A 71,016-nucleotide genomic window follows, 5' to 3' on the forward strand; every position below is an offset into this window, starting at 1 on the left:
CAGCCTGCCTGGCAGCACCCCATGGACGCTGCAGGGGAAAAGTTGGAGGTGGAAGGAGCCACCCCCATCAGGGCAGATTCCTCCTGCTCTGGAGATGGTGCTGCATGGCCAGGGCTGCTCTCAGCTTTCTCCTCAAGTAAAGGGAAAGGGGCTGTCAGCTTTGGCTGTGTCACTGACACTCCTGCACTGTCACCCTGGGCATCAGCAGATGGGCCTCAGCTCTCCCTCAGAAACGGCCTCCTCAGCCTCCTCTCCCTACAGACAGCAGCAGCAGCAGCACCTTGACTTGCAGCATCTCTGTTTGTCTGGCCTGCCCTTAAGGCCCTGCTGCCAGGGAGATGCCCCTGGGCAGTGCCCTGTGCTGGGAGGGGTCTGCAGGGCAGAGCTGAGCCCCCAGGGCTGGGCTGGGCTGGGGCAGCAATGGCAGGGACAAGGCTTGGATAGAGAGAAACAGCTCCCAGCAGGCACAAATCCAGGCAGCAGAGAACCAGAGCAACCTTTTGTATTCCATCCTGTCCAGCTGCACAGGGAAAGACACAAGGGTTTGAAGAAAATTATTTTTAAACTGGAGTGTTCAAAAAGTCCACTTTATTTTTCAAGACATTTTTAAGTGCAGGCACCCTGAAACAGAGGAGTTGTAATTATCAAAGGACTCTTGTGTGAGGTCTAGCACTGTGTGCACTGGGGCACAGAGAGTGCTGTTTTCTTGGGGTCTCCCCAGTTTTCAGCCTGAGAGCAATGGTAAAGATGAGGCAGGAGCTCAGCAGCACAAACTCAAAATCAAAAAATGTTTGGCAAAATTCCCTCGCGGGAAGAGAAGTGATTGTGCACTGATTCCAAATAAAATACATAGGATTGACTCAAAGAAATGCATTGCATTTCTCTATGTCTTCTTTCAACAGTCGACTACGACCAGAGTGAAGGAATGTCCAACAGCAGCTGCATCAGGCACTTCCTCCTGCTGGCATTGGCAGACACACGGCAGCTGCAGCTCCTGCACTTCTGCCTCTTGCTGGGCATCTCCCTGGCTGCCCTCCTGGGCAACGGCCTCATCATCAGCGCCGTAGCCTGCGGCCATCACCTGCACACGCCCATGTTCTTCTTCCTGATCAACCTGGCCCTCAGCGACCTGGGCTCCATCTGCACCACTGTCCCCAAAGCCATGCACAATTCCCTCTGGGACACCAGCACCATCTCCTACTCAGGATGTGCTGCCCAGGTTTTCTTCTTCCTTTTCTTTATCATAGCAGAATTTTCCCTCTTGACCGTCATGTGCTATGACCGCTACGTGTCCATCTGCAAACCCCTGCACTACGGGACCCTCCTGAGCAGCAGAGCTTGTGCCCACATGGCAGCAGCTGCCTGGGCCAGTGCCCTTCTCAATGCTCTGCTGCAAACAGCCAATACATTTTCCCTGCCCCTGTGCCATGGCAATGCCCTGGACCAGTTCTTCTGTGAGGTGCCCCAGATCTTCAAGCTGTCCTGCTCACAGTCCACATTCAGAAAAATTTGGATTTCATTGTTTGTTACCTGTTTAGCTTTTGGTTGTTTTGTGTTCATGGTTTTCTCCTATGTGCAGATCTTCAGGGCTGTGCTGAGGATCCCCTCTGAGCAGGGACGGCACAAAGCCTTTTCCACCTGCCTCCCTCACCTGGCCGTGCTCTCCCTCTTCCTCAGCACTGGCATATTTGCCTACCTGAAACCCTACTCCATCTCCTCCCCATCCCTTTATCTGGCCCTGTCAGTTCTGTACTCAGTGGTGCCTCCAGCCCTGAACCCCCTCATCTACAGCCTGAGGAACCACGAGCTAAAGGTGGCAGTTTGGAAACTGATGACTAGATGGTTACAGAAGCATACAACTGCTGGCCAGTTTCTGCCAACCACTTGTAATAAAAGTCATCTTTGATACTTCTTTTTAGTTTCATTTTGGAGATCCTTTATCTTTGTTTTATATTTTAAATATTTTCTACAAAGTGATGTCATTGTTTGTGCCAACTTGTTGTTGCCAGAGCTGCTTCCGTGGCCCTGCCCCGCTGCCCTGGTGTTGCTGCAGGGCCTGAGTGCTCTCGGGGCCGGGCACAGCCCTGGGGATGGCAGTGCCGGGGCTGCAGCAGGGACAGGCCATGGGCACTGCTGGGGCAGCGCTGACGCCTCAGCCCAGGGCCTGGGGGCTCCAGGCTCCTTGCCCAGGCTCTCTCAAGAACACGCCCAGGCCAATGCTCAGCACAGAAAAGCCCCGTGAGCAGCCCCAGGCTGGCCGTGGGCAGGCTGGGGGCAAACAGCATGGCTGGGACTCTGCAAGAGCCCTGGGGCAGACGGGAAGGAGCAGCAGAGCAGGGGCTGATCCATCCCCAGTGCGCTGGACAGCCCAGGGCAGCGTCCCAGAGCGTCCTGATGGAGCTGCCAACAACATCCCCCCTCTGCAGCCCTGGCCTCACCCCCAGCTCACACAGGTGCCCCATCCTTGCAGGCACAGACACGGCAGCACTGGCTCAGCAGCCCCTGTTTGCATTGCACAGAGCAGGGGGAGCACCCCCATGCTGTTGCTGGGGGGACATGAACCTGAGGGAGCACAAATGCCATCAGCCCCTGGGACCAGCAAGGGCTGGGGGACACCAGGGAAACCACTCAGCTTTGTCCTGGCCTCTGCAGTCAGCCAGAAAGTTTGTTCCCATCAGCTGGGAGTTTCCTGTCCCACTGCAGATGCTGTTGCTCAGAGTCAGGGCTGCCTGGCAGCCACCCCCAGACTGCCCTGAGCATTTCCTTGGCTTCACCTGTACTTTCTTTCCTATTTTCTGATCCAGATTACTTCCCATTGCCCATCCCTGTTTGCCTCTTCTGCAAACAGCCCATCCCTGTTTGCTCTTTCCTCTCTGGCCCCAATCCACATTGCAGTTCCTGAACTGGCACCATGGGAACGTCCCTTGGGCAGCAGGATCATCCTGCAAGTGCTGCAGGAATTGTCTGCAGGCTCCTGCAGTGCCTCCTGCTGCTCCCTTGCCAGAGGCACCCCAGGCCAGGGGGGCACATCTGGGCTGCTGTGTCTGGCTCTGGGGCTCCCTGTTCTGGGCAGTGAGGAGGGGCTGCAGAGGCTCTGCAGGACTGACAGGATGGGCTTTGGGGCTGGCAGGAGTAGCTGAGGGCCCTGGGCTGCTGGAGCTGCTGAAGAGGAGGCCCAGGGCTCTTCCTGCAACTGCTCCAAGGGTGGTTCCAGGGAGTCACAGAATGAGCCAGGTTGGAAAAGACCTTGGAGATCATCAAGTCCAACCTGTGCCTTGACTCTGCCTTGTCTCTCTGTGCTTCGTCTTCTCCAGGATAAACAACCCCAGCTCCCTCAGCCGCTCCTCACAGGACTTGTGTACCAGACCCCTCCCCAGCCCTGTTGCCCTTCTCTGGACATGCTCCAGCCCCTCCATGGCCTTCCGAAATTGGGGGCCCAGAACTGGACACAGCACTCGAGGTGTGGCCTCACCAGTGCCGAGTGCAGGGCAAGAATCACTGCCCTGCTCCTGCTGGCCACACCATTCCTGATCCAGGCCAGGAGCCATTGGCCTTCTTGCCCACCTGGGCACACTGCTGCCTCATGTCCAGCCTGCTGTCCATCAGTGCCCCCAGGTCCCTTTCTGCCTGGCCGCTGTCCAGCCACTCTATCCCCAGCTTGTAGCACTGCAGGGGTTGTTGTGGCCAAAGTGCAGGACCCGGCACTTGGACTTATTAAACTTCATCTTATTGGACTCTGCCCATCCATTCAACTGTTCCCGGTCTCTCTGCAGAGGCCTCCTACCTTCCAGCAGATGGACACACGCTCCCAGCTTGATTTTATCTGCAGATTTACTGAAAGTCTCAACACTCTCATCTATGTTGTCAGTAACAATATTGAACAGAACTGGCTCCAGCAGAGACCCCTGAGGGACACCACAGGTGACTGGCTGCCAGCTGGATGTAGAAGCATTCACCACCACTCTCTGGTGTAACATTCACCGCCACTCAACTGGCCCTCCAGCCAGTTGTAGGAGTTTAGTTGATGCCCGTTCTTATTTCAGAGAATACTAAAAACCTTAATAATTGCATGGTCAGTAGTGGTTTTCACAGGGGTCCCAGAAGAGGGAAGAGAAAAGGATCTGACTCCATGTTTCAGAAGACTAATTTATTATTTTCTGATAGATATTATATTAAAACTATACAAAAAGAATAGAAGAAAGGATTTCATCGGAAGGCTTGCAAGCAAAGGAGAAAGAATGGAATGATAACAAAATCCTGTGTCCGACTGGACTGTGATTGGCCATTAATTAGAAACAATGACATAAAGACAATCACAGATCCACCTGTTGCATTCCACAGCAGCAGATAATGATTGTTTATATTTTGTACCTGAGGCCTCAGCTTCTCAGGAGCTAAATCCTAGCAAAGGGATTTTTCAGAAAATATCATGGCTACAGTGGTCGCTGTGCCCCAAACAGCCTCTGACCACCTCTGATCTGCCACCAGCCCTTCTCTGTTTGTGACCAGCAGGAGACAGAGCTTTCTTTGGCAGTGGGAATTGCAGGAAACCTCCCCCACGTGCGCCTTGGAAGGTTCAGGCTGGAGCTGAGGAGAAAGCAAAGTCCCTCGCAGGGCAGAATGTTGGTGCTGGAGGTGTGGCAGCGTCAGGCTGGGCCATGGCCGGGCTCTGTGTGCCAGGAGCCAGCAGCGCTGGGTGCAGGGAGCCCAGGGAGGGCACAACAACGCTGGGTGAGAAATGCTGGGGCACAGCGAGATGGGTGAGTGCAGCCGGCCAGGGCAGAGGAGCAGCATGCCCAGGGGGCACAGCCTGCAGGACAGATGGCCGAGGGCTGGGCAGGGCTGGCAGGGCCACAGGCACCCAGGCCTTTGTGCCCAGGGCTCGGGTAGCGCCTCTGGAGGCCCCACAGGAGGAACTTTCCTGGCAGGGGCTGCACTTTGCTTCTCCCTCGGCCTCCCTGGCAAGGCTGGCAGGGGCTGCAGGTTGATGCCATTTGTCCTTGCTGCCCCTCACATCCCCCTGGCCCACCAAGAGCCCCGAGGCAGCCGTGAGGGACAGGCCCTGCTGGCCCAGGCTGGGCTCAGGGCTTGGCCTTTCTGCTTCCTGCAGCCAAGCCAGGCCTTGCTCAGCATTGCAGTTCCCTGCTCAGAGCCTTGGGCTCCCTGCAATCCTGCCCTCAAGGATCTGCTCTCACCAGGCCCTGGGCAGCCTTGGGCACTTCCTGCCCTCCCTGGGGCCCAGCCATGGTCCAAGGCACTTGGAGTTTTGCTGCTGACTACTTGAGCAGCTTCTTCATCCTTCTCTGCGTGCCTGAGGCTCCTGGAGCCAGCCCCAAATCCAGCGTGGGGCTGATTAAAACACAGAAAGGCCTCAGGAGCTCTTTGTCTCTCTTCCATTGTCTTTAAGTCTCCAGGGCTTGTGCAGTGATTGGAGTCAGTTTGGAGTTGTCTTCAGGAGGAAGATAACAAAATGCTCCTCATGATTTTTGTTTTTTTTAATCACATCAGTATTTTTTAATTTTTTAGGTATGAGAAGAGGGGATAGAAGCATTCCCCAAGTGATCTGGATGCGGAATGTCTCCTTAGGAGGTCTGGGCATGGATAAGAATGAGCCCCTTGCAGGCTGAGCCTGTTTGGACAAGCTGCTCTTCACCCCCAGCCTCACCATGTCTGACAACGCCCACCTGGGACTGCCATCCCCAAAAAACAGAAAAATTTTAGCATTTTTCCTTATAAATAAAATTAATAATAACAGAATTATAACTGTATAATTTTAATTTAGGAGAGTCTTATACAATATTTTTATTACCTAATTTGTATATTTATATTGAAATTGGATACATTTCTAGCAACCAAGAAGATTATTCATCATTGGTTCTAAGTAACACAATTCCCTTCATGAATTAATTAATTAATTAATATTGGCTATTTATTTCTTTCTCTTTATGTTAATTAGTTATATTTGTAGTCTTTTTGTCATCTTTTTTATCATGTTTTTCTCAGACTGGGTGGGGGGGGCGTGCACTTCGGGGTCCCTGGAGATATTTCTGGGGCACATTTGGGGCAGATTTGGGTCTGGGGAGGGAATTCAGAAGGAACTTAAGGGTCTGGGGCACACTTGGGGGAGCCGGGTGGGCACTTGGAGGGGCACTCAGGGATTCTGAGGGACAGTTCAGGGTCCGAGGCAGCACTTGGGGATCCAGGGGGGCCCTTGGAGGTCAGGGAGAGGAATTTGGGGCCCTTCGGGGTCCGGGCGGGCACTTGGAGGGACTCGAACGGGGCTCTCTGGGGCGCGGGGAGTGACGGGAGTTGTAGGCGCGGGTATCATACGGTTTAACGGGGCCGCGGAGCATCACGGGAGTTCTGGGCGCAGCTGCAATGGCTCTCGGTGGGGCGCCGGGCATGACGGGAGATAAAGTCCCACCTGAAATGGCGCTGGTCGTGCGCCGCAGAGCATGATGGGAGCTGTAGTCCTGAAAGTGGTTGGAACGAAATTTTTCGGAGTCCAGGACGGCTCTTGGGGGCACCTTTGCGTCCGAGCCCCGACTTGAGATGCTCTGGGGAAACGTAAATGGTACGGGAGCCCTTGGGAGGAGCTCGGAGAGCTCCAACCGGGCTCTTCAGGGCGCAGGTCGCGGCCGGAGTTTTAGGCGCGGGACTGTGTTCTGGGGGGCTCTGGGGCCACGGGGGACGAGAGGAGATGAATTCCCAGAAGTGGCTGTACCGACCATCTGTGAGGGTGCGAGCACTCAGGGGTTCGGGGGTGCTTATGGGAGTCCTGAATGGGCGCTGAGGGGGCGCTGAGGGACCCTGGAGTGTTTGGGGGACACTTATGGGACAGATGGGGACGAATCTCGGAATTCTGTGGAGCGCGGGGCATGACGGGAGTTGTTCTGCCGGCTGCAATGGGCTCAGTTTGGCCGCGGGGCATGACGGGAGTTGTAGGCAAAAAAAAATTTGCTGCCCGTGTAAGCACCGCCCCCAGGCCCGGATCCCTGGCGCTGATTGGCTGTGCCAGGTGATTGGCGGGAGCTTCAGTAAATGGGATGCAGTGGAAGTGGGAACAGCCAATTTACCCTCCTCCCGTCCCTCCCAGTAAAGCCCAGTTCATCCCCAGTACAGACGAGTGTAACATCAGTGAAGCCCAATTCTTCCCCAGTAGAACCCAGTATAATCTAGTAACCCTCCGATCCCTCCCAGTACAGCCCAGTCTGTCCCAATACACCTGAGTTCATTCCCAGTCGTTCCCAGTTCCTCCCAGTGTCATCCACAGGTACACCAGTGTCCCCAGTCATCTCTGCAATTGCCCCAGTGTCCCCAGTTTCTTCCAGTATCTCCCAGTGTCACTCCCAGTATGTCCCAGTGTCTCCCACAGCGTTCCCAGTGTTCCCCAGTATGTCCCAGTCCTCCCCAGTGTTTCCAAGGACAGTTTAATTTCTCTCGGTGGCCGTGGCAGCCAAACCCAGCAGTGGGGTCAGTGCAGTGCCCATGGCCACAGCCCCTTGCAGGGGCCCAGTGCAGCTTGGGCTGATGATCCACCCTCACAGCTGGGCCAGGGCAGCTCTGCAGTGCCTTTGGTGGCACCTGGGGCTGGCACACACATGAGCAGTGTGTCTGTTTGCAATGGGGAAACTCAGGAGTTTCAGATTGCTTCAAAAAATCCCCAAAAAGTGAAAACCCCTCTTAGGCTGAGTGCAGCCAGCTCTGCAAGCACAGCAGGGCCCAGGGGAGTGAGGACAGACAGGGTAGGGCTGGGCAATGTTAGGCAAGGTTGTCCACACTGGGTCAGAGCTCCAGGCACAGCTTCTGTAAGCAGGCCGGAACTGCTGAGGAGAGACCCTGGGTCAATATCAATCACAGAATGCTGCAATCACCTCTGATGTAAAGAGAAATAAAATGAAATACATCCTTTAAAATAAGAATGCGTATTTTTTACAAGTTCTTTGAAATCTTTCTCCATAAGTGGACTAGGAAAACTTTAATGACCCTCTCAGGGCTTCTGTGTTGTTTACATCAGACTCAGTCCCTGAGAGTGTCTTCAATAAACTTTTCAAGAACTCAAAATTAAATTGAAATTCTGAACTTTCTTGAAGTTTTAATGGGTTCCACTGAGGGACACGACTGAGAAAGTGTCCCCAGGTTCCAGTTACAGCAGAACACTGGAGGCAGTGATGACAGCTGGGGGAAAACAAGGCCAAGGTGTCTCTGGTGCTGAGCAAAGCTGGATGTGTTTGAGGAATGCCAAGGGCCAAGGCCTGAGCCCCAGCCCCTGGCCAGGCAGATGCTGTCCCTCCCTCCTTGCTCAGGGCTCTTGCCGGGATGGGCACTGGCACGTAGGGATGTGCAATGGCAAGGGCAGGAGCATGGGGCGGCCCCTGCCAGGCTGCTGAGCAGGGACAAGGAGGCAATGAGGCCCCAGGCCTGCAAGGGTCACTTGTCTCCTGCTCCTGCCTCAGGCCCAGGCCCAGCAGCCATGGCCAAAATGCTGCCCAAGTTGGCTCTGGCAGGGCTGTCTTGCAGCTGCTGCACATGCCTGTGCCCTGTGCAGCCCAGGCTGTGCTACGGTGTCCCTGCCCTGCCTCTCTGTCCCTGCAGGCTCTGGGAAAAGGTCCCCCTGTACCTTTTGGACACATACCTTGGCATATTGGAATTTTGTCCATATGGATGGCTAAAGAGCACCATAAACATAAATTCTCATCTCTTTTTTTCTGGAAATATAGGATCATAAGTCCCTATACTATCCTTTGGTGGTTTTTATTATAATAAAAATTACCTTTCTGAATAGAAGAGTGTCCTTTGTGTGTAATATCTAATACAAAGGTAAAAGTAATTAGGAACCATTTCAGGCATTGGCATTCATGACCATAGCACTCCAGGAAGGGGCCAAGTTAGAATCCATGTGTTTTTCAATACAACTATTGTTCTGGAAGCTTGAAACATCACTGAAGAGGACAACTGGGAAGTGACTTTGTCCTGCAGCCTTATGGTTCTCTATTTTTAAGAAAATCATGTGTGAAATTGTAACTAACCTGATGTCATTTGTATTTTTAGAGGAAAAAAGGGATGATTAAGGGTAACGAAGGCCTATCCATAAGACATTCTCTAGATCTTTAGATTATTGTGTCCCAAAGGATAAGTTATCATGGTATACTATGATAAAGGGTACCTTTATCAACACCATATGGACCACCCTGTAGCTGGCCTTTGGACACTCAACTTTTCAACTGCCTCATACAGACATGTTCATACACACAGACAAGTGTGCAAAAAGGTTTCTCATCTGACTCCACCAGATCCCACTGGCTCTGCAGCGCAGTCAGAAAATACACATTGAGTCTAATGAGGAAACAGGGTACTGTGGACCAGTGCAGGCACCAGGTGCGAGGCAGGGTCTTACAAGCACACTGATCAGCATTTGTCAGCATCTGTCAGCATGACTGACCCCACTTATTGTACTATTCCTCTATTTTCCTATGTCTATTTCTCTCCAAACCACCTTGATTCCTCCCTTTTCCTTCTTTGGTTCTTCCCCTAACATTCCATATTAAGTCTAGTGAAATTCAAAACTGCTGCTTCCTTGCACCCCAATATTAACCGTGTAACACTAGGCAGTAATACCAGCCATTCTGCAAAGCCATCTTGAGAGCCACTCTGCTGACTCATGGTGATAAGTTTTCTTTCCAGATCATGAGGCTGAGGCTCTCCTGGAACAGCTGAGAATGTTTTTATTTATTTATTCATAAATGTATTTTTTAATTAATGTATTTTATTCATTTATTTAACATCTTTTACTATGGTCCACATGTTCCATATGGTATACCATGTTTCCTGCTACAGAAGACTCCAGTATCACTGCTCTTACTTTCAAAATGAAGATAATACTGAATAAAATTCTGTCCTTCAGTGGAACCCAACTACTGACAGAGTCTGATGTGAATCTCTCCTGGTCACCTTGTTACGATGATTGACAGGGATGTTGGCCAAATATCGCCCAAGGCTGCAGCCATCATTTGGCAATGTGGAACAGGTCTTGGACCACATAAGCCATGTTGTAAAACTCATCCCCTGGCTGCCCCACCTGGCTGACCCCTTCCTTTGCTGACAGCTCTGCCTCCTGCCTGCTTCTGACTGCACACACAAAGCCTGGTGATGACCCAGACTCATTCTGGTGTTGGACCAGAGCTCTGCCCTGGAGGGAAATTTCTTTCTCCTGCTGTCCAGTCTGGACCTGCCCCGCTGCCATTTTTATTAATTTTTTCTTTTTTCTGCCTTTTTCTTTTATGTCAAAAGGATCCACTATCACTGAAACCACTCTTCAATCCCTCCCAGGGCTCTCCTCTGCTGTCCTCAGTTCCCACCCCACTGAGCAGAGAGCTCCTCTGTCCCTGTACAGTGCTCATGTGCCTGAGGCCATGGGTGCCTGGAAAAGAAGGACGGTTCTTTTCTACAGGAAGGAAATCACAGAGCCCCAGGGGTTTGAAGGCTAATCAGAGGCAGTCACCAGACGCCAAGGCCAGCCAGACCTGTCTGTCCTTGCGGCTTTTGTCTGAAAGCAACTCTTGGATATTTGTGGAGTTTTGAAAGTGGAATTCCATTTCAGCCATGGGTACCTGGACCAGAATGACAGTTCTTCTCCACAGGAAGGAAAGGGCAGAGCCCCAGTGTTTTAAAGGCTGATTAGAGGCAGCTCCAAGGAGGCCAAGGCCAGCCAGACCAGTTTGTCTTGGCATCTTTTGTCTGGGAGGAATCCTTTTATAAATGAAATTTTGGATGCCAAATCCCAGTTTTGTCCATGGGCATCTGGACAAGGACAGTTCTTTTGCATAGGAAGGAAAGTACAGAGCCCAGGTGTTTCACAGGCAGATGAGAGCTGGCCCTCACGAAGCCAAGGGAACTTGGACAGTCCTGGGAGCTATCCTTGGATATAAGGAATTTTGGAGGCAGATTCCCAATTTTGGCTATGGACACCTGCACTTGAAAGATGATTTTTCCATGGAAAGTAAAGCACACCCCCACAGTATTTGAAGGCAGATGAGAGGTGGCCCCCAAGATGTCAAGGCCACCCAGAGCTGTCTGTTCTGGCAGGTTTCATACAGGAATCATCCTTCAATATAAGTGAATTTGGACGTAGAATCCCAATTTCAGCCATGAACCCCTAAAGGAGGAGAGTTCTTGCCCACAGGAAGGAAAGCACAGAACTCCAGGGCTTCAGGGGCAGCGGAGAAGCAACCCTCACCATGCCAAGGTAAGCTGGACCAGTCAAGCCAAGCCAAACAGAACCTTTCCATGTTCGTGGATCCTTGGGGCCTCGCAGCATTACAACTGCGCCTTGGTTCCATGAGGCCTTGTAGTATCACAAGAGATCTTTTTTTTTTTTCACAAGGCCCAGCAATACCACAATGGTCTTCTTGGCTCTGCAGTGGCACAATGGCCCCTTGCTTCCATGAGGCCTTGCAGTGTCTGACAATGGCCCTTTGGTTCTATTGGGGCTCCCGGCCAGGAGCAGCAGCAGCAGCGCCAGCCCCTTCCTGCCTGCTCCTGCCTCGGCTCCCAAGGGCTTTTTCCAGCTCAATTCTGGACTAGAGCAGCAATCACCCACACACAGCCCTGACTCCTCAGGGCCTGCCTGTGCTGCCCTGAGCCAGCCCTCAGAGAAAGAAAGGATCAGGTTCCAGCGCTGCTTTCATCGCTGTTTTACTCACCCTGAGGTGACAGCAGGAGGCTGCTGCTGCCTTTGCCTTGGGAATTGGAGATCATGGCTACTCTTGGCCCTCTTCTGCTTGCCACTTGAAATTTATCTGCAATTGCCTTTTTTGATCAGTGCTACCCATAGTGCTTTCATGATGGTGAATGTGGGAATCCTTAAAATCAGAGGGTTTTGGGAAAGCTGCAAAAGGCAGGCCTCAAAGACAGCAGAACTACGATTAGGGCTAAGCAGTAGCCATGAGATTTGTCAGCAGAAAAGTTCTATAAGAAGTAGAAAGTAAGGACAAATAGAAAAATGGTTGGTGTATTAACGCTTGTCTAGAACAAATCCCTAAGCCGCAGAGATATTAGGAAGTTCTAAGCTTAATAATGGAGCTCTGTTCATTGTGTATAAAGGCTCACAAGCCGGAATTCTATTCAAAACAAGCAAGCATTGTTTTAACCAAAGGTACCTGTGCTTATAGTGGTTGGATAGAACTACCGTCAATATGCTTTTGCTTTCTGTGATTGGTAAAAAAACTTTTAAAGTAAGTTGTAACATTGAGTTGTCTGCTGCTGAGGACACAAGCTGCTGGCATCTTCCCATTCTCATAACCATGTAATGAGACTGATGCTAGAAAATAAACAGCTCGACACACACGTTCCTCAGCAGTCCCGTCCTGTTGGTGATTTGTACATAGCCCCCAGCTGGCAATAGGTAAATGCAGGCTTTTGATCCCAGGCATCATGATTGGCAGATCTTGAAATGCTTTCAAGTCCCTGAGCACTATGTCAAGGAGAATTAAAGCAGCCACACAGGCCACATTTGCAGTGCTCAAACATAGCCGTTTTGCTACTGCTGCCGAAATAGAATCAACTGACAGAGGCCATCACAGAAATTGCCTCTTGAGAGTCAAATCAAATGAAAAAATCTACCAGGAGAAAGAGAAACCAGAACTTCTTGAGTCCCTGCATTGTTTCTTCTGAGCAGCAGCAGCAGCAAATGGAGATGCCCAGAGGTATTTCCAGCTGCTGCTGATCCCAGCTGGAGCCCAGCCTGCTGCCCAGGCCCAGCGGGAAGCTGAGCCCAGCCCAGGGAGCTCCCGCAGTGTTGGGAGCTCAGCGCACACGGGGCCAGGCCCAGAGCCCCGGGCACGGCCGCCCATTGCAGGGCAGCGGCGCAGACGGAATGTCCTGCGGCCCAAACCTCCTGCTCCTGCCACACAGCGCCAGCACTCTCCCCCTCCTCCTCCTCTCCCAGCATGGCAAAAATTCCAGCTCGGTGGAGGCTGCCCCAGAGATGGCTCAGGTTCCCGCTTCAGCCTCAGGGTCCCTGCCGAGGAACAGGGCATCTTTCAGGCACTTCCAAGCTCAGGGTTGCCATTTCATGGGGAATCTGGGATGAAAATGGCATTGCTAGTAAGGACAAAAGCGGAGGGAATGGACTAGAAATTAATAGGAAAAATGATCCTTTGTACAGGCAAAGCTCACTAAGTCATTCCCTGCATTTCTCCTTTTCAGATTCTTTCAGTCATCTCCTGAGAAATCCAGCTTGTTTTGGTGCCCTTCATGAACTGACAGTAACTCTTGATTTATATCAATGCATGAGATGTAGCAGCATCTGAACTGAACAATGAAACAAATTCCCTCTGTCAGCCCATTTTCATCTTCTATATTGCTTTCAAGATGTCCATGGGGATGATGGAATGATTATCACACAGCTCTCCATTTCTGGCTGCAGGCTCTGGAGATTCTTTCTCTGCATTCAGTCAGGCTTGCATTCCCTAACAATTCCTGGTAGCCCGTCATGTTTCCTTAGTGTAGAACAGTAACAATGAAAACCTCACCAATGGCACAACTGCCCAGGCCACAAGGAAAAGAACAGGCTGTAAATTTCTTCAAACATTTGTCCTGCTTTGCTGCAAGAGTCGTGCTGCACGCACGGTGTGGAAAGCCAAGAGAAGCTGCAGCTGGTGGCACATCTTGTGACAGAAGCTGCACCTTGTTCTCCAGGAAAGGTTCTTGGAAAGAGCAAACAGGACTGTGGAGAAGATTCTGGAAGAATTGAATCAGTTTTTAGGAAATGAAATGAAAACAGAAAAAAACCATACCAAGATGTATTACTCTATTCATTTTTATGCTCCCCTTTGCACTACTTCTCTGTCCCATTAATTCCAAAAGGATCTCACTTCTAAGATACATGACTTGGCATGTTTTAGACACTGTAAAATACCATGAGGTATACCAAGTTTGCCTTCCCCAGCTTTTTCTTTTCTTTTGGAAAGCAATGCTGGAGAGGTAAATGCCGTTGTAATATATGGTAGGGATAATTCATGCTCCAAATGTATGTGTCTGACCACCCGGCCGGGAGCAGCTGTCTATTTAGGTTCAACAAGTTCCCTGACACAAGTTAGGATAACGACTGATGCTTTAACGTAAGAATAGAAGCTTCCAGGGCAATGATAACTGGTATCCCGAGTCATCGGGAGCCACGCAAAAGTGATTATTGCCTTGCCAATTGCATCTATCAAGATAGTCAGGGGCGCCAAACTGATACATCTGAATACACGGCTTGCCGGAGCCAATTGACACCAGTGGCACACCTGGACCCAGCTTTTGTCCACCTCTGCACATGGAAAGAAACAGGAATGCATGGGAAGAGATAGAAAGAAAATTTGGTCATCTTTGCCTCGGGCAGAATAAACTGTATAAAACCTCACTGCAAGAAGCAGCATGCATGAACGGGGGAGACTCTGACTCTCGAGAGGTCAGATCCAGGTTCACCCAGCGCCAAACACAGGCTCAACGCTGTCTCTTTGGCTGTGGTGGTTTTGAAGACTGAAATTTGGTCGCGCAGACAAATTAAGAAATCTTTACTAAGTTTTTGATAAATTTTGGGTCACAATTTGATCATTTATAACAATCTGGTGAAACCCGAAGCGATTTGAATTTGGGGTTTGGGACCCCTTCCTGCCCTGAAGGCATCTTGGTGATTTCAGCACTCTGAGCGGGATTAGAGTCCGCGAGACCAATTAAAAATCACCGAACCAAAACTGGAGCCACAGCTAAAGAGGGATAAAATGGGCCCAGCTCTCAGGAACTCGGCAAGATCCAGGGGATCTCCAAGGCCGAGGTGCGTTTTTTTTCCCCTCAGAAATCAATGTGCATGAAGAATCCATGTGGGAAAAGGAACCATGAGTATCGCGTGGTTGAGTGGGGTGTGACCGAGTTATTGTGAGATGTGACTCTGTCACAAAGCAAGTGTGGACCCCACAGTCGCAGTTCCACCATACCGTGAGGCACATGGTCGTCAAGGGGGAAGCAGACGCTTTTCCTTAACACATGTGGGACCTGGGACTCGTAGAAAGTTCGAGGGGGGAAATTGGTCATGGTTCGGTCAGAAAGGGGAAACGACAGTCCTGGAAAATTTCAGGAGTCCATCTACCTTCTGATGCAGAGAAAACAGGAAAGAAAACCGGAGATCAGTCAAAAAGTCAGCGTAATGGTTCTCCGTTTGACTGAGTAAGACTGGTGACATTTTGCAGACTCAGGAAATCAACATCAGACAAAGAGTCAGGACTCGTGACGAGCATCCCAGCTGGAGGAGAAGAGGTGAGAAAATTTGCAGGAGGGATTTTTGGAAAAATGAGGTTGGGAAAAAGCAGGTTCTGGAGAAAACCCCAGGAAAAATCTCCCCAGGGTCCTGGGAAAGTTCTGCCAGAAATCCCAAGAGATAGTCCGTTGGGGTGGATGCTAGAACACTGGGATGAGAGCCCAAGGAGAGCGGGCAGGTCCAAGGAGAAAATGATACATTTTTGTATGGAAAAATGGGGAGGGAAGGAGATCAGAAAATACATGGTTTGGCTGGTGTTCAGCACGTTTAAAGCATGGACTTGCAAGTCTTTGTACGATTACATATTTGATTGCTGCCTGTAGTATTTTGAGGAAATCGAGTATGTCGAGATGTGGAGGTACGCTTGTATGAGTTTATACCCACTATGACCCCTCCGAAACGCAGCAAACATGGGAAAGGAATGGGAACCCTTTGACAATCTTCCACCTCCCTACCTTGTTCCTCCGCCCCAGCCCGGACCAGCTCAGGCACCACCGGTGCCCGTGTTGCCTCCCGAGGTGGCGATCCCGCTGGGTCAGGTCTCGGCACCGCCGCTCCCACCGGAGCCAGCTGCGGTACCTCTTCCTCCACGTTAACAAGCGGCGATGGCGACTCCACTCCCATGTGAGCAGCCGCTGCCACTGACCCTTCCCAAAACCGAAGAAAAACAGGTAACCATCCCCAAAACCAGCTCTCCCCTGGCCCATTGAAAGAGCGGCGAATGAGGAGGGAGACTATGGGAGACAGTGGGGATGAGGAAGAGAAGCTCGGCATCTTCCCTTTACTGGTGGCGGTGCTGACAGCTCCTGGAATTATTGCCTTTGTACACGCGCCAATCGACACTAGTGACATGAGAGCGTTCAAGATAGACATGGGAAAATTGATAGATGATCCTTTGGGGGTGGCAGAAAAGCTAGATGAATTTCTAGGGACCAGCACCTACACCTATGAGGATCTCAACGCGATCCTGAGATCGCTGTTCAACAATGAGGAGAGGGACATGATCAGACAAGCTGCGATCAAAGACTGGGAAAAGAGAAACCCCAATGGGGAAAGCGGGGCCCAGAGCTGGCCAAACCAGAAACCGTCCTGGAATGCCCAGATGGAGGAGGGGAGGCAGAAAAGGATAAATTTAGGAAATATGATAATTCAGGGTATCAGGGAAGCGGTACCCAAGGGACAGAACATGAGCAAGGTACTCAGGGCGTGCCAGGGGAAAGATGAAACTCCCATGGAATGGTTGCAGAGGCTCTGCAAGGGTTTGAGAATGTATTTGGGGACGGTTTTGCTAAAAACTCAAGTCTGTGGCAAAATCCTGGGAAGACAGTTGGAAACAGTTAGAAAAGATAGATGGGTGGCAGGAAAAAGGGTTGCAAGAGCTGCTTCGGGAAGCTCAGAAAGTCTACATGAGATGAGACGAAGAGAAACAGAAGATCCAAGCTAAGGTATTGGTAGCTGCAGTAAGGGAAGCACACAAACAGGAGCAGGGCAGAGACAGAGCAAAGAAGGAGCCGGCAAAGAAGCAGAACTCTTCCAAAGGAAAAGGATCAATCAGAAGAGAGATTTTGAGTGCTATTACTGCAAACAAAAGGGACACATCTGAAGGAATTGTCCCAACAAAGCCAAGGACCAGGCAATGTTGCAAGAAGATGAGGGGGGTCAGGGACTTTTCAGTTTGGAGTCCAGAACATTGAGGGAGCCCTTGATAAAATTAAAAGTAGGACCCCACAGGCAGGAGATGTGGTTTATGGTAGACTCAGGGGCAGAACGGACAGCGGTGCAGGAGCTGCTGCAAGGGTGATCTCTAAGAACTGATTCCATGATGGTAATAGGGGCAAAAGGGGAACCCTTTGAGGTTCTGATCATAAAAAATGTAGAAATAGAAACAAAAAACAAAAGACGTACAGGAAATAGCTTACTGATACAGGATGCATATTTAAATGTACTGGGGCGGGACATGATGGTAGCGCTGGAAATCACCTTGGCAGTGGAAAATTCAAGGCTCACGGTGAGAATGTATAAACTCACCATCCAGGACAAGGAGAAAATAGATCCGAAGGTGTGGTATGTCAAAGGGGAAGCTGGGAGGCTGGACATAGAGCTGATTCGTGTCGAAATTGAGAGACCAGAGGACCCTATTTGGGTTAAGAAATATCCCATCTCCATGGAGGGGAGGAAGGGATTGGAACCGGTGATTGATGAATTAATAAAGAAAGGAACGTTTGAGCCGTGCATGTCTCGGCACAACACCCCAATTCTGGCTGTGAAAAAGATGGACGGCAGCTTTAGGCTAGTGCAAGATTTAAGGGCTGTGATTCAGAGAACTAAGACCTTGTTCCCCATGGTCTCAAATCCTTACACCTTGTTGAATAACATTTCTCCTGAGGACACATGGTGCAGTGTGATTGATTTGAAAGATGCTTTCTTGACCTGTCCTTTAGCAGAGGGCAGCAGAGATTGTTTTGCGTTTCAGTGGGAAGATCTAAAGGCGAACAGAAAGCAGCAGCTCAGATGGATGTCGTTGCCTCAAGACTTCATGGATTCCCCAAATTTATTCGGGCAAGCACTTGAGCAGGTATTGAGCCATTTTGTACCAACGGAGGGAACAAAATTGTTACAATATGTAGACGATTTGCTGGTTGCAGGTCCAAGGGAGGAGGTTGTAAGAGTGAGCACCATTGAATTATTGAACTTTTTAGGGGAAAAGGGGTTGAAGGTGTCAAAGTCTAAGTTGCAATTCACAGAGCCCGAGGTCAGGTACTTGGAACATTGGTTAACCAAGGGAAAAAAGAAATTGGATCCAGAGCGGGTGGCAGGGATTGTTGCCTTACCACCCCTGCAAACGAAAAGGGAGGTCAGACAGCTTTAGGGGCTGTTGGGATATTGCCAGCAGTGGATTAAAGGGTACAGTGAAAAGGGGAAGTTTCTATTCAAGAAACTCACCACAGACCGAGTCAAATGGATGGAAAAGGATGAAGAAGAACTCAGGGGAGTCAAGGAAGCACTCACAGCGGCACCGGTGCTGAGCCTCCCTGATGTGAAGAGACCCTTTCAGTTGTTCGTGGATGTGAACAATCACACGGCACACAGGGTGCTGACACAGGACTGGGCGGGAGTCAGAAAACCTGTGGCTTACTTTTCCTGGCTTTTGGACCTGGTCAGCAGGGGCTGACCCACCTGCTTGCAGGCAATTGTGGCTGTGGCATTGCTGGTGGAGGAGGCCAAGAAGGTAACCCTCGGTGCACCATTGGTAGTATTTGCACCACAAAACGTGTGGGGAATACTACAACAGAAAGCAGATAAATGGCTCACTGATGCTAGATTTCTTAAGTATGAAGCCATTTTGATTCATTCACAGTATTTGGAATTGCGGACAACAACTGCACAAAACCCTGCGCAGTTCTTGTTTGGGGAAGCTTTGGAGGAAATTGTTCACGATTGTGTGGAAGTGGTAGAGTTGCAGACAAAAATCAGAGAGGATTTGGAGGAGGAGGAATTAGATGAAGGGGAAAATGGTTTTTAGATGGGTAAAGCAGGGTGATTGATGGGAAAAGACAGTCAGGGTGTGCCTTCGTGGATGAATGAATGGGGAAAGTGATTGAAGCAGGTCCCCTGAGTGCAAGTTGGTCAGCCCAGGCTTGCGAACTGTACGCAGTTCTGAGAGCCTTGAAAGGACTGAAGGGGAAGAAGGGAACAATTTTTACACACTCTAGGTATGCCTTTGGGGTGGTTTACACCTTTGGGAAAATCTGGGAAGTAAGGGGATTGATCAACACCCGGGGAAAGGAACTGATGCACGGAGAATTGATCCGGCAAATCTTGGAAGCACTAATGGGGACTGAGGAAATTTCAGTGGTCCATGTGAAGGAACACCAGGCAGGAATTCAGTTCCAAACATGGGGCAACAATTTGGCAGCCCAGGAAGCCAAAACCGCAGCACTGATGATGGTAAGTACCCTGGAAATTGAAGCGATCAAGGTCCCAGATGACCCTCCTGAACCCTCCCAAAAGGAGATTGAAAGCTATGAGAAGGTTGGGGGAAAATTGGAGGAAGGTAAGTGGAAATTGCCAGATGGAAGAGAGCTAGTCTCTAAAGGTTTTACCAGGAAGATTTTGAGGAAACTGCACCAGCGAACACACGGGGGGGCAGAGACCCTGGCAGAACAATTTTTGAAATTTTTCCGGTGCAGGGGAATTTATGAATTGGCCAAACAAGAGGTACAAGGATGCCTGATTTACCAGAAATTAACAAGACTAAGGCCATCCTGGGGAGTCACCCCATCGCCTATCAACAATTTGAAAGGATTCAAGTCAATTTCACTGAATTGCCCAAAGTGAGGAGGCTCAAATTTGTGCTTGTGATCGTGGACAAATTGACCCATTGGGTGGAAGCTTTCCCCAGTCCACGGGCAATGGTTCAGACAGTATCCAGGAAATTGCTGGAGGAAATTGTGCTCTGATATGAGGTGGTGAATTACATTGATTAGGACCAAGGAACTCATTTTACGTCAGAAATTATTAAGCAGATGGCAGAGGCGCTAGGCATTCGGTGAGAATACCACACTCCGTGGCATCCCCAGAGCTCAGGACAGGTGAAAAGGATGAATCAGATCTTGAAAGCGCAGTTGTCTAAATTAATTTTAGTAACTCGGATGTCCTGGCCAAAATACCTACCTTTAGCCTTGCTTAATATCACAAAATGCCTCATTCAGAGATGGGGCTCTCACCCTTTGAGATGTTATATGAAATGTCATATAAGCATGGGATGCCAATGGGACACCCCAGACTTGAGGACAGCCAGATTCAACTGTATTAGGTTGGGATAAACAGAAACTTACAGGAACTAAGAAAACAAGGGATAGTATCTCAGAGTGCTCCTCTGGGATTTGCTATCCACAAAATTCAACTGGATGACAGAGTGCTTGTGAAAGTGTGGAAAGCTGTACACCTCTCTCCTCACTGGGAAGATACTTTTCTTGTACTCCTGACAACAGACACGGCCATTTGGATGGCGGAGGCTGGACACACAAGTCTAGGGTGAAGAAAGCTGAACATCGGGAGGAAGCGCCCACGTGGAGAGTCACTTCTTCCCCATGTGACTTGATACTCAAACTCCAATGTCCTTGTAAATGACCGACAGTGAGTAGATAGGTTGTATACTGACTCTGTATGCTATCCGTTTGTACTTTTTAAGTGTGAATATTGTCAGGGAGCTTTTATTGTACGCTGCAGAAGGGGGCAGAGGCCAAAGGGATTGTGTACCCAGTGTCTGGAAGAGGAGCTTGAGCTGACTGACTGCATTCTAACCCTAGCCACAGATTTAGGAATTATCGAATTAGATTCACATGAGTGGTTCCACATTTTCCAGAACGGGGTGCGTGGAAAACTCAAATCTAAGGCAGAAATATTGGATGTGGAGTGCCGAAAGTCAATCAAGGTACCGTTCAGCTCAGATGCCATCAGAATTTCAAGGTGGGCAACCTTTAAAAGGAGATAAGTGGCTAGGTCAGAGAATGTATTCCCTGAAGAATACTCCTGCTGCCACGAAGATGGTCTTCCTTGCCGCTGGTGGTACCTCAGGGGGTGGAGGCAAAGGCAGAGGAGTATGCCTGGTGGGAATCCTGATTGTCCTGAGCCTAGCCATGTGCGGGACACAGAGTCTGCACACTGAGGTCACAATGAGAGGCGGAAATGAGAGCTCCACAAATGAGTGCGGAAATTGCACTCAGGTGGTCCCAGCTGTAAAGGGAACAAGAAAGCCTCAGCATACCAAGCCCTGGTAGACTGTCTCAGGGAACCTGGCAGGTACTGTTGGAAGAATGGCATGAGGGTCAAATTGTGTGAATTGGTAACAGGGATTTGGTGTATTAATCATGAGGCAGGGCTAAGGAATGGGCAGCCAGATAATCACAAGCACCAGATACAAAAACAAAATGCAGAAATAATGTCAATCTCCATTTGTAACCAATGTAACCAAACCATGTGGGTTGGGGGAAAAATGGAATCAATCTTTGTCAAGTAGCACCAGCTGAATCCATTGTGTTATGACAATGCGAGGCTGGGGATATGCATGATGAACAAGAAAATGTATTGCATGGAAAGAAATGTTAAATTTGATAGCAGATTTACCTTGAGCAGAGAACCAATTATATTGGATTTGGCAGAGGCAAATGATGATAGGGTGTGCCTGCAATATTATCGGGTTGTCTGTTTCATGAAAAATAAAGATGGTGAAGATCCTGAGGGAAGAATGAGAGAAATAACTCAGGAATTGAAGGAAAGGGAGTCAGAAATGAGGAGAAAGCAAGTTGAACAGGAAAGATTAAAAACTCTGGGCGAACAGTATGAATTGCTGGAGAAACAATATGCTGATGGGGAGCTGCTTTCCCCGGAACGGAACCTGTTCATTGACCTGATGCAAGAAATTGCAATTGAACTAGGAATGTCAAATTGCTGGATTTGTGGGCGGCTGAAGTCAGCAGCAAAATGGCCTTGGAAAGGGGAAGGTTTGGCTCCAGAACAGCTTCTGAAATGGGACAATCTGAGGGTCTCAAAATTGGCACAGAGACCTGAGGGATGGATTTTGGACCAGAGGTTGATTGAAACCATGTGCACCAGTCGAGAAGGAAAGGAGTACACCGAAATGGTGGGATGCACCCCATGTGAGTCTACCCTGATGGTGAACTCAAACACCAAAAGCAAGGTCTAGCAGCCAGAACCCCCTTCGGGATACTGGAGCTGGAAGAATGAGACAAATTGTGAATGGAACAAAAGGATAGAACTGTGTTGGGTCAAAAATCCTGGAGCCAACCCTTTTCAATCCTTGGAAGGCCTGAGAGAGTACTGGGGAGACCCAGAGAAAATAAACATTAGATGGAAAGCCCCAGATGGAATTTATTGGATTTGTGAAAAGAAGGCATACAGTGAGTTACCCCCAAGGTGGAAGGGATCATGCACTTCAGGCATGATTCGGCCAGTGTTCTTTACTATCCCTCAAACAAAAAGTAATCTGCTAGGGGCTCCATTATACGAGACCCTGAGAAGGGAGAGAAGAAGCCTGAAAGTGATGATACCAGTGATAAGTGGTAAGCAAGCCTGGGAGAAGGAAGAGTGGCTGGCGGTAAGAATAATTGATTATTATGGACTGGCCATGTGGGCCCAGGATGGAAGCTATGGGTATAGGACTCCAATTTATCTACTGAACTGGATGATTCGGCTGCAGGCAGTGGTGGAAATTGTTTCGAATCACACCTCTGAGGCCCTGGATTTACTAAGTCGGCAGCACACCCAGGTACGGGCATTTGTGTACCAAAATTGAATAGCTTTAGACTATTTGCTGGCCGAAGGAGGGGGAGTGTGTGGAAAGTTCAACAAATCGGAATGTTGTATTGAAATCGATGATTATGGGGAAACCATAAGAGGTTTGGGGGTTGAGATCAAAAAGGTGGCCCATGTCCCTGTTCAAAAATAGAACTGGACTTTAAAATCTTCATGGTGGGACAAATTGTTTAATGGGGCCTGGTGGAACAAAGTGATGGTTTTTGTGCTCTGTTCAGTAGCTGGAATCCTATTCCTGCCTTGTTTAATTCCATGCTTTTTTAGACTGATCCACTCCATGGTCCAGGGAATGCAGATAGCGATAATTCCCATGGATACGGAGGGAGCTTCCAGAGGCAACACATCTAAAATCATGTGATTGGAGGAAAGGAAGTGTGCCAGCAATGCTGCTGAAATATTGGCAAAGTTCGAGAAACAAGCAAAAGTGAATGTGAATAATATGGGATAAAAGAGTGTTCCACAAGGGGAGTAGAGAATAGTGTAAGGGAGCACTCTGTTTGTGAAAGACCCTCAGTGGTGGTGGGTAGAAGTAGAAAATGAAAAATTTAGCAATTTGAGAACATGAATTGAATTGGTGATATAAATGGGGAGTGATTGTAGTATATGATAGAGATAATTCATGCTATTAATGTATAAAATATTGTAAAATCCACACTATGTCTTTTGACCATCCTGGCCAGGAGCAGTGTCTTATTCATATCTAGTTCCTGGACGTTCATTGAGATAAACATTGGGGTTTTAATGTAAGAATAGAAGTTTCCAGGCCAATAATCGCTGGCTTCCCTGGGTCACCGGGTATACCTAAGAGTGATTATCATCTTGATGATTACATCTACCACGATGATCGACGGCGCCACCCTGATGCATGTGAATGATGACTTCCCTGGAGTTGACTGACAACATCGAGACACCTGGACTGAGTCTTTGTCTACCTCTGCACATGTAAAGCCACGGTTCTGCATGTGAAGAGACACGAAGAACATTTGGTCCTTTCTGCCTCAGGAAGAATATACTGTATAAGAACTTGCTGCACGATGCATCATTCATGAACAGGGAGAGACTCTGACATTTGGAGGTCAGATCCGTGTTCACCCAGCACCGATCCCGGGCTCCATGCTGACCCGTGGCTGAGGTGGTTTTGATGACCAAACTTCGGTCTCACAGACAAATTAATAAATCTTTGCTAAATTTTCTTATAAATTTGGCTATCAATTTGATCATTTATAACAGGAGGGAACAGCACAGACTGCTGAAAAGATTCCAGCTGGTCTCAGGGCCCAGAGAAAGCCAAAACTGTTTAACTTGGTATTTGGTTGTCCATGTCTGTATAAAAGAATTCTCTAAAATGTCAGCTTTCAAGAAAATGTCCTAGGTTGATGTTTCCTGTGCTGGTGAGAGTCTTTTAAACCCAGCCTTCTCCTGACCTCTCTGCTCTTGCTGTTCCATGGACAGAGGCAGTTGTCTCTTACCCCCTGCCATGGGCAGGCGGGTGTTCATCCATCTACAGGACAGCAGGGCCCCATCCCACGTCACTGTGACCTGGAAAGGCAAAATCCATCACTCCAAATGTCCCCCCTTGCTCCTTCTTGCCAGACATTTGACCCTGGCATTGGGGTTTGCTGTTGGTTGCTGCAGTAAAAGGGAAAACCATGTGACATTTTGAGGCAGATAGAACCAAGGATCCTTTGTGACACAGAGGGGCCACATGGAGACAAATATCCATTGTGACAGTTTGGGATCTCATGGAACCCATTGTTGGTTATGACAATGCAGATCCAAGGAGACCATGGTGTTGCTCATTGTTTATGCAAAGCTTTTGCATTAATTATGGAATCATGGAGCCCATTGTGACACAGTGGGGCCCCGTGGAACCAAGGGGCCATGGTGACACTTGGAACTAAGGATACCACTGTTGAGTACAGAACCTCGCGGAACCAAAAGTCCATTGCCACAGAGCAAGGCCTCATGGAACCATGGAGTGCAAAGGTCTAAAACATTTCCTGCACAGTTCTGCCTTGGGTGAGGGGAACGTTGTTGGTGGCAGCTTGGTCTTGACACACACCTGAGCAGTGTGTCTGTTTTCATTGGGGAAACTCAGGAGTTTCAGATTGCTTCAAAAAATACAAAAAGGGAAAACCCCTCTTAGGCTGAGTGCAGCCAGCTCTGCAAGCACAACAGGGCCCAGCAGGGGAGTGAGGACAGACAGGATGGGGCTGGGCAATGTGGAGCAAGGTTGTCCACACTGGGTCAGAGCTCCAGGCACAGCTTCTGTGAGCAGGCCAGAACTGCTGGGGAGAGACCCTGGGTCAATATCAATCACAGAATGCTCTAATTGTCTCTGCTCCAAAGACAGCAGTGATAAAATATATCCATTAAAATAGGAGTGCATATTGTTTAGAAGCTCTTTGAAATATTTCTCCATAACTGGAGGAGGAGACCTAGAAACCTAGGAGAGCCAAGGGCACTGTGGCAGCTTCAGGCCCAAAAAGTGCAAACAGTGAATTGAGGAGAGCAGACTGGGAGGATGGGACTTCATAACATGAAGCTGTAATTAGACAATTAACCTCAATATAGAAATGGACCAAAGCTTATAAAAGTGTGAAAATGTGTGACCCATTGTCCATCTTGGGTGTACCCTCAGCCAGGCTCTTGTACAGGGGTCTTTGAAGGCCTTTTAATAAATCCCTACTTTATTCCTGTAACTCTGTCCAGTCTGTTCTAGGCAGCCTCTCAAGGCATCAAGGTCTGGCTGGCTGGGACACCTGGGGGCCACCTGACAGCTCCAGCTGACTCTGGCATGCCGAGGGCTGCTGCTCATCAGCCCCTGGAGCACTGGGTCTCTGGGCTCTCCTTCCTGTGGAAAGAACTGTCCTTCTCCTTCAGGTGTCCGTGGCCAAAATCATGATTCGTCCTCCAGATTTCCATATATGCAAGGATTGTTCCCAGATGAAATCTGCCAGGACTGACAGATCTGGCTGGCTTGGCCACCCAGGGGCCACCTCTCATCTGCCTTTGAAACTCTGGGACCATGTGCTTTTCTTTCTTATTGGAAAAAAGCACCTTTCACATCCAGGCACCCATGGCCAAAGTTGGGAATCTACCTCCAGAATTCCCTATATCCAAGGATTTCTCCCAGACAAAAGCTTCCAGGAAAGACAGGTCTGGCTGGCCTTGGTTTCTGAAGAGCTGGTTCTCATCTGCCTTTGAAGCACTGGGGCTCTGTGCTTTCCATCTTAATGAAAAGAACTCTTCTTGCTGTCCAGGTGCCCACAGCCAAAACTGAGATTCCACCTCCAAAATTCCCTACATCTAAGGATTTCCCAGAAATGAAAGGTGCCAGGAGAGAAAGGTCTGGCTGGCTTGGCCTATGGTGGCCACCATTCATCTTCTTCCAAAATACTTGGAGTTTGTGCTTTTTTTTCCTATGGAAAAAACGTCCATTTCAACCAGGTGCCCACAGCCGAAACTGACTCCACCTCCAAAACTCTGTCCATCCAAGGATTGCTCCCAGGTGAAAGCTGCCAGGACAGACAGGTCTGGCTGCCCTTGGCCTCTTGGCAGCTGCCTCTCACCTGCTTTTGAAACACTGGGGCTTGGTGCTTTCCTTCCAATGGAAAGGAACTGTCATTCTTGTCATGGTGTCCATGGTCAAAATTGAGATTCAGCCCCACAAAATTCAGTATATACAAGGATTCCTCTGTGACAAAAGCTGCCAGGATGAACAGGTGTGTCTGGCCTGTGGCTCAGACAGCCTCTGCTTCTGCCCCTGAAACAATGGCGTTCCATTATTTCCTTGCTATGGAAAAGAATCTTCCTCCTTGTCCAGTTGTCCATGTCCAAAGATGGGGTCCTACCTCTAAAATTCTGTATATCCGGGGATTGCTCCCATAAAAAGTCTGCCAACACAATCAAGTCTGGCTGGCCTTTGGTGACTGCCTCTCATCTGCCCCTGCAACACTGGGACTCAGTTGCTTCCTTCCCATGGAGACCATTGTGCCACTGTGGGAATTCATGGAACAAAAGGGTCGTTGTGATCCTGTGGGGCACCGTGGATCCAGGGAGAGCATTGGGGAATTGCAAGGCCCCATGGAATCATGGAGACCATTGTGACACTGTGGGGCCCCGGGGAACCAAATGGCCACTGTGACCCTGCAGGGCCTCATGAAGCACAGGGCCATTGTGACATTGCAGAAGCAAGGAGAACATTGTGACACTGCAGGGCCTTGTGGAACCAAGGGAAGATGGAACAGATCTGGCTGGTTTGGCCTCCCAGGGGCCACCTGACAGGTCCAGCTGATCTTGGACTGCCTCTTATCAGCTCCTCAATCACTGAGGCTCTATGTTTCCTTTCAATGGAAAGGACTGTCTTTTTTTTCTGACACCCAAGGACAAAATTGGTAGTTCCCCCTGAAAAATTCCTGTATGCAAGGAAAAGATAGCCAGAAAAACCTGCCAGCTCTGCCTAGCCTTGGCCTCTGGGTATCACATCTCATCTACCTCAGAAGAACCAGGGCTCTGTGCCTTCCTTCCTATGCAAAAAAAAAAAAACTGGCCTTGTCCAGGGGCCATTGCAGAAACTGGAATTTGGCTGACAAAATTCCATCTATCCCAGGATTGCTCCTAGAAAAAACCTGCCATTGACAGACACCTCAGCCTGGCCTTGGGCACTTGTGATATATTGTTAGACTATGAGCAGAATGTTTTCATCTGAAAACACCATGGAGAGGGCTCAAAGATCTCCCAGACTGGTGTTTGCAGGCCTAAAGAACATACCCAATATATGGAGGCTGATGTGCTTGGTCTGAGTTGTGAAGAGACTGCAGACAGAAAAGGAGTGGACGGGCAGGGTTTAAAGGTGGATTCAGAAATGGTGAAGCATTTTCTCCATAGTGGGAAACACAGAGATAGAGAAATTATACCACAAATGCAGCTGGGGAGGCCCTGACAGGACACAAAGAGAAAGGAATTTTCCTCCCAGGGCTGAGATACGGTGCAGAACATCTCTTACAAGGAGCCTGGGGCAACCCCAGGCTTTGTGTGGGCAGGCAGAGGCAGGCAGGAGGCAGAGCTGTCAGCAAAGGAAGAGGCTAGCCAGGTGGGGCAGCCGGGGGATGCTGACAGCCTGCAGGGACAGAGGCGCAGGGCAGGGACACCGTGGAACAGCCTGGGCTGCACAGGGCACAGGCATGTGCAGCAGCTGCAAGACAGCCCTGCCGGAGCCAACTTGGGCAGCACTTTGGCCATGGCTGCTGGGCCTTGGCCTGAGGCAGGAGCAGGAGACAAGTGACCCTTGCAGGCCTGGGGCCTCATTGCCTCCTTGTCCCTGCTCAGCAGCCTGGCAGGGGCCGCCCCATGCTCCTGCCCTTGCCATTGCACATCCCCACATGCCAGTGCCCATTCCGGCAAGAGCCCTGAGCAAGGAGGGAGGGACAGCATCTGCCTGGACAGGGGCTGGAGCTCAGGCCTTGGCTCTTTGCATTCCTCAAACACATCCAGCTTTGCTCAGCACCAGAGACATCTTGGCCTTGTTTGTCCCCAGATGTCATCACTGCCTCCATTGTTCTGCTGTAACTGGAACCTGGGGACACTGTCCCTGACATGTCCCTCAGTGGAACGCATTAAAACTTCAAGAAAGTTCAGAGTTTCAATTTAATTTTGAGTTCTTGAGAAGTTTTCTGAACACCCTCTTAGGGACTGAGTGCGATGGAAACAACACCAAAGCACCAAGAGGCTCATTAAATTCCTTGTGCTGCTTCTGTGCTGCTGAGCTTTAAAGGAACAGCTCTTCCCAGGACCAGCTCCTCTCCCAGCCCAGCAGGTCTGAGGGCTCAGCCTGCAGGCACTGAGGGGACAGGAGCCAGGCAGAGACAGGCTGAAGGCAGTCAGGATTGGGATGACATTGAGCTGAGACTTCACTTGGGGAAAGATCTTCACAGCCCTGTGCATGGTGAGTGTGTAGGTGCAGGGCAATGTCCCCCATGCTACTGGAGGGATCTCCTGAAGCCAGCACAACTCACAGACTGGGGGATGTGTCACAAGGACTCTCCCACTTTCTCTGTGACACAGGCGCAGGAGGAGGAGGATGTGCTGCAGAGAGGGGCTGCCCTGGGCACCGTCAGAAGTACAGGGCAGGACGGCTCCTGCTGCCAGGGACGTCTGCAGGGGCTGAAGCTGTGGCTGCAGCCAGGGCTGCCCAGGGCTGTCCTGCAGAGCAGCTCCTGCAGCCCTCAGGGCTCTTGGCCAGCCCAGGGCATGTGCCACCTGCCAGGGGCAGCTCTCAGCCTGCCTGGCAGCTCCCCATGGACCCTGCAGGGGAAAAGTTGGAGGTGGAAGGAGCCACCCCCATCAGGGCAGATTCCTCCTGCTGTGGAGATGGTGCTGTAAGGCCAGGGCTGCTCTCAGCTTTCTCCTCAAGGGAAGGGAACGGGGCTGTCAGCTTTGGCTGTGTCACTGAGACTCTGCACTGTCACCATGGCCATCAGCAGATGGGCCTCAGATCTCCCTCAGAAACGGCCTCCTCAGCCTCCTCTCCCTACAGACAGCAGCAGCAGCACCTAGACTTGCAGCATCTCTGTTTGTCTGGCCTGCCCTTAAGGCCCTGCTGCCAGGGAGATGCCCCTGGGCAGTGCCCTGTGCTGGGAGGGGTCTGCAGGGCAGAGCTGAGCCCCCAGGGCTGGGCTGGGCTGGGGCAGCAATGGCAGGGACAAGGCTTGGATAGAGAGAAACAGCTCCCAGCAGGCACAAATCCAGGCAGCAGAGAGCCAGACCTACCCTTGGTATCCCATCCTGTCCAGCTGCACAGAGAAAGAGGAAAGGGTTTGGAGAAAATTACTTTTAAAATGGACAGTTCAGAAAGCTTACTTTATTTTTCAAGACATTTTTAAGTGCAGGCACCCTGAAACAGAGGAGTTGTAATGAGCAAAGGACTCCTGTGTGAGGTCTAGCACTGTCTGCACTGGGGCACAGAGAGTACTGTTTTCTTGGGGTCTCCCTAGTTTTCAGCCTGAGAGCAATGGTAAAGATTAGGCAGGAACTCATCAGCACAAACTCAAAATCAAAAAATGTTTAGCAAAATTCCCTCACGGGAAGAGAAGTGATTTTCTGCCGATTCCAAATAAAATACATAGGTTTGACTCAAAGAAATGCATTGCATTTCACTATGTCTTCTTTCAACAGTCCACCATGCTCAGATTGAAGGAATGTCCAACAGCAGCTCCATCAGGCCCTCCCTCTTTCCCGATCCAGACTTCTTCCTATTGCCCATCGCTGTTCCCTCCCCTGCAAACAGCCCATCCCTGTTTGCCCTTTCCTCTCTGGCCCCACTCCCCATGGAAGTTCCTGACTTGGCACCATGGGAACGTCCCTTGGGCAGCAGGATCATCCTACAAGTGCTGCAGGAATTGTCTGCAGGCTCCTGCAGTGCCTGTTGCTGCTCCCTTGCCAGAGGCACCCCAGGCCAGGGGGGCACATCTGGGCTGCTGTGTCTGGCTCTAGGGCTCCCTGTTCTAGGCAGTGAGGAGGAGCTGCAGAGACTCTGCAGGAGTGACAGGATGGGCTTTGGGGGTGGCAGGAGAAGCTGAGGGAGCTGGGCTGCTGGAGCTGCTGAAGAGTAGGCCCAGGGCTCCTCCTGACTCTGCTCCAAGGGTGGTTCCAGAGAGTCACAGAATGAGCAAGTTTGGAAAAGGCCTTGGAGATCATCAAGTCTAACCTGTGCCCTGATATTGCCATGTCTCCCTGGGCCTCCTCTTCTCCAGGATAAACAACCCCAGCTCCCTCAGTCTCTCCTCACAGGACTTGGGTTCCAGACCCCTCCCCAGCCTTGTTGCCCTTCCCCGGACACGCTCCATCTCCTCCATTGCCTTCCTAAATTGGGGGCCCAGAACTGGACACAGCACTCGAGGTGTGGCCTCACCAGTGCCGAGTGCAGGGGAAGAATCACTGCTCTGCTCCTGCTGGCCACACCATTCCTGATCCAGGCCAGCAGCCATTGGCCTTCTTGCCCACCTTGCACACTGCTGGCTCATGTCCAGCCTGCTGTCCATCAGTGCCCCAGGTCCCTTTCTGCCTGGCCGCTGTCCAGCCGCTCTGTCCCCAGCCTGTAGCACTGCAGGGGTTGTTGTGGCCAAAGTGCAGGACCCGGCACTTGGACTTATTAAACTTCATCTTATTGGACTCTGCCCATCCATCCAACTGTTCCCGGTCTCTTTGCAGAGGCCTCCTACCTTCCAGCAAATGGACACACGCTCCCAGCTTAGTTTTGTGTGCAGATTTACTACTGAGGGACACCACAGGTGACTGCTTGCCAGCTGGATGCAGCAGCATTCACCACCACTCTCTGGTGTAACATTCACCTCCACACAAATGGCCATCCAGCCAGTTGTAGGTGTTTAGTTTAAGCCCCTTGTTATTTCAGAGAACATAAAAAAACTTAAAAATTTCACGGTCAGTAGTGGTGTTCACAGAGGTCCCAGAAGAGGGAAGAGAAAAGGATCTGACTCCATGTTTCAGAAGACTAATTTATTATTTTCTGATAGATATTATATTAAAACTATACAAAAAGAATAGAAGAAAGGATTTCATCGGAAGGCTTGCAAGCAAAGGAGAAAGAATGGAATGATAACAAAATCCTGTGTCTGACCAGAGAGAGACACATCTGGACTGTGATTGGCCATTAATTAGAAACAATGACATGAAGCCAATCACAGATCCACCTGTTGCATTCCACAGCAGCAGACAATTATTGTTTTTATTTTGTACCTGAGGCCTCAGCTTCTCAGGAGCTAAATCCTGGAAAAGGGATTTTTCAGAAAATATCATGGCTACAATGGTCGCTGTGCCCCAAACAACCTCTGACCACCTCTGATCTGCCACCAGCCCTTCTCTGTTTGTGACCAGCAGGAGAAAGAGCTTTCTTTGGCAGTGGGAATTGCAGGAAACCTCCCCCAAGTGCACCTTGGAAGGTTCCGGCTGGAGCTGAGGAGAAAGCAAAGTCCTTTGCAGGGCAGAATGTTGGTGCTGGGGGTGTGGCAGCGTGAGGCTGGGCCATGGCCGGGCTCTGTGTGCCAGGAGCCGGCAGCACTGGGTGCAGGGAGCCCAGGGAGGGCACAGCAATGCTGGGTGAGAAATGCTGGGGCACAGCAAGATGGGCGAGTGCAGCCGGCCAGGGCAGAGGAGCAGCACGCCCAGGGGGCACAGCCTGCAGGACAGATGGCCAAGGGCTGGGCAGGGATGGCAGGGCCACAGGCACCCAGGCCTTTGTGCCCTGGGCTCGGGCAGCGCCTCTGGAGGCCCCACAGGAGGAACTTTCCTGGCAGGGGCCGCACTTTGCTTCTCCCTCGGCCTCCCTGGCAAGGCTGGCAGGGGCTGCAGGTAGATGCCATTTGTCCTTGCTGCCCCTCACATCCTCTTGGCCCGCCAAGAGCCCCGAGGCAGCCGTGAGGGACAGGCCCTGCTGGCCCAGGCTGGGCTCAGGGCTTGGCCTTTCTGCATCCTGCAGCCAAGCCAGGCCTTGCTCAGCATTGCAGTTCCCTGCTCAGAGCCTTGGGCTCCCTGCAATCCTGCCCTCAAGGATCTGCTCTCACCAGGCCCTGGGCAGCCTTGGGCACTCCCTGCCCTCCCTGGGGCCCAGCCATGCTCCAAGGCACTTGGAGTTTTGCTGCTGACTCCTTGAGCAGCTTCTCCATCCTTCTATGCGTGCCTTAGGCTCCCGGACCCAGCCCCAAATCCAGCGTGGGGCTGATTAAAATACAGAAAGTGCTCAGGAGCTCTTTGTCTCCCTTCCATTGTCTTTGAGTCTCCAGGGCTTGTGCAGGGATTGGAGTCAGTTTGGAGTTGTCTTCAAAAGGAAGATGTCAAAATGCTCCTCATGATTTTTGTTTTTTTTAATCACATCAGTATTTTTTCATTTTTTAGTTATGAGAAGAGGGGATAGAAGCATTCCCCAAGTGATCTGGATGCTGAATGTCTCCTTAGGAGGTCTGGGCATGGATAAGAATAAGCCCTTTGCAGGCTGAGCCTGTTTGGACAGTCGGCTCCTCACCCCCAGCCTCACCATGTCTGACAACGCCCACCTGGGACTGACATCCCGAAAAAAAAGAAAAATTTTAGCATTTTTCCTTATAAATAAAATTTATTCATAACAAAATTATAATGGTATTATTTTAATTAAGGATAGCCTTATAAAATATTTTTATTACCTAATTTGTATATTTATATTAAAATTGGATACATTTCTAGCAACCAAGAAAATTATTCATCACTGGTTCTAAGTAACACAATTCCTTCATGATTCAATTAAATAACTTCTATTGGCTCTTTATTTCTTTCTCTTTATGTTAATTAGTTATATTTGTAGTCTTTTTGTCATCTTTTTTATCATCTTTTTCTCAGACAGGGTTGGCGGGGCATGCAGTTCGGTGTCCCTGGAGACATTTCTGGGGCACATTTGGGGCAGTTTTGCATCTGGGGAGGGAATTCAGAGGGAACTTGAGGGTCTGGGGCACACTTGTGGAAGCCGGGTGGGCACTTGGAGGGGCACTCAGGGATTCTGAGGGACAGTTCAGGGTCCGGGGCAGCACTTGGGGGTCCAGGGGGGCCCTTGGAGGTGAGGGAGGGGAATTTGGGGCCCTTCGGGGTCCGGTCGGGCACTTCGAGGGACTCGAACGGGGTTCTCTGCGGCGCGGGGGGTGATGGGAGTTGTAGGCGCGGGTATCATACGGTTTAATGGGGCCGCGGAGCATCATGGGAGTTCTGGGCGCAGCTGCAATGGCTCTCGGTGGGGCGCCGGGCGTGACGGGAGATAAAGTCCCACCTAAAATGGCGCTGGTCATGAGTTGCGGAGCATGATGGGAGCTGTAGTCCCGAAAGTGGTTGGAACGAAATGTTTGAAAGTCCGGAACGGCTCTTGGGGGACACGTTTGCATCCGAGCCCTGACTTGAGATCCTCTGGGGAAACGTAAACGGCACGGGAGCCCTTGCGAGGAGCTCAGAGAGCTCCAACCGCGCTCTTCAGGGCGCGGGTCGCGGCTGGAGTTTTAGGCGTGGGACTGTGTTCTGAGGGGCTCTGGGGCCACGGGGGACGAGAGCAAAGGAATTCCCAGAAGTGGCTGTACCGGCCATCTGTGGGGGTGCGAGCACTCAGGGGTTCGGGGGCGCTTATGGGAGTCCCGAATGGGCGCTGAGGGGGCACTGAGGGACCCTGGAGTGTTTGGGGGACACTTATGGGACAGATGGGGTCGGATCCCGGAGTTCTTTGGAGCGCAGGGCATGACGGGAGTTGTTCTCCCGGCTGCAAAGGGCTCAGTTTGGCTGCGGGGCATGACGGGATCTGCTGCCTGTGTAAGCACCGCCCCCAGGCACGGATCCCTCGCGCTGATTGGCTGCAGCTGGTGATTGGCAGGAGCATACGCAAATGGGATGCAGTGGAGGTGGGAACAGCCAAATCACCCTCCACCAGTCCCTCCCAGTAAAGCCCAGTTCATCCCCAGTACAGACGAGTGTAACATCAGTGAAGCCCAATTCTTCCCCAGTGGAACCAAGTACAATCCAGTAACCCTCCAATCCCTCCCAGTACAGCCCAGTTCGTCCCAATACACCCGAGTTCATTCCCAGTCGTTCCCAGTTCCTCCCAGTGTCATCCACAGGTACCCCAGTATCCCCAGTCTTCTCTGCAATTGCCCCAGTGTCCCCAGTTTCTCCCAGTATCCCGCAATGTCACTCCCAGTATGTCCCAGTGTCTCCCACAGCGTTCCCAGTGTTCTCCAGTATGTCCCAGTCCTCCCCTGTGTTACCAAGGACAGTTTAATTTCTCTTGGTGGCCGTGGCAGCCAAACCCAGCAGTGGGGTCAGTGCAGTGCCCATGGCCACAGCCCCTTGCAGGGGCCCAGTGCAGCCTGGGCTGATGATCCACCCTCACAGCTGGCCCAGGGCAGCTCTGCAGTGGCTTTGGTGGCACCTGGGGTTGGCACACATCTGAGCAGGGTGTCTCTTTGCAGTGGGGAAACTCAGGAGTTTCAGATTGCTTCTGTGATAAATAGGTATGATTCATGCTGATAAAAATTGAAACAGTAATCATTATTGATACAGTAATTAATATTTGAGAATAATAAAACAGTTAATTGTTAAAAGTTGTAATGCCAAAGAAGAGAGGGATAGGAGGGGCTCCACCCACCCCCCCCTTCTCAGCAGATGTTTACAAGGGCCACAGGAAAGAGGCTGAAGATACAGTTGCTAAAAATGACCAAGAACCTGGTTTAGTCCAAGAAAATGCTAATTATAAGGGATTTATTGCTTTGATATGTAGATGCAGGTATATGTTGGTCTTGACTTACATTGTACTGGTTTGGTGTGCAGGTGTAACCCAAAGGTGAATTAAAGGACAACGAAGAAGACTACAGGGCCTTCATCAGTGACGACCCCCAAAGACTTGTGCGACCACCAAACCGAGTGGTGGCGCATGCGTGGTAAAGGTGGTGAGGAGGGCGGAGACAGAAAAGTGACGAACCGAAAATAGGAGGTGATGGTATTGACACATGGCATATAAGGGGTGACTTTCACTTGGCAAGCTTGTACGTGAAGTGGCAAGGGTCATTGAACCCTGCCCTCCGTACCCCATGGTTGTTTTTGCCTATGCGCTATTATTTGAACCAAATTATCTCTTGTTTATACATTTTCTAAACTATTCAATTAAAATTGTTGCTACCTTAAATATTTTTTCGGTTTTTTTTGATGGGATAATTGGGCAAACATAACAATTTTGGTGCCGATACCCGGGAGACTCTCTTAACTCCGGGGAGGTGGATAGCTTCTGGGAAGGAGCTCCCCACCAGACTTTTAAGTGGTCCCAAGGCTAGACCCCTCTCCCTTGGGAAAAGAGAGTTCTTTTTACAATAATGCATAAGCAAATTAGTGTTTGGAAGCGCGCAGGAGAGGCTCCCATCAGAGTGCTGGCTTATAGGAGAGAGAGTACCCATAGAAAACTGCTTTGTGCACAAAGACCCTCGTGAGAAAAGGAGGCTGTGAGTATCACGGGGTTTTGGGTCGGGGGGCGGCTGTATGCATGTGTGAGTGTGTGTAGACTGTCTGAGACGGGGGCTGGGCAGTCTCGGACCACCGAAGTGTGTGGGACCTCCCAGTACCGCGTTTTCACGTTCTCCGCAAGGAGACCAGCCGGAAAAGGAGGGAAGTGAAAGAAAAATTAATGAATGGGGACCCCGGGAGGGTCTGACCCAGGGGGAAGGAGGGGATCCCTGGTCCAGGCACCTGTGGGAAGGTCCTTGGGCAGGAGGGATTTACTCAGCAGGGAGACTGAGAGAGTGAATGAATAGGTTCAATTTCCTTGGAGTGGTTGGTAGCAGGCAATTTAGTATGTGATTAGATGGTGAGAGGATGGGGCTAATAGATTGAGAAAGAGGGAGAGATAGGAGTAGAACAAGTAGATTGCAGAGGGAGAGTATTGGAAAAAGGCTCCCAATATTACCAGTTAGATTGTGCCTGGGCCAGTCTGACCCTCGCTGCTGGGCCAAAGGCAGCAACTGCGGTGTATCACCCCAGAGATACCTTGGCTTGCTGGTGGTTGCAGCTGGGCACTGAACAAGTCCAGGCTTGTAAGAGACCCCATTTACCTCAGGAGGCATAGCTTCAGGCGATGGTGAAGAGAAAAAGGAGAGGATTCTGCTGGAGGGTTTAATGTCCAGAGGTTTATTCCATGGTTACAGAGGTCTGAACGTGAGCAACTGCTCCAACAGAATGCGGCCGCATGGTCTGATCACCTTTTTAAGCTCAGGGACAGGGGGAGGGGAGGTACAGGTGAGCCACCAACCAGGTGAGAGGGGCAGGGTCTCAGGGGAAGATGACACCCAGAAAGGCCAATGACCTCTGGGCATAGGGGCATCTTTTGAACTTGACCAATCACACGACGCCTTGCTGGAATGTTAAGCCTGATTGACAGGACTCACTCAGCATGGGGGCAAGGGGGAAGGGAGAGAAGCATAGGCACACCTGGGGGAATGACCTGGAAGGCCAAAATGGGACATTACAGCATACCACAACAGGAGAGATAAGAGTGGAACAGGTAGATTGAAAAAGCAGTGTGACAGAGTAATAAGTGAGAGAGTTGAGCCACAAGGTGAGTGGGGGAAACAAAGACTCTCCTGGTACCGGGGATTTCTTAGTTTGTTGCCGCCAGAAATGGGTCAGGGAAAGAATAAGTTCCTTGACCCAGGGGCTACGGATTGTAGGAGAAATTCGCAGTGGTTTGAGGTATCTGGGAACTGTGAGGGGGGTTCTCAGGGGTGGAGCATTCCTCAGGACAGCCCATTGGGGATGTTAATATGGTTTTGGGATGAATGGGAATCCCGAAGGAAAGAAAATCAAGAAACTCAGAGGGCAGTGCCTAAAAGACATAATATAGGATAGGAAAAGCTTTGAGTGAGCACCAGAAAAAATATGAGTCACCGGCAGAATGGTTAAAAAGATTAAAAAGAGACTTGCAATTATATTCAAGTATAGATATTGATACTGCAGTAGGGCAGGTTCTGTTAAAAATTCAGTTTGTGACTGAGTCTTGCAGTGACATCAAGAAAAAGCTGGAAAAATTAGAAGATTGGCAGGACAGGGGACTTCAAGAGTTACTGAGAGAAACACAAAGAGTGTTTTTAAAGAGAAATGAGAAAAAGCAGAAAGCAGATGCCAGAATTTTAGTGGCAGCAGTTCAAGAAATGCAGGCAGCTTTGAATACAGAAAAATCTGCAAGGAAAAACAAGCAGCGGATGTCAGGATCTATTTTTAGGAACACAAGACCTGTGCATTTTTCCCGCCCCAAGAAAAAACATTTAAAAAATTCTTGCCCCATTTTGAAGGGTGCGGGACCCACCTGTTTTTATTGCCATAAAAAGGGGCACCTGCAAAAAAATTGCAGAAAGAAAGAGCAAGATGAGAAAACTTCTCAGGAGAATCAGGGCGGGCAAGAGTTTTGTTTAACGAAGAGGACCGAATTACATCCAGAAGAGGCCTTGATAATAAAGCTAAGAGTAGGTCCTCAGAGTGAAGAAGTTGTATTTTTAGCAAATACAAGAGTTTCTCGGTTGACAGTGACAAAATTACCCCAGGGATGTGAGATAAATCGTGAGCGAGTTTCAGTAACCGGAATTATGGGAGAGGCTTTCCCTGTTCCTGTAATAAAAGGAGTGCCAATTGAAACAGATGACAAATTTGGAGTAAATGATTTATTTTTGATACCAGAGGCCGAGAATAATTTGTTAGGCAGAGATCTAAAAATAGCCTTAAATTTACAGATAAAACCCTGTCAAAGAAAACTTAAAATTTATTCTTTAACTGAAGAAGATAATCTGGAAATTAATGACACGGGTTGGCATTCAGGTGAAGTGGGAAAAGTTTAGGATGAAGGAGTTTGGTCCCCTTCGTCCCTCCTGGTCAGCACAAGCCTGTGAATTTTATGCAGTATTCGGTACATTATTATTACTAAAAAGGCAAGAAGGGGCTATTTATACAGACTCCAAATATGCTTTTAGTGTAGTAAATACTTTTAGAAAAATTTGGAAAGAAAGGAGACTTATAAACACTCAAGGGAAAAGGTTAATACACGGGAGATTGATAATTCAGATACTTGAAGTTTTAAAAGGCTCAAAAAAAACAGCAGTAGTTTATGTAAAAGAACACCAGAGAGGGAGGGATATTAGAGTCAGAGAAATAATTTGGCTGATAGAGAAGCAAAAAGAGTGACCTTAAGAAAGAGACATACTGAAATCATGACCTTATAAAAAAATAGAAATTCAGAAGGAGACACTTTCCCTTCCGCTAGCAAAATTGGCAGCTATAAGAAAATTAAGAGCAACATTTAAAGCAAGAAAATGAGTTTTTCCTGATGGCAAGATTATGATGCCAAAACCAGTGGCACATTAAATCTTAGATAACTTGTATAGACGGACACACTGGAGAACAAGAGCCTTTTGTGATCACTTTTTAAAATTTTATGAGTGTATGAAGATATTTGAAATTAGAAAACAAATTTCCCAGAAGTGTCTTACCTGTCAAAAAGTAATTAAGAAAGTATTAAAGAGCCCTCCCTCTAAAAGATGCAAAACAGCGTACAGGCTGTTTCAAAAGATCCAAGTTGATTTTATAGAATTGCTTAAAGTAAGTCAGTAGAAATATTTGTTAGTTATAATAGATCAAATAACTCAGTGAGTTAAAGCATTTCCAGCAGCTCGGGCTACAGTTCAAACAGTAGCTAAAATATTGTTAGAACATATAATTCCAAGAATGTGATAATATAGTGAGATTTAAGTTGATTTATATTAACCCTGATTTATTAAGAAGGAACGAAGCATCCTGGATGCCTGCCGACCGCAATTCCCTTGAGCTCAGAGGCAGAAGAACGCCGGTGGAAAAAGAATAAAAGACTTTCTGAATCAGTGGGAATGGCCTAAAAAGATTGAAGATCTCCTCCAGGATCACCCACTAGCAACATTATTAGAATTGATTACAGAACTGCAATTCCAGAAACTGAGATTGATAACACCTGTTGTTAAAAGAGCTCAGAGACAAAAACGTTAGGAGTGCGGTAAACATAGTTTAAAGTGTCATCCATGGATATGTATTGTTTGCATACTTTGCTTTAACTTATAGTAGAAAGTAACTAAGAGCGAAGAGAAGGAGAGACAATTTATTTGCTTGTTTTGCTATGGTTATGTATTTAGCCAGTTAATTATAGAATGCATTGCTAGTGATATTTTTTAGATACCTTTGAGACTGGGAGATGGGACCCTTCCAGCAGCAATTAGATTAATAAGAAACTTAAATCAATTAGTTCTTGCTATATTTGCTATAGCATAAATAAGAGAAATAGCAACTCATAATATTATAGACCAGTGTCTCAAAATTGATAGTTGTTGTGGAGAAGAAGTTTATATACCACATAATAGGCACATTGCAGGGGCATATTGGTGCTGCAAGTTTGCCTATTGGAGGCGGTGATTTAATAAACTCCCTGCCCTTGAAGCAGAAAATAATTAGAAAAATCTTATTGTTGTTGGCACATCCCTAAAATTTTGGAAAATACAGGTTTATGGTATTCCAGCCTAATCTTTTTCCTGTTCTTTTTGTTTTAATTATTGCTTCTTAACCAGCTAGAACTGAGAAATGGCATTTAAAAAGGGACAAGCAAACTCTGTGGGGCTATGAGTACCAAAGAAACTAAAAGCACCAGTGACTAGATCCCGAGATATTACCTTTGCTTCCAAGAAGATTGGCATCTCGGCCCTTGGTTGCAACCCAAGGGGCCTTGAAAAAGGTAGAAAGGGAGATTTCCTGAAGATTATTTTCACTGTGATCATTATGGTACCCTGGGCAGTTGGCCAAAGCCAGAAGGCCACACTGGACAGAGTTTCGGCAATGAAAAAGCAAACAAAGCAAAACCCAAGTCCCAGCAACTTCAACCTTTGTGATTATTACAATCACCCTGTGTAGATTAAAGACAAGATAGAATCTGTGTTTGCAACACACCTGTATGTTAGTTCTGTCTGCTACAATCGCAGCAGTGTATAGATGTTTGTATTAAAGAAGGAAAGATATATTAAGTAAGAAAAAATGTGAGATATAATGGGCGAGCTCCTTATCCCCATGGTGATCAAATTTGCCCTCAATATGAAAGATTTCTTGGTTTTGAAAGAGATGATAATAGAAAAGATCCAAGTATTAGCATGAGAAATCGAGCACTAAAAGAAAAATAGAAAGAGAAAATAAAAGAAGAAAAAGAAACAAAAGAAAATAGAAGAAAGAACAAGAGGAAAGAGTGAACAGAATTAGCTGAATTGTATGAACAGTAAAACAGTATTACAAAGATTGAGATTTGCCAGCCTCCAATAAGAATCTGTTTGTGAGATTGATGCAAAAGATTGCTACAGAATTAGAATTATCCAAATGTGACATTTGTAGAAGTCTAAAAATAGCTAAAAGATAGCCGTAGAAAGGTGAGAGCTTAGCTGCAGAGCAATTTTTAAAGTAGAACCACACCCAAATTTCTAGAACATTAAAGAGACCTGAAAGATAGATTTTAAGCCATCAAGTAATTAGAATCATTTGTATAACTCAAGAAGAAAAGAAATTTAATAAAATAGTAGGGCATACTTCTTGTAAATCCACATTGGTGGTTAATATAAATGATCATTCAAAAATTCAGTGACCTGAAAACCCCGTTAAATATTAGGGACCAATAAAAGAAATAAATTGTGAATGAGACGAACAGATTAATTTATGCTGGTACAGAAGTCCTAGAGCTAACTCCTACCAATCCATCAACGATCTGAGGTCTTATTGGGAGCAACCAGAAAACACTGATAAGAAATAGAAAGCCCCAGATAAAATAGATTAGATTTGTGAGCAACGAGCATACAGTGAGTTACCTCAAAAATGGAGAAGAACCTGTACTTTAAGAATAATACAACCCTCCTTCTTTGTTTTACTGAGGTCTAAGAGCAATGTGCTAAGAACTCCACTGTATGAAACCCCACAGTAGAATAAAAGAGAATTGAATTTAAATTTTCCAACAGTAAGAGAAAATCAAAAATAAGAAAAAGACGAATGGCCTACAGAACAAATTATAGCAAATTATGACCCAGCAACATGGGCTCAGGATGGGTCATGGAGATATAAGACCCCAATTTACCTGTTGAATCGATTAATAAAGCTCCAAGCAGTAGCGGAGGTAGTGTAAAATCACACCTCTGGTGCCTTAAAAATATTGGCCAAGCTATATACACAAATGTGGGCGTTTGTGTATCAAAACAAGATCGCCCTAAACTATCTGTTAGCAAAAGAAAGAAGAGGAACTTAATGAATGTGAGTGCTGGGTAGAAATTGATGATTATGGAGAAGCTATCACAGAACTTGCGGAAGAAATAAAAAGAGTGGCTCATGTACCAGTACAAAAGTAGAATTCAATTTTGAAAGCAGATTAGTGGGGTAACCTCTTTGAAAGTGTTTTGAGGAAAAAGTTAAAGTTCATGTTGTTATGCTCAATTCTGAGACTTCTGTGTTTTATTAAGTTAATTCACTCAGTGATTCAAAAGATGCAGATTATAACGTCTCTAGATTCAGAATCAGCAGAAAAAAGAAAACCAAGATCTTTAATAGTATTAAAAGCTAAATCGACCCCTGTTAAAGAACAAAGACCTAAAAAGATTGAAATAAACCAAGAAATGCTAACTAAACTTGAAAGAGAGTGTGAAAGACTAGAAGTAGTAATAGAAATGCTAGAAAAGTTTGAAGCTGAAAAGAGACAACAAGAAAACCAAAATTCTGAAAAATATAAAAGATATCAAGGTACAGCTTTTTAAATACAGCACGAATCATAATGATCAAAAAGAGAAATGGGGGATTTCTGATAAATAGGTATGAATCGTGCTGATAAAAATTGAAACAGTAATCAATATTGATACAGTAATTAATATTTGAGAATAATAAAATAGTTAATAGCTAAAAGTTGTAATGCCAAAGAAGAGAGGGAAAGGAGGGGCTCCACCCACCCCCCCTTCCCAGCAGATGTTTTCAAGGACCACAGGAAAGAGGCTGAAGATACAGTTACTAAAAATGACTAAAGAACCTGCTTAGGTCCCAGAAAATGCTGATTATAAGAGATTTATTGCCTTGATATGTAGATGCAGTTATACGTTAGTCTCGGCTTACATTGTACTGGCTTGGTGCACATGTGTAACCCAAAAGTGAATTAAAACACAATGAAGAAGACTACAGAGCCTTCATCAGTGACGACCCCCAAAGATTTTGTGTGACCACCAAACCGAGTAGTGGCACATGCGAGATAAGGGTGGTAATGAGAGCAGAGACAAAAAAGTCACGAACCGAAAATAGGAAGAGATAGTATTGACACATGGCATATAAGAAGTGACTTTCACTTGGCAAGCTTGTAAATGAAGTGGCAAGAGTCAAGAACCCTGCCCTCCATACCCTGCAGTTGTTTGTGCTTATGCGCTATTATTTGAACCAAATTATCCCTTATTTATATATTTTCTAACCTATTTAATTAAAATTGCTGCTACCTTAAATAATGTTTGAGTTTTTTTAATAATGAGATAATTGAGCAAACATAACACTGGGAAGCAGAGGCCAGAGCCTTTGGAGGCTGCAAGCCTTAAAGATCAGCCCCTGCAGCAGCCCAGATGAAGGTGCCCCTGTAATCAAGGCTGTGGTGGCCTTGAGAGCGTGCAGGTGGATTTTGCATGCCTGTGGCCTGCTGCCAGCTCTGGGCTGAGGAGTCCCTGTGGCTCCAGCAGGAAGGGTGGCTGAAGGTTTGCTGCCTGCTTTGGTGGCATGGCTGCAGCGGCCAGTGCTGTGAGAGCCCCCTGGGTGAGAGCTGGTGACAGCTGAGCTCTTGGGGACAGTGCTGTGCCCCAGGGCAGGAAAAGCAGCAGTGCCCAGTGCCAGGAGTGGTGTCAGTGGGAGCCCCTGTGCACAGTACCCCCAGCCCCAGGGTGGCTGTGCCAGCACCCCCAGGGACCTCCAGCCCTGCGAACTCGGATCAAGAGGAACCCACAAGTGTGCAAACGCTGCCTGTGCCCAAAGGAATGGCAAAGAGAAGTGAGGTTTTAAAAAGAAACAGTATTTATTTGCCGATGATTGGCAAAAGCTCGGATTTTTCAGAACATGTTTCATTTTAAAAATCCTTATAACAACAACAGTGTACAGAAGATATTTACATGGGATCCGATGGACTAACAATCTTCTAAACATATTTACAGAAATCTTCTAACGCAGTGAACATATTTACAAGAAACTTGAACATATTTACAAGAAACTTGAAGCTTTCAAACATATTTACAAAGGCGTGGCATCTGTGCCATCATCTGCATCAGTCCTGGAAGAAAGGAAGCAGCAGGGCTGGACTCAGCTGCCAGCACTGGGCCCACCAGGGCTGGGAGCTGGGCCCCAGGGGCTGGGCCAGGGCTGGCAGGGCTGGCATGGCCCCAGGCAAGCGCAGGGCAGGCCAGGACTGGTGCTTGTGCCACCACAATCCAGGCCCCCTGGGGGCACCGTGACCCTGAGCGGGGCCATCCAGCCCAGCCCCAGCCTGGCGTCAGGGGACCCAGTGTGTCTGTGGGCAGGGTGTGGGAAGCAGCTGCCTGGCTTACCTGTGGGGCTCCATCTTCATCCAAGGACCATGGGCTCCTCCTCATCATCCTCATCAACCTCCATGTCCTCGGTGTTATCCTCGTCATCAACCTCCATGTCTTCGATGTTGTTCTCCTCCTCTACTTCCATGTCCTCAACAGGATCTTCCTTGTCCACCTCCATCTTCCCCTCCCTCTCCAGCACCATGTCCACTTCCATCTCCTCCTCTGTGTGCCTTGCACTCTGCAAGGGGCAGCACAATCTCCCAGTGGACTTCCTGTCCCACACCATCCACTCCCACATGGCTGCAGCCTGCCCAAGCCGGGAGCCCCCCTGCCTGGGATGGCACTGTACCTCCACGGGCACAGCAGTGCAAATCCTGCTGGGATCGGTGCTCCAGAGCAGGCAGCAGGAAAAGCCCAGGCATCAGCAATAGCTCAGCAGTGAGGGGCAGAGTGCAGATCGAGCAGCAACTGACCCTGGGCAACCAGTGAAGTGCCTGCTCTGCTTGTTTCCAGGTCCTGGACGTTCCGCCTGGAACCCTCTGGGAGCTGTGATGTCACTGAAATTTCAGGGCTGCTGCGCAGTGGGAGATGGGGATGGCAGAATGATCAAATCCTTGAATGGTTTGGCTTGGAAGGGACCCTAAAGATCATTGGGTTCCAAGCTGAGCAACCTCCCAGCACACCAGGTTGCTGTGGCCCCTGTCCCACCTTGCCTTGGATGTTGCTGGGGATGGGGCATCCACAGCCTCTCTGCACTGGTCCCTGTGTCAGGGACAAGGACCCTGACAATAAAGAACTTCTTCCCATCATCAAATCTCTTCCAACTCTTGCAGTTTGATCCCATTCCCCCGTGTCCTGTCACTTCAGTCCCTGACAAAGAGTCCTCTCCCACTTCCCTGTGGGTCAGGCTGTTCCTGCAGGGTCACTGGTGTGGCTGAACCTGCAGACAGGAGAGAGAAGCCATGTACCCACTCAGAGAAAATGGGGAAACTGACAAGAGAGATGAGAGTAGGAGGAAAAAGTAGAGACATGCAAGGCATTGGTTTGGGTGGGCTGTGGGATTCATGTCTTTTATTGGAGGCCAGGTTCCCTGGCGCACTCGGTTCCTGTGTGGTGGACTGCCCACAGCCAGCCTCTCTGAGTGACCTGCACTCCCAGAGCTGGGAGCACGCTTGCTTAAACTGCTGGTGAATGAGGCGAGAGATGCGTCTTTGTGTGGAACTCCAAACATTGTGTATTACAATCAAGAGGGTCCAGGGAGGGAAACAAAATGGGGCTGGGGACAAAGTGTTTTATATGGGGGGGAACGGCAGCAGAGCATTACAGTAAGCCAGGACCAATAGGGTATAAGAGAGTGGGGAACAGTCTAGAGGGAGTACATATAAGGAAAATACAGCAGTGGAACTGGGTGACGCCAGCAAAACATGCGGCATCAGCATGAGACTGCAAACGCCCATGGGTGTCACCATTGTATTTAGAGCAGTGTCTCTCTTTTACCTTGGTCACTTTGCCCGGAGTTATTATAGTTCCAAAGTAGGCCCCTGGGCCCTCACCTCTCCCTCCTTTTTGTTTTCTATAAAGAAGGCTTCTGCCACAGAGTTTTAAAGGCATTTAGCAAAAATGGATACAATAACCAGCACAATGAATACAATACACAAAGCCCACAAAACAGTCTTAACTAGAGATGAGAGCCAGCTTTTGGTCCCCCAGTGTCTGAAAAGTCCACTGAACCAGTTGTTGTTGCTTTCCATCTGGATCTTGTTTCCTTGATCTTTTAGCAGCTGGATGCTCTGGTATATTGACGCTCCATGTGACAGCAGGTTGAAAAAACACATGCCTTCAAATGCCTGTCAGCCATGGCCATGGACAAGAAATTAGGGCTTGACTGTGGAAGCACCCAGCTGAAGGCACGCGGCTCAGGGAGGAGCATCCAGATTCCTGCTGCAGCGGCAACAAATGGCAGCATCCTCTGACTTTAGCTCATGTAGTATCTGGAGGCTTGGGTGGCCTAAAAGTGAACAGATAAAGAGAGTAGAAGGTGAAACGTAAGTTCTGGTCCCACTAAACATTCTCTTCTGTATGCCAAGGGTGTGAACACAGCTTATTAGAAGGATCATATGTCAATGCTAAAATATAGTTTGTACAAATGTTAAGTCATATATCCTGGTTAGTGGTGTGTGTGCTATCTTGGTCTTGGTGTGGGTGGTCAACGCTGCTTAGGAGATCTTCGTCTGTCCTTTTATCCTTTATCTTTCCCTGGCTGCTGCTCTCACTCTTTGGCTTTCATTCTGTTCTTCTGATGGTGGCTCTGGTGTTTGCCTCGCCGTTCCCAGAAATGGTTTTATGATTTTGCTGGGGTCCATCTTGGGTTTGCTGCTCGAGACACACAAGTGTATTTTCTTCCCCAAGTAATTAATGGGAACGGGCCCATAATTTCTTTAGATTCTTTAGGTTCTTTGATCAATGTAGGTGGCTTTTCTTTTAATTGGGCTTCAGTTGAATTAGTAAAATGCCTGATGATTGAGGGAGTTTTCTCCATAAATGAGTTGTTCCAAATGTTGAATACCTAAAGAGCCTTGGCCAGTCTCTCAAAGGGAGATAATATCTGGACTCCCTACCCAGGTGATCAAGGATCCTTTTGATGGATCAGTGAGCCCTCTTCACTCGGGACTGTCCTGTGGCGGAGTGTGGTATGCCTGTCACATATTTTATACCCCAGTGGTCAGAAACGTGTTGGAATCGGTACAAGGTATAAGCAGGAGCAATATCAGTTTTAATTTCCTGTGGAACTGCTAAGGTGCAAAAAATTAAAAAGTGATGTTTTATAGCATCTTTTGATTTTTTCACCAACATGGGCAGAGGCAAAAAGCGCACTGGAAAAGGCATTGATTGAGACGTGGATGTATTTTAGTCTGCCAAAGATCTTAGTGTGTGATGTCTGATGGCCAGATGTGGAGACTCTCTTGTCCACTTGGATTGACTCCAGCTCTGACAGAAGCAAGGCCATGCTCCTGACAATTTGGGCAGGTGGCTAAAGTGGATCTTGCCTGGTCTCAGGTAATTTTAAAGATCCTAAGCAGCACAGGAATATTTTGATGATCAAAGTGATGGCTGATCCTAGCCTGTTCAAAAACTATCTAAGGCGTATTGCAGTGGTTCAGATGTTTGAAGTAGACAACTGAGGTGTTTTTGAGTGAGAAGTATGTACATATTCACAAGGTCTGTTCCTGCAAGGGAGCACTGACGCTCTCTAACTTTCCTGATCAGTTCTGCAGTAACTTTCTGTGGGGTTGCAATAGTTTTAGTAGGTTGGTGTGCTCTGAAAACACATTCAATTTCTGTCAGGGGATCTGAGGTAGTTGAGTCCCACTGAAACATAAATGCATGGAATTTTGGACTTGCACCAAGGATTGCCAGGGAGAAAGGAAAATCAGGGTGGTATCTGTGTGCCTGTTTAGTTTGAATCACCTGGGGTACCTTTTGTACAGCTGCTTCCTCTGCCGGTGTCAGTGATCACGGGGAATTGAGTTCTTCACTGTGTTTAAGGAGCAGGAGGAACAGTGGCGCGAGATCTTCTGTGGTGATTCCCAGCAGTGAACATACCCAACTGATGCTTCCACAGAGCCTGTGGAGTCCTCACAGACTCCTGGGTTGTCCTTAATTTGCAGTGTTTGGGGTGTGATGGTTCTCTCTGTGCTTTTTAGGCCAAGGTACTTCCAGGGGGCTGTCTTTTGGACTTTATCTGCCGCAATCTCAAAACCTTTCTCCTGTACTGCAGTGATGACGTCTTCTACTGCAACGTCCAAAATGATTTGAGCTTCTGCTCAAATGAGTGTATCGTCCATATAATGAAAAATGATAGTGTGAGGATGTCTTTTCCGGATGGGTAAGGGAATTTGGGCTCCAAGCCATTGACAAATAGCAGGGCTCTGCTTCATTCCTTGAGGAAACATGGTCCACTGGTACCTCTGTAAAGGTGCTTGTTGGTTTAGGGATGGAAAAGGCAAACCAGATTTGTCATAAGGGTGCAAGGGGGAGTCAACAAATCAGTCATTTAGTTCTATAAAAACCGTCTATCAATCTTGGGGTATCATGGAGGCTGAGGGCAGGCTGGGCAGGAGGGGACCCATGTCCTCAATGACCTCGTTGGTTTTCCTAAGGTCCTGCAGGAGCCGCTTCTTGTCTTTGCCAGGCTTTTGTATGACAAGCACAGGTGCATTCCAGGGGCTAGTAGATGGTACAATGTGGCCCACAGAAAGCTGCTCCTACACGAGGGACTGCAGGGCCTTTAACTTTCTGCCTGGGAGGGGCCACTGATCCACCCATGTGGGGTCATTGGTCTTCCAGGTTAACTGAAGGGTGGCGCTCTGCTCAGTGGCTCCCTCTAGAAACCCTGAGGTGTTGATAGGATCTCTAGCCTTGTCCCCCACTGGGACAAGATGTCTCTTCCCCAAAGTGTTATTGGTGCCCAGGTGATGAATGATCTTACTGTAGCAACTGTGCCCTCAGGACCTTCCATGCTGATGGTGTCTTGACTCCAGAAGTGGGTAGTGGCTCTCCTGATGGCTAAAATTTCCCCAGCAGTTGGAACCAGGGGCCATCCTTCAGCCAATCAGAGCAGGAAATTATCGTGATGTCAGGTCCTGTATCTAATAATCCTGAAAGACATCTCTTTCTCCCTTTCCATGACAAAGCACAGTTTAGAACGGGTCTATTTCGGCCCATAATCTGTGCCCACATCACCATTGGATCAGCTGGTGTGATGATCATGTCCAGTAGGAATTAGGTTCTGGCTATAACTGTTCCTTTTCGAATGAAAACGGGAGGATCTGAGCATAGAGCCTGCACAGTTATCTCCTGCAAAGATGTCAAGGCGACTACATCAGATAGTATAGTGAGTGTCTCCATCTCTTCCCTGGTGTTGGTTAAAATGAAAATGTCTTTGCGCCGTTCTTCAGGCCTGTATTTGCCTGTTGGAATATGGTGAACATAAATATCGTGGATTGGAATTGAAAAGGCTCTTACCTGCTGCCTTTGGATTCCAGGGCAGAGCTGTCTTCTGTCAAGTTTCTGCAGCAATCAAGCTGTCCCGATGGATCTGAGAAGGTCGCTGTGCTGGTTCTCAGGGATGTACGGGTGAGTCGGGTGGGACGGCCTCACATTTGGTATCATCGTATGGGGCCTTCCCGCATCTGTGTGGGGTTTTCTTCAGACCACCGGTTTTGCTGGTGTTGTTAAGCATGTGGACAAGGGGGCAGTGAGGACAGTGGCTGTGACACCTAGAAGGTCCCTGGTAATAGCCTGTATTTTTACAATTCTGTTGAAAATGCCTCATCTCCCTACACTTAAAGCCATGTTCTTTTTCTTTTGTATGTCAGGGAATAACTTGGGAGGCTACTAGCACCTCTACTACACCCCTATCTGAAGCCTTAGCTAGGCTGGCATCATGGTGTAAGGATGCCTTAAGTGTGCATGCCTCAACCATTTGTGCAATGTTAGGTTTTGGGATGAGGGGTGGAGAGGGTAAAATATATTTCAGGTGTTGTTAGCATTTGTTTCAGCAAGTTTCGAAAGTGATACCTTCCTGACTTTTGGACGTTCAACTTGCTTCTCTATTGCTTGTGTAAGGCGGTCAATAAATTTTAGAATGGATTCCCCAGGTCCCTGCAGAATGTCTGTGAAATCTAGAGTAGGTGTTGTTTCATTGGGTGTCTGCATGAGAGCTGTCTTTGCATCAACTTTTACCTCTGCAAACAGCTCGGAAAGGTCTCTTACTTGATTCTCAGCTTTAATGAAATCTTCCTCCCTGGGTAGATGTTAGTGTTAGGTGTGCCCGCCTGCTTTCTCTAGCATAGTTTTTCAATAGTTGTTGTATTAATTTTTTTCTCCCGTTCCTTCCCACAGAATAAATTCAGTGGGAGAAAATAGGATGTGCATAAAATAACGAAGATCGTGAGGCACCATAACATGTGCAGCGAAGACGGCAATTAACAAATTATTAAAATATGGTGAGACCCTCCCATGGTCTTTCGCTGCATTAGAAAGGTCTTTCATCTCCCTGTGATTGACAGCTTCCCATCGGGGGTTAGCCCCCCTCTGGTACTGCACCAGTGCTGCTTGTATTTTAGCTACCAATTCCCAGTCCCCCTCTTCAGCCGCCAGCTTCCACATCCTCTGCCAAGAAGGCTCTGGCTCATCCTCAAAGTGGGATGAACCTCCCCTCTCCTCTCCAGAAGAGGGAACTTGGTCTCTGGCAGTGGAGAGGGGCCTTGGCATGACTGGCCAGGCCCGGTGTTGTGGGCCTTTGGTAGCCAAGATGGCGGCCTTCCAGTTACCACTGCTCACACTTCCGGCTCTGACAGTGCGAGATCCGCAAGGGGCTGAGTTGGAGGGGCAGGGCCAGAGGGAGTAGGCAAGGAAGCACTGGATCCCGACACAGGGAGGGTACCTTACGCAGAGCTGAGACCCAACTCAGGGGGAGAACCTGATGAGACAGCCGGGGGTGGGAGGGGGTTTGACATTGGCATCCCGTCCCAGTGGAGGAACTCCATTTGTGAGCTATCTGAGGGGAATCCAGGGAGGAGAGATACAGGAGAATGAGTTAGGGTAGAATCCAGGCCCGTGTGATCAGTACAGATCTGGGCAGGGGGTAGAGAAGGAGTGGAAATGGCAGAGAGCAGGTGGCTCGTCTGTGCTTTAGAGCAGTTTCTGTGTCTCATCCTTATCTTGGTATCAGTGGGTTAAGGAATGCTGGGGGCAGAGCACAAATTCTGGGTTGAATATTAGAACTTTGAACCCTTGAGAAAACTCCATAAATCATGTGAAAAATTGGGAAAAATTTTGTGAATCTTACCACCCCCTGAGTTTGCAAAAGCCAGAGTGTTCCCCTAACTGAGTCCCAAAATGCTCCATGACGAACTGAATCAACAGAAATGTCTGGGAACTCCTTAAAGAGCCAATGAACAAAAGGCTTCCAAACTTCCCTTAATAATAGTCTTTCCCTCTGAAAGGAGAACCTCCCTAACTGGAACATATATGCCCCTCTCAGCTTTGGATAATTTGTTACCCATAGCTGCCCCTGATGTAAAGGGTTGCCCACCCACAGGACTAAAATATCACCCAAGGATCCTGCACTGCAGGCGGCTGTCCCCCAACTCACTGCCCTGGCAGCTCTGGATGCAGGTGTTTCAAAATGTCCCATGGGCTTCACCACCTGAGCCGGCCCTCCTGCCCCTTGAGGGTGCCGATGCTGCCTTCAGCAAGCAGTGATAAAACTCAGGTCCCACTCCAGGGCGGAGGCTGACCCGAGGCGTTTTCTGTCCGGAGACGGTGGAACAGCCGGATCTTCACTGGAGTCGCTCTCAGGAATTCTCATAGAACATCCCTGTTTGGGCACCACTTGTTGTGGCGTGTCCACAGCCAGCCTCCGTGAGAGACCTGCACTCCCAGAGCTGGGAGCAGGCTCGCTTAAACTGCTGATGAATGAGGCAAGAGAGGGGTCTTTGTGTGGAACTCCAAACACTGTGGATTGTGCTAAAGAGGGTCCAGGGCCAGAGACAAAATGGGGCTGGGAACACATGGTTTTATATGGGGGATAAAAGTCTTACATGCAGCAACCCAGGAACAACAGGAGAAAAGAGAGGTGAGAACATCCTAGGTGGAGTACATATAAGAAAAGAAAGAAATTCAAGACAGCAAGAAACCCTGTTGAATCCCCATAGGCCTGCAAAAGCCATTGGGCAAGACCATTGCATTCAGAGGAGTGTCTCACTTTAATTCATTGTCTTTGCCCTGAGGTATTGCAGTTCCAGTGGTAGGCCCCTGGACCTCCACAAAACTACTACTTCCTGAGACTCCATTGCTGGGTGAGGAGCTCAGTAGTGCTGAAAGCAGAGGCCTGTCCTTTGTGTTCCCTTTGGGATGGCAGTGGAAGTGCCCAGAGTGTACATTCAGAGGCATCTTCATGGCTTCTCATGCCAAAACACCCAAACTAAATGTGCAAGGTGGCTTCTTTGAATGACATTTAGTCCTTTGAAATATCTGCAGCAAGTGGTCTGAAACTGCTTTCTGAGCCTGCCCCTTGGGATCAGCTGTGAGGGGCTGAGGGCTGGCCTGAGCGTGGTGCTGTGTCCCACTGGGAGCAGCCCCACAGCCTCACCTGCAGAGCAGGCACTGCCAGTGATCCTGGAGATCTCACCTGCTCTGCACCCACCTTTATAAATGTGCTGTAAACATCAGCTGGTGCTGACTTTCCCCTTGGACCCCTTGGTTTAGTCACTCTGGGGAATTTTTTCCTGAAGCCCATGGGATTTCCCCCTGGCAGCTGTGATGGGGATGCTCGGGGAGTGTGGGGCTTTGGGGGCAGCTGCCCAGGCAGGGGCTGAGCTCGGGGTCCTTTTGGGCCCATGGCCCCCAGCTGCAGCAGCAGCAGCAGCCACAGGGCCCAAAGCCCCGTGCCCCCTGCCCAGCACAGCCTGCCCTGTAACTGCAGCTGTCACCCGAGTGGGGCCCAGGGCCAGTGGCTGCTGCCAGCAGCAGGAATGCGGGCAGGGTGAAGATGCCCTGGCTTGGCTTTTGCCTCTTGAACAATGCGGGTTCAGGGCAGTGCAGAGCAGGCTGGGAAGCAGAGGCCAGAGCCTTTGGAGGCTGCAAGCCTTAAAGATCAGCCCCTGCAGCAGCCCAGATGTAGGTGCCCCTATTGCCAAGGCTGTGGTGGCCTTCAGAGCGTGCAGGTAGATTTTGCATGCCTGTGGCCTGCTGCCTGCTCTGGGCCCAGGATTCCCTGTGGCTGCAGCAGGAAGGGTGGCTGAAGGTTTGCTGCCTGCTTTGGTGGCATGGCTGCAGCGGCCAGTGCTGTGAGAGCCCCCTGGGTGAGAGCTGGTGACAGCTGAGCTCTTGGGGACAGCGCTGTGCCCCAGGGCAGGAAAAGCAGCAGTGCCCAGTGCCAGGAGTGGTGTCAGTGGGAGCCCCTGTGCACAGTACCCCCAGCCCCAGGGTGGCTGTGCCAGCACCCCCAGGGGACCTCCAGCCCTGCGAACTCGGATCAAGAGGAACCCACAAGTGTGCAAACGCTGCCTGTGCCCAAAGGAATGGCAAAGAGAAGTGAGGTTTTAAAAAGAAACAGTATTTATTTGCCGATGATTGGCAAAAGCTCGGATTTTTCAGAACGTTTCATTTTAAAAATCCTTATAAAAACAACAGTGTACAGAAGATATTTACATGGGATCCGATGGACTAACAATCTTCTAAACATATTTACAGAAATCTTCTAATGCAGTGAATATATTTACAAGAAACTTGAAGCTTTCAAACATATTTACAAAGGCGTGGCATCTGTGCCATCATCTGCATCAGTCCTGGAAGAAAGGAAGCAGCAGGGCTGGACTCAGCTGCCAGCACTGGGCCCACCAGGGCTGGGAGCTGGGCCCCAGGGGCTGGGCCGGGGCTGGCAGGGCTGGCATGGCCCCAGGCAAGCGCAGGGCAGGCCGGGACTGGTGTTTCTGCCACCACAATCCAGGCCCCCTGGGGGCACCGTGTCCCTGAGCGGGGCCATCCAGCCCAGCCCCAGCCTGGCATCAGGGGACCTGGTGTGTCTGTGGGCAGGGCGTGGGAAGCAGCTGCCTGGCTTACCTGTGGGGCTCCATCTTCATCCAAGGACCATGGGCTCCTCCTCATCATCCTCATCGACCTCCATGTCCTCGGTGTTATCCTCCTCATCAACCTCCATGTGTTCAATGTTGTTCTCCTCCTCTACTTCCATGTCCTCAACAGGATCTTCCTTGTCCACCTCCATCTTCCCCTCCCTCTCCAGCACCATGTCCACTTCCATCTCCTCCTCTGTGTGCCTTGCACTCTGCAAGGGGCAGCACAATCTCCCAGTGGACTTCCTGTCCCACACCATCCATTCCCACATGGCTGCAGCCTGCCCAAGCCGGGAGCCCCCCTGCCTGGGATGGCACTGTACCTCTGCTGGCACAGCAGTGCAAATCCTGCTGGGATCGGTGCTCCAGAGCAGGCAGCAGGAAAAGCCCAGGCATCAGCAATAGCTCAGCAGTGAGGGGCAGAGTGCAGATCGCGCAGCAACTGACCCTGGGCAACCAGTGAAGTGCCTGCTCTGCTTGTTTCCAGGTCCTGGACGTTCCACCTGGAACCCTCTGGGAGCTGTGATGTCACTGAAATTTCAGGGCTGCTGCGCAGTGGGAGATGGGGATGGCAGAATGATCAAATCCTTGAATGGTTTGGCTTGGAAAGGACCCTAAAGATCATTGGGTTCCAAGCTGAGCAACCTCCCAGCACACCAGGTTGCTGTGGCCCCTGTCCCACCTTGCCTTGGATGTTGCTGGGGATGGGGCATCCACAGCCTCTCTGCACTGGTCCCTGTGTCAGGGACAAGGACCCTGACAATAAAGAACTTCTTCCCATCATCAAATCTCTTCCACCTCTTACAGTTTGATCCCATTCCCCCGTGTCCTTTCACTACAGTTCCTTACAAAGAGTCCTCTCGCACTTCCCTGTGGGTCAGGCTGTTCCTGCAGGGTCACTGGTGTGGCTGAACCTGCAGACGGGAGAGAGAAGCCATGTACCCACTTAGAGAAAATGGGGAAAGTGAGATGAGAATTGAGAGTAGGAGGAAAAGGTAGAGACATGCAAGGCATTTTTTTGGGTGGGCTGCGGGATTCATGCCTTTTATTGGTGTCCAGGTACCCTGGTGCACTCAGCTCCTGTGTGGTGGCCTGTCCACAGCAAGCCCCTGTGAGTGACCTGCACTCCTAGAGATGGGAGCACACTTGCTTAAACTGCTGGTGAAAGAGGCTCTAAAGGGATCTTTGTGTGGATCTCCAAACACTGTGTATTGCGATGGAGAGAGTCCAGGGAGGGAGACAAAATGGGGCTAGGGACAAAGTGTTTTATATGGGGGGGAACGGCAGCAGAGCATTACCGTAAGCCAGGACCAATAGGGTATAAGAGAGTGGGGAACATTCTAGAGGGAGTACATATAAGGAAAACACAGCAGTTGAACTGGGTGATGCCAGCAAAACGTGCGGCATCAGCATGAGCCTGCAAACGCCCATGGGTGTCACCTGGCATTTAGAGCGGTGTCTCTCTTTTACCTTGGCCACTTTGCCCTGAGGTATTACAGTTCCAATGGTAGGCCCCTGGGCCCTCACCTCTCCCTCCTTTTTGTTTTCTATAAAGAAGGGTTCTGCCACATAGTTTTGAAGGCATTTAGCCAAAATGGATACAATAACCAGCACAATGAATACAATACACAAAGCCCACAAAACAGTCTTAACTAGAGATGAGAGCCAGCTTTTGATCCCCCAGTGTTTGAAAAGTCCACTGAACCAGTCGTTGTTGGTTTCCATCTGGATCTTGTTTCCTTGATCTTTTAGCAGCTGGATGCTCTGGTGTATTGACTCCCTCTGTGACAGCAGGTTGAAAAAACACATGCCTTCAAATGCCTGTCATCCATGGCCATGGGCATGAAATTAGGGCTTGACTGTGGAAGCACCCAGCTGAAGGCATGTTGCTCAGGGAGAAGCATCCAGATTCCTGCTGCAGTGCCAACTAACAGCAGCATCCTCTGACTTTAGCTCATGTAGAGTATCTGGAGGCTTGGGTGGCCTAAAAGTGAACAGATAAAGAGAGTAGAAGGTGAAACGTAAGTTCTGGTCCCACTAAACTTTCTCTTCTGTATGCCAAGGGTGTGAACACAGCTTATTAGAAGAATCCTACATCAATGCTAAAATATAGTTTGTACAAATGTTAAGTCATACATCGTGGTCGTGGTTTGAGAGGAAGTGAGGTTTTTGGGATGCTGTGGTCAAACCAATGCGTGCTCAGATTTGAATATTGGAACCTGGTGTGGCCACTGGGGACATGGATATGCCTCTGATAACACAGGAGTTAAAAGCAGAGAACTCCTAGGGGAAGCTCTCTTGGGTTCTGGCGAGGGAAGCAGGTCAGAGCTCCCATGCCCAGCTGCCGGCTGGGCGGGGGAGGGGAAGCCATGCAGCCAGGTGAGGAAGGTCTGGCCCCGCGGATGGAAGGGTGGAAGAGTGGAAGAGCACCAAGAGGCATCGGGCAGCCCCCCACCCCCAGGAGAGAGAGAGAGAGAGAGAGAGAGAGAGAGAGAGAGAGAGCCAGCCTCTCTCTGTGACTGTGCTACTTTTAAACTTGATAACGTGTGCCCGCAGCACGGATGAGAAGGAGAAGGGAGGGAGCGGGGGTGCAGCAAGTAGGTGTCCGGCTGCCGTGGGACTTCTGGGCAGGCAGAGCCCGAGATTTTAACCTTTATTTTGGACAATGAAAACTTTGCAGCAAATTATCCTTCCTAGAAGAGAGATAGAGATGAAACAGAGGAAGAAATGGGCAAGTGTGATGAAAGTTCCTGCAAGTGAAAGATGTCAGAAGAGTGGGGAAGAATCTTAGGTGAGAAGAGATGATGGAGTGGCCTTAGCTGGATTTTTCTGGTATAGCCCTGGACAGAACCATTTTTCCTGTGGCACAGAGACTGCATCCGGGGGGAGGCAATGGCTCAAAGCCAAGAGGGTTAAGTGTTGAGACACCTCGGTCCCAGGGGGTGAAATTTGGGGCGGACAGGTGTCCCGAAAGTGAGAGACTGCTCTTTTTGGAATGGGACAAAGCATCCTTAAAAGGAAAATCCTAGAAGCAGCTCTGATCCATGTGCAGTGGTGAGAGCTCTGGACATGTAAGGAAGAGGTCACGATGGCAGATGTTCTCCAGGTGGTGCCACGAGTGACATGGAAACACATATGTGGGAATCTATAAAAATCGAAGAGTTTTAGGAAGGTTGTAAAAAGGACAGGCTGCAGAAACAGCAAGAATTGTGAAGTGCTAAAGCAGCAGAAAAATATATATAAGCTGTAGCAAAGACAACAGAGCTGTGTAATGGGCCTGTTAAGTTGCAATAAGTTTATTTAGTATATATCTAGAAGGTTATGCTTATGAATACAGCTTTATTCGTTGTCTCTTACAAACGAGCCATTGTGTTGGAGAATCGGCCGCTATTGTTTTAAGCAAAGCTATGTGTGTTTAAGATGATTGGATAGAACTACTGTCGGTATGCTTTTGCTCTATGTAATTGGCTGAGATGCATTTATGGTATGTTGTAACATTAAGTTTCTTTGGCCTGCTGCCTGGTCAGCGAGCTGTATGCATCTTTCCATTGTCATAACCATGAAATGAGACTGATGCTGAAAACATAAAAAGCTCTAGACGCTGATCAAAGCAGCCCCATCCTGTTCGCATCTGTATATAAACTGCCAGCGTACAAAACATGAGGTTTTGACGGTGTTTCCTGGGAAAGCCTATGGCAGAAGAAGGACTCCTCTCCTCTCCTCTTGCTGAACAGAAAATTGATTATCTAAAGGGTGGTGATGGACCGAGAGTTGGTGATCTGAGGGATGGATGTATTGGAAATTTGGTGCGGGGAGGAGGAAATGCTTTTGGAAGGTTTTCATTTTCCCTGTTTGTTTCTTTTTACTTGTAGTGTCGTTAATAAAGTTTTCTTTTCTTTATTTCTAAGTGGGGGCCTGCTTTGCTTATTCCTGGTCACATCTCACAGCAGAAACCAGGGAGGGTGTATTTTCATGGGGGCACTGGCTTTGTGCCAACGTCAAACCATGACATATAAATATAATAAAATAATAAATCAAGCCTTCTGAAATATGGAGTCAAATCCTCATCTCTTCCTGCATGCAAAGACCCCTTTGACCACCGTCACATGTGCCCTGGCTGGCTGCAGGCTGGGCACATGTCCTGCCCTCCTGCTTTGTGCCAAAGGCAGCAGGGATGGGCAGCTCTGGGCACCGCTCTGAGCACGGCCAGCATGGCCTGGGCACCGCGGGCGGCTGGGACAAGGGCACAGGAGCCCTCAGCTGATGGGTGGTTTCTGCTTTCTCTCCTTGCAGCCGGGCTCTGCGGGTGCTGAGGCTGCTCTGGGCTCTGCCAGGGCACTGCTGGAGCTCAGCACTGGGCCACAATCAGCCAAAGAAGAAATGGTGTGACCTGCAGCACAGACTTGCTTGAGCATTTTGGCAGCAGAGCTCAAGTTTGCAGAGTGTACACCTCCAAGGGAAAACATGACACCCCTCAAAAAATAAACTTGTTCAATAACTTCTGAAATGAAATCAATCTGGCATGACCCCAAATGACATTTCTCAGTTTGCTCAAGCTGTAGCTCAGCCCTTCTCTGAACAGTCCTCTCCCCCGCCACCTGCCTTTTATTTCCTAACTGCTCCCTCTTTTCCCGCAGTGAGTTCCCAGCCCATTGCAGTCTCCATCACACTGTTGCCTTCCTTGGTGCCCCTCTTCACGAGGAAGGCTGAGCCCCAGGCTTAGGGACTCATCCTGTCACTGGCTGAGGAGCAACAATGTCTCAGAGGTCCAGTGGGATTTTAGTGTCATTCAGAGCCACTCTCCAGCCCTCAGCTCTCCTCGCTGCTGAGCTCCCACTCCCTTTTCCTCATCCTTGCAGCAGGATGAGCTTTGTTAATTCCCTTGAGCCTCCCCACCCTTCCCAGCCCACGCACCCCCCTCTGTGAGGCTGAAGCTGAAGCTTCTCTGTCTCCTGTGGCACACCAGTCCAGTGCCCTGTGCAAGGAGCCCCAGCCCCAGAGCACAACACACAACAGTGCAGCCAGGGCTGGAGCAGCTGCTCTGCAGCCCTGGCTTGGCTGTTTGTGGCAAGGCAATGCTCCCTGTTCCCAGCTGTCCCTGCAGGATGGCCCCAGGGCAGAGCCCAGCCGGGCTCCCACTGCAGCCCCTGGACCTTGGGGCAGACAGCGCTCCCAGAGCTGAGGTTCCTGGGCAGCACCCGGAGCTGTGCCTTGCACTCTGTGGCCGTGTGTCACAGTGCAGGCTGGCTCAGGCTGTGTGAATGTACCAGCCCTGTTTTGACTGCCAGGGGCCTCGCCCAGTCACATCTCTCCCAGGGCTGCAGCATTTTACTGGCCAGAATCTGACAAGGCATAGAGATCAGAGCAATGAAATTCTCCAGACTGGGTTTTTCAAAAGCCCTTTAGAAGGATGGGCTTGAGAATAAATGCTCTCTGTTTGCCACATGAACATCAGGGTGAGTGCTCTCTCTGTCTCCAACCCACTCCCCCCCAGCCAACGTTACAGCCACCCACTCCCTCACACATCCCCCTCGTGCCTTCCCACTGCCGTGTCCTGTCAGGGCTTCCCAGCCCCTCGTCCCTTCCTGGCCCCGTCCCCTCAGGCTCTGCCCCAGCCCGGCCAAGCTGCGCGGCAGCAGCGCCGCAGCCCCACAGCAGCTCCAGAGCAGCCCTATCCAGAGGCACCTGGGAGCCCTCAGCAATCGAGCCAGCAGCACACGGGCAGGAGGACACGGATGGCGCTTCCTGCCTGGCACAGGGCTTGTGGCCATCTCCAGGCACTGCTCTGACAGGGATCCCCGCAGCTCCAGCCCCTGCCCAGCCGCTCTGTCACCAGCACAAAGGCTTCAGCAGAACCACCACAGGCCAAGGGGCTTCTGGCCATTTTCCCTGCAACACTGCACACCTGCGCAGCTTGCTGAGCACAAGCACCCTTTTCCCTCTCTTCCCCTATGCCCTGCAGACCCTGGGCAGCAAAAGAAAGCTCTTGGGAGTCTGTGTATTATAACACACTCTATATTTATATACTAAAGAAAAAACAAATAGAAAAAAACAAAAAGAAAAATCTTTAAGAATAGGAAAATTCCCGCTGGCTCAGGTGGCCTCAGCAGACAGAGCCTCTGGCATCAGCTCTCTGCAGAGCTCCAGCAGCGCAGCCAGCTGAGCCCGGACACACGAGGCCGTGTCCTCCATGCCCAGCAGAGCTGATCTTGCACCCTCTGGAAGACGGAATATCGCTCACTCTGCAGTGCCTGGAGGACATACAACGTTTCAAGTGCCAGATCTGACACAGCACTGCTGGTGTCCTCTGTCAGGTGTTCAAGGGCTGAAAGAGAAAGGAGCAGAGCCATGGTCAGATCCCGGATCTGCAGGGAGCCGAGGAGAGCCCCCTGCCAGGGCCATCCCAGACGGCTCTAGCCATGGCCAGTAGGGAGCAGGGACCAACGGGAGCAGCCCGAAGCTGCTGGCCACGAATCGCCCAGGTGGCCCTGAGATCTCTGTGTGCTCTGCCCACGCCGCCCCTGCTCTGCACAGGGAGCAGAGGCCTCCGCAGCTGGGGCAGGGCTCACAGCTCCCCCGGCAGCCCCCGCTGCCAGCCCGCTGCCCTCACTCACCGTTGCAGATGAGCCAGAGCTCTTCCTTCTTCCCCCTCAGGTGCTGCGCGGCCATCCCTGTGAACACAGAGCCTGTCACGGCGCCAGCGGCACAGCTCCCTGCCAGCGGCGCTGCCGGCGCTGTGGCCACACGGGCTGCTGGCCCGGCAGGGCTCAGCCCGGCCCTTGCCGCACGCTGCCGCCCCAGGGCACGGCTGCCAGAGGGCGGTAGCAGTACTGCCCGGTCCAGGCCGGGCCCGGCTGGCGCTGCCGGGGCAGCAGGCGGGGCTGGGGCCGAGCTGCGGAGGGCCGGGGAGGGAGCCCGGGCTCGTGGCTCACCCATGAACCTGATGGCCGCCGCTCGCAGGGACTCCTGTGGGCTCTGCAGGTAGGGCAGGGCCCGGCGCAGGTGCTCGGCCGCTCTGCTCCTGTCCTCTGCCAGCTGCAGAGAGCGGCAGGAGGGAAGGGTTGGCGCGGGCTCAGCCCCTGGGCCGGGCGCTGCCTGCGCCCAGCCCCGGCCTCCCCCGCCCGCAGAGCCCTGAGGCGCGGCCAGCAGCCGCCGGCGCCGGGCTCCCGAGGGGAGGGGCAGAGGGCCGGCTGCTGCCCAGGGAGCCGCGGTGCCGGCCCGCCCCGCAGCCCCGCCGGGCCGGGGCTCCATCGGGAGGCCTGGAGAAGAGCCCGCGTGGCCTCTGGGTGCAGAGGCACAGCTGCCCGGCCCGCACACTGAGCACCGCGCTCAGGGGGCTTCTCCGGGCTGAGGCTGGGGCTTGCAGGCCGTCCTTACCAGGCACTCGCTGAACTTCCACAGATTCTGGTTCTTCACCAGTCTTTCAAGATCCCTCCTCTTCAGGAACTCGGCCACACTTAGCAGCGTTTCCTGAGAAGCCTGGAGAAGAGCAGAAATGCAGAGATGGCCCCACAGCCCAGGGCGCAGGACCCGCGTCCCTGTGCCAAGGCCTGGAGGAGGCTGCAGCCCGGCAGGTGCCAGGACAGGAGGCAGCCGAGCCCCATGCCAGGGGGACAGCAGCAGCCCACGAGTCCTCACCTGTGCCACAAGCCGATTCTCATCATGGCAGTGGAAGAAGAGGGGCAGCAGGCTCTCATGCAGGAGTGTCATCAGGGCCTTTTTTCCCTTTTCCCTTTCCGGAAGAGTCACCAGTGTTCGGAAGAGCAGTATGGAGAGCAGCTGTACCTGGCTATTGTTCTGTATGGAAGGAAGAAAAAAAGACCTCAGCATTGAGGCTGCACGGGGCAGGCCTGCAAATCCACAGGGCACCAAGTGTCCGGACGGCACCCAGGGGCCATGCCTGGGAGCAGTGAGCCTTACATGGTCAAAGAGTGGCAGGAGGGCCTCAAGCAGCTGCAGTGTGATGGGGCTGGGCATCAGCATGTCATTGTCCAAGATGATAAAGCTGAGTAGCATGAGTGTCATGAAAACTATCTCTCCATCTGCATCCCACAGGAACTCCACAAGACTTTCAGTCAGGCTCCACATTTTTTCGGTCTGTGTGGAACACAAGTTTGAGAAACGCCATCCTGCTGCCGCAGGGCCCAGAGGCCAAAGGCCTGTCCCAAAGCACTCGGGCAGCTGAACTGGAAGCCAGGAGAGCTGGGAGCAGCTGCCCCAGCACTCAAAGCCCTGCCAAGCCCAAGCAACTGCATTCCCCAGCTCAGCCTCAGCCGCTGCCCCCTTCTCACCATGGAGGGCTCCTCAATGAGCTCGAGAAGGGCCCTGACCACCAGGCGACGCCTCTCCCTGCACTCGCTCTGCAGCTGCCTTGACAAAATTTGCAGGACTTTGTTAGCACCATGTTCACTCAAGTCCAGGAACTCGAGGACCTGAAAGGCACAGCGCAGTGACAGGGACCCAGCCGGCAGGAGCCCGGAGCCACACAGGGCTGGGCCCAGGCAGCAGCACAGGGCGCGGGCACCGTGCCAGGCAGCTGCGGCTCCAAGAGGGCAGAGAGCTGGGAGGCAGCTCAGCCAGGCAGCGCTGGCCATCAGGCTCACCTCCACAAGGAATGCCAGGGCAGGCAGCTCCCAGGGTGGCTCCTGTGTGCTGAGCAGCCGGAGCAGGTAGCGAGCGATCCGGGAACACAAGGGGATGGAGACACAGCACATCTCCCTGGCAGGAGGAAAAGGAACCAAGGCTGTGGTCCAGGGGGACAAACCTCTGCCAGGAGTGACTCCCAGAGGTCTGGTCTTTCCCCAGCATCCTGCAAGGGGCCTTGGGCTATTTGGGAGGCAGCTCCTGCTGGGCACCCTCCTCTCCCAGCCTTTTCCAGTCTGCTTGGCCATCCCTTGGTGACAAGGCCCTCTGGCCCACAACCTTGGGGACTGTGTGGAGCTCCCTGGGCACGGAGCACAAATGTCAGAGGCAGTGGGGAGAAGGGGGTCTCACCTGGCCAGCAGACCCACAGCATAGTGGTGGGTGTCAGCACACAGCAGCGTGTCCCAGCCACAATTGCGTTCCATTGCCACCACCACATCCTCGTGCTGCATTCTGCAGAGCAGGGACTTCAGAGTCCTCACTGCAAATCTGCGTGCAGAGCAAAGCCCAGGTCACGCTGGGAACACTGGCTCCTGGCCAGGGACATGGCAGAGACAGGAGGAGTGGGATGGAGCACCTGTTGGGGCTGGTGGGAAGGCCGTATTCCTCCTGGCATTCCTTCCAGAATGCATCAACCTCCTCTGGCATATCCAGAGTGCTCAAGAACACTTGGGAGAGCAGATGTACAAAGAAGCGAGGGAAATACACCGTCACCATATGTGGGACACAGGGCACCTGGAGGATCTTCCACATCACCACAGTTGCCTGCAAAGGACAAAGACCCCGAGACAGGGCTCAGTGCTGAGGTGTCCGTGTGGCAGGGCCTGAGCAGGGGAGGGAGAGGCTCAGAGACACGCAGGGGGAGCACGGGGCCTGGTGGGCCTGAAGCTGCCCCTGGGCCGGGTTTCAACCCAGCGCCTGAGGCAGGGAGATGCAGTGGGGGAAGGAGGATGGAGAGCTGCTGGAGAGGCAGCCTTGGGGCCAGCAAAGGCCAGTTACAGAAACTCACAGCCAGGACAAAGACACCCGTTTTGTCCCCATCAGAGGTGCACGTGCTGTGCTCTGGCCAGCTCCCCAGCACATCCAGGAGTGTCAGCAGCGCTGGCTCTGCAGTCCTGGGCGAGCACATGATGCTCTTCCACATGGTCAAAGCAGCTCTGTGGGGTTAGAGCTGTGTCTCAGAGGGGTCTCAGACACAGCACTCTGGCCTGGGCAGCAGTGGGGACCTGAGCTGGCTGCCAGCTCTGCCTCTGCCCATTGCCACTCACCAGCAGCACCCAGGCAGCCCAGCCCTGTGGGGACAGGCCCCTGAGGGGCAGCGAGGGAGCATGTCAGCAGGCTCAGGGGCTGACGTGCTAGGGCTGCCTAAGGGAGCAGCCACAAGGCCCTGGAACTCTCTGTTGGTCAGACACCTGGGCCAGGCTGTACAGGCTGATGGGCTGGGGAGCCCTGAGCCCTCTGGTCTGGTGGGGCCCATACCTGTTACAGGACGGGGCCACACGCAGGAGCGTCATGACCACGTCAGCGGGCTGTGCTTCGGTGAGATCCAGCAGGGTCCTGTTCAGCCTATGCTCAGCAAACTGATTGGCCAGGAGCCGCTGGTGGATGTACCTGATCAGGGCAGGAACCTGGAGAAGGCACGGGGAGACTTGGAAAGCTGCCAGAGGGAGGAATGTCCCCAGTGAAATGCTTCCCTTCCCACCACACTGCCATGGCCTCAAAGGCTTCCAGTAACCAGCAGGTGTGGTCAAGCAATTCCTGGGAGGATCAAACCCTGGCCACAGGCGGCTTACTTGCTTTGGATTGGTAAAGCCCTCCTCTACGAGCATATCCAGCAGGGCAGCACTGGTCTTGGTTTTGAAGATGTGCGAATATGTTCTGAGCCCAGTGCCCATGGGGCTGGCCTCTTCCTCCCGAATTCTCCTCATGAATTGGCAAACCAGCTGTAGGAGAAGGGCAAGAAGCCAGGGATGTTGCAGGGAATGCTCCACGCACGGTGCCAGCAGGCCCAGCCCAGGTGGGGATGGCTGCAGGTACCTGGGCTGTTCTGCGGAAGAGGCCGCAGGCGGGGTCCTGCTCTTGTGTGCGCTGCAGGGCTGCACCTGGCAAAGAGCGAGCGCAGCCAGAGCTGAGGGGCTGCGGGAGAGGCCGGAGAACACAGCCCAGCCCTGCGCTCCCCAGGCAGGGACAGCCCCGGGATGGCTCAGGGGATGGAGCACGGCCCCTGCGGGGTGTCTGCCTGGCCCCTCTTCCATCCTGTCTATGGGCATGTCCCCAGGGAATGGGATGGGATGGGATGGGATGGGATGGGATGGGATGGGATGGGATGGGATGGGATGGGATGGGATGGTATAGGATGCAATGGGATGCGATGGGATGGGATGCAAAGGCGCCAAGCTGGTGCAGGCACCAACCCTGTGGCCCAGCTCTGGCACTCACCCTCCTGCGGCAGCTCAAGTGGCACCACCTCTTTGGTTTGATGTGGTGGGGCAACTCCAGGGCCTTCTTCCTCCTCTTCCAGCCAGGCCAGCTTGGGCACTCTTGGGGGTCCCTGCTCCATGTCAGTGACTGGATTTGTGGCTACTTGCAGGAGAGATGCCTCGGAAAAGCTCTGAGTTAGCAAGTCCTGCAGTCCTGCCTGGAAGGCACCTTCAAGACAGAAGCCTTGGAAAGGCTACAGGACAGAAAGCCCTGCACTGTGGTCTCGAGGGCTCCTGCCACAAGGACAGGAAACTCCTGTCAAGGATTGTGGTCTGGCCTCGAGGGCACCGGTGGCAGGGATGGGAGATGCCTCTGGGGCACCATGTCCTGTGGTCTGGCCTCGAGCTCAGCTGCAGAAATAAGGCCTCAGAAAGGCTCCGGGTCAGACAGGAACGAGTGCGCTGTGCGGGGGCTCCTCACGGCACCGCTCTGTCCCGTCCTGTCCTGTTGTGTGCTCCAAGCACTGTGGCATGGTCTTGTCACCACCAGCTCCTATGTCACCACGTGTCACAAAGGGCCCTTGGACACCCATTCCATGCCACAGTGACCATGCTGCACCATGTCACAAAGGGCCCCTGCACACACCACCCCCTGCCCTGGGGCTGCCCCCAGCCAACCCAAAATGGCCCAGCTTGGAAGGAATCTCTCACCCCAAGTGTCTAAGACAGCCTGACAGGGTCTTTAGGAATGGCTCAGTCCATCAGCAATCGCTGCCCTGCTCTGTGGGCTCAGTGCAGCAGAAGAAGCCCCAGGGCTGCCAATGCAGCCGCGCTGGGATGGGCACAGGACCTTCCACAGAAGCTGGCATGGCCTCCTTGGGACACGTCCCAGCTGGTGAACATCCTAAACCCACAGGTGTGACACAGACAAGGAACGTGTGGGCCAGGGCACGAATGCTGCTCTGACCCTTTGGGGCTTGGGGAGCGCTGACATCAGCAGGTGGCAGAGTCCCTGCCCAAGCAGAGCTGCCACCCCCCAAGCCTTGGCAGCGCTAGTGCCCATCTCCTGCCCCAGAGACCTGTGCCCCCAGGGGGCTTCTGTGCCACAGGGAGCCAAAGCCCACGTGCATTGGGGGCTGTGCTCCTTCCTGCAGGGGCTGTTGGCAGCAGCACCTGGAGCAACTGCTGGCAACGCTTGGTTTCTGTCAGAAGCTCTTACTCCATGCTGAAATTATTTTCTCATTGAAGTAATTTCCTTCAGCACAAAAACACCTTAGTTGCAAAGGCACAGAAGGACCTGTCATTTAACACTCCTCAATTCAGGAAAGTTTTACTTCCCATTGGTCAACTCACATAGTTCCAAAAAGTTGCAAACTTCCCAAATTCATTGGCATGGTGAAGGTGAAGAGTTGGAATTTTCCTTCCCTTCTCAAAGCAGCAACTCATTTGCCTTAATGTCATCCACTGAGAGTCACTTTACAGAACATAACACTGCATAGAGGCAAGCAAAGGCTATTCTTTGGTTTGCAAATGGTTTTCTGTGAAGGGATGAAAATATACTAATTCTCTTAAGGAATAAAAGCTCTCAAGAAATTAAAGTCCACTCAGTGTTACAAAAGTAGCCCAAACAAATGAGTAGATGGTGAAGGGGCTAATCCTCCCGCTGGTACAGATATCCAAATGGCCAGTAAAGTACAGCTCTCCTCTCTTGTTCCCTTCAGGAGAATCAGGACCATGAACAGGAAAAATCACAGATATTCTTTCTGCCCTCCGTAATCAAAGCTGTGCCAAACCACAAATGCTGCCTTCAAACTGACTCAAATTCCAGCCTAGACCTCCCACCTTCCAGATAACTCCTCCTCCAGCAGCCCACCAACACCAACCTCCCCAAACTCCCCCACAGAAGCCCTCAACACCCCACCAGGACCCCCAGCTGTCCCTGTCCCTCCGCAGAGCTTTCCCCCCCTCCAGCAGACGCCCTGGTTCCCTGCACGTGCCATGGGATGGCACTCAGGAGGATCTGCTCAAAGGCCTTCCCTGGGGGCAGCTCAGGCTGCCAGGCCTGTGGTTCCTGGATCACCCTTCCCACCGAGCCTTCCTGGGCACGGCTGCTCCATTGGCACCTCTGCGCTCAGCTCGGACTGCTCCACTCAGCCAGGGCTGCTGGTAAAGGATCCAGAGCAGCCTGGCCAGCTCTTTCTCCAGCTCCCTCTTTACTCTCCGGGCAGGTAGAACATCCCACAGGAAAGCAACTGGTGCCACAAGGAGCAGGGGGCCTCAGGCATCTTTGGCAATGGAATAAGGTCTTTGTTTGACATAAGTAAGCACAAGCAATTTACATTAGTAAACAAGTGCTTAGTGCAGACAGACATAAGTGCTTAGCACCAGTTAGCATAAGAAAAACCTGGCTGGCCTAACTTGACATGAGAGTGACTTGACAAAAAGCTTTAGATATAGTCTGCCAGAAGAACTAAGGGCAAGCAGGAAATGATCTCAGTGCAGGGAAGCCCTGAGGAAGACTTTGTGCTGCTTTAGGGCATCTAGACCACTCCTGGCCAGCGCCTGGATTTCAGCTTCAAGTCTAGGAATCTGACACAATGTATTTCTAACCCCCTGCCTATCGAATCACCTCAGCAGTGTAAAGATGGATGGTATTTTTATACAATTCCTGCATCAACCCACTGAAATTTATACATGGCGGAGAAACATTTTAGTGGGGTGCAGACTCCTGCCATCCTGCCAGGTCAATAAAAGGGCTTCTGGCAGACAATGCATTTGTGTGCTGATTTCTTTGAATGAGGGACACCCCTCAGGACTGCTGTATCCTGAGGGAACACCCTTGGCCTTGACCTGTAGGCACCTGCCCAAACTTAAAATCAGCTGCCTCAGCTTCCAGGACCTCTCTTGGCCAGCATCCTGACGTGGATGCAGGGCTGCTGCGAGGCACTGCTGGGACCCAGCGGGACAGGACCAGCTGTCTCGTGTCCACGTAGCACCCCTGACACAGCCAGGGCCATCCCAAAACCAGACAAACACTCACGTGTCAACAGAGGGGAGCAAGGAGCACTGCGTTCCTCTCAGGGTATCTCAGCTGGGCTTGCTCCACAACACGCCCCCATTTTAAGGCCTGCTGATGCCCAGCTGCCAGAAATGCCCACCTTGTTCTCTCCAAGATGCACAGGGAGAGCCAATGAGCAGGACGCCTCGGGAGGCAAACCTTCCAAGCCTTTTCTGAGGCCAGGGACACACCAAGATCAGCCAAGGCTCCCCATGCTGCCTGGCCCACACAGCCCAGCTCTGTGTGGCCCTGGGCCACAGCAGCTTCCACCAAGCAGCAGGAAAATGCATATTGCCAAGAGTTGAAGCACAGCAGGCAGGGAAGATGAGAAAAGTGTGTGTGTAAAGGCCTTTTAATTCACAGCTCTCAAAAAGAGCTTTGGGGCTCGTGGCTGGACAGAGATGCTCCTGCTCACACCTCTGTCCAAAGGGGGGAACACACCCTACTGCAGGTGCTTGGGTTGGTCTCTGCAGGTCCAGGCGGATGCCAAACCTGCTCTTCACAGCCTTCTCCCTTGCTCTGCCCCTCTGCTAAGTGCAACAGGCCTCAAGGACTGAAAGGAACACAGAGAGCCAAAGGGGGACACTTGCACCTACCTCACTGGAGTTCCCTGGAAAGCACTTTCCTTGAGAAGCAATCCCCTTTCCTACAAAGGCATTTCCCCAAATGTGCAGCTTTCCTGGGAAACACCAACACACCCTTAAGAAAACCTGGCAAGGATGAATGACTTCAGTTCCTTTCAGGAGAGGCACTCCAGCTCCAGCTCATATTCCCCCAAGTGTGTTTCCAGGTGGTAAGTTCAGAGGTGCAGCCCCAGGCCCTCTACAAACACAAGCTGCCCGCTGCCTCTTCACCTGCCTCAACTCCTGCCTGCACTCACAGCAGCAAAACCAGGCTGTTCCCAGCCAGAGCCCAGAGCCCAGTCCTCACAGGATGCTCTTGCAAGCATCTTGAGGGGATCTTAGGGGATGAACACATCACTTAGCAACTCCAATAAGGATCATTCAGGGGAGGGAAGAAGCCTCACAAACCAATCCACCATCGAGACATAGCTAACCGACACAGAACATTCGAGAATACAAGGGGAGTGACTACAGAGACTGACAAGAGTAAGGGGTAGTACAACTGAGATCGACAAGGCTTATAAGAGAATGAGGGGAGGAGCAGGGAGACTGACACACTGATGGGCAGACAAGTGGTGGGAAAACTGTGGTAAACAACTTAGGACTGAACCATTAGGTGGAACAAAATGGGGTACATGGGAGAAACCATTGGGGTACATGGGAGAAACCATTTTAACTGACTAACATAGGAAATCTAACTTTTATGTTAAAATACCTGTAGAACACCAACTACCACAGGTAGGATCTGAGGGCTGGAGGGAGGGAGCTGTCAACAGGGAGGGAGAAGGCAGGAGCTATGGGAGCTTCCCACAGACTCATCTGTGCCAATCATCAGCTATTCCTGGAGCTCCAGCTGGTGTCCTGTGGTTTCCAGGTGGTCTCATCTTCCAAGAGATCTGGAGAGATCTCTGAAGCCAGGCTGTGGAACTTGCAGTTTATTGCAAAGGGTGTGAGTGCTGGGCCCTGCTCGGAGCTGCCAGACACAGCTGGAGCAGGCCTGAGAGAAGTAGAGTGGTAAAGAGAGAGAAGGCAAGAGAGTGGTAAAGAGATGAGAGAGAGAGAGAGGATGAGAGAGCGAGGTTCTTGTTACAATACAATAAATCATCTTCTGTATTGAATATTCTAATTCTCACTAACCAATCTAATACAAGATACAAATCCTATAGCATTTACATACAGCCTATAAGAATCATTACATCACCATACAGTGTTACATTTTAAACCCTAAAAACTCCTCTTTTGACCCCTTCTGCCAAGCTAGTGGGGTCTGCTCTGACCCTTGGAGCTGTCTGCCAGCAGAGGGAATTGTTTTATCAAAAGGGGATTACCTTCAGTTGGCCATACCATTGTTTTCCAATTGTTCAGTAACTGAGGTATCTCAAAGCTTGCTTTCATTTCAATCTTGCTTATAGTTTCTATATCCTCAAAATCTTTTGAAAGGCAATCATATTTATAAGGCTTTCCTGTTTCATCTTCCTCAGCAATCCAGTTTGTTTTATGGCTTAATAATGTTATAAGTAATAAATGATAAAGCCAATCAATAATCAATAAAAAATTTTTTTGTTTTTTTTTTTAATTCGCAACCAAGATTTGGTCTCCGATAGCCACAATCAAAGGGACAGCTTCAAGCCCAGGATCGGTGCTGGGTGAACACTGATCTAAACTCTATTGCTTTGGATCCCCTCTGCTCACAAATGTTGTCTCCTTTGGGTTGGTTTTATACAGCTTTTTCCACCTAGGGCAGAGTTTCTCCTGTTCTTCTTGTCGCTTCACATATTTATGTAGATTCCTTTTCTGTGTGCTGGGCTGGACAGAACTGTTTCTGGGAAGTGATGAATGCTGGTTGTTGAGTTACCGGAATATGGCATTGGGATTCACACCCTTGAGGACTCTGACTATCTTGATCATAGACACTTACTGAGTATTCATCGCTTGGGTGTCTCTGGACTGTCCTGGGAAAGGGCCCATCTCTGCACAGAGCCACGTCTTTTTGTTTGCTAATTAGTTTATTCTCTCCACTGCCATCTGTGATTTCTCAGTTTGTGAAGCAATCTTGTCCCCGGCTGCAGCTTGTGGTTTTAAATCTTTAAGAATTTTTTTGTACGAGCACAATTTATTTCACATATATTTTACACAGGCATGAATTATTCCATAACATATATCACAATAAAGTGAGGAATTAATGGATCTTTAACTCCTGCTGGAAGGCAGGCACATAGATTCAGAGCTATCACACACTACCTGTGTGGTTTTGGGCTTACTTTGCTAATGGTACTTGCTGTGAGGAAATGACACTGGGGCACTTTTCTCCCAACCCTTCAGTCAGCTCTTTGGGTCTGCCCCACCAGTTTTCAAAGGGTTCAGATCCACTCTAAATGCCAATGATATCATACAATGGTTGGTGCTGCTCATAGGCCTGTTCTATTTAGCATTCAGAGATAAGGGAAGATTGACCTGAATAACCATGCTGACACCAACCCCAGAGACCAGGGATGCTGCTGCCCCAGAGCCTGACCCTGCCCCAAAGCCCACCTTAGAAATGAACCACCCAGACTGGGTGGGGGTTCTGGTGAAGGAGATGGGCCAGATGCTGAAGGAGCACATTTCCCCAGCTGGTGAGAAACCCTCCCCCTGCCCCAAAGAGGGAGAGTCTGATGGTCCAGCAGTGGAACCCACAGATGTTACAATCGTCCAGGTTCCAGCTGAACTGCAAGGGCAGTCACAGTCAGCAGCAGTCATCCCTGTGGAAATAAGGAGGTCTAAGATGAAATCAGAGCACCCAGATAAGGATAAGAAAGGAGGGCCCCATAACCCACAGGGGAGCCAATGGTTGAGATCATCACCGA

The 71,016-nt window shown here is 50.4% G+C and overlaps 1 protein-coding gene across 1 annotated transcript; it reads left to right on the forward strand.

The window, feature by feature from the left end:
* The first annotated feature begins 925 nt into the window (after positions 1–925).
* Positions 926–15,943, forward strand: LOC134434279 (olfactory receptor 14C36-like). The gene is made up of 2 exons (XM_063182957.1): positions 926–1,842; positions 15,817–15,943. Exons 1-2 carry the CDS (start codon positions 926–928, stop codon positions 15,941–15,943), a joined length of 1,044 nt encoding a protein of 347 aa, XP_063039027.1.
* The last annotated feature ends 55,073 nt before the right edge of the window (positions 15,944–71,016 follow it).

Source organism: Melospiza melodia, unplaced genomic scaffold (genome assembly GCF_035770615.1).
Source record: "Melospiza melodia melodia isolate bMelMel2 unplaced genomic scaffold, bMelMel2.pri scaffold_34, whole genome shotgun sequence".
Classification (NCBI taxonomy): domain Eukaryota; kingdom Metazoa; phylum Chordata; class Aves; order Passeriformes; family Passerellidae; genus Melospiza; species Melospiza melodia.

Bases quoted from the DNA above. Each gene is read 5' to 3' on its own strand.
- LOC134434279 (XM_063182957.1), top strand. From the start codon at position 926: ATGTCCAACAGCAGCTGCATCAGGCACTTCCTCCTGCTGGCATTGGCA. The intron at 1,843-15,816 runs GTTACAGAAGCA...TTGCCTCCCGAG, and splicing joins TGGAAACTGATGACTAGATG to GTGGCGATCCCGCTGGGTCA.